At 38.7% G+C, this 62,109-nt stretch overlaps 3 protein-coding genes and 1 non-coding gene across 5 annotated transcripts; 1 reads left to right on the forward strand and 3 right to left on the reverse strand.

The window, feature by feature from the left end:
- Positions 1 to 1,573: 1,573 nt before the first annotated feature.
- Positions 1,574 to 12,723, reverse strand: PARP2 (poly(ADP-ribose) polymerase). Of its 2 annotated transcripts, XM_078589210.1 has the most exons (18): positions 11,928 to 12,478; positions 11,597 to 11,846; positions 11,408 to 11,520; positions 10,447 to 10,528; positions 9,451 to 9,683; positions 9,239 to 9,368; positions 9,042 to 9,097; positions 8,187 to 8,260; positions 7,335 to 7,381; positions 7,199 to 7,248; positions 4,323 to 4,385; positions 3,955 to 4,035; positions 3,538 to 3,648; positions 3,370 to 3,445; positions 3,094 to 3,236; positions 2,954 to 3,027; positions 1,872 to 1,977; positions 1,574 to 1,774 (listed from the first exon to the last, which is right to left on the reverse strand). In XM_078589210.1, the coding sequence occupies exons 1-18, from the start codon at positions 12,009 to 12,011 to the stop codon at positions 1,682 to 1,684; spliced, it is 1,866 nt and encodes a 621-aa protein (XP_078445336.1). In that variant the 5' UTR covers positions 12,012 to 12,478; the 3' UTR covers positions 1,574 to 1,681. The 2 variants fall into 2 exon arrangements, 1 of the variants encoding a protein (XP_078445336.1); XR_013584360.1 differs by lacking the exon at positions 1,574 to 1,774 and having other exon boundaries at positions 1,903 to 1,977; positions 3,538 to 3,605; positions 11,928 to 12,723.
- LOC144714689 (U2 spliceosomal RNA) lies at positions 12,253 to 12,448 on the reverse strand. The gene has a single exon (XR_013584430.1). It is a non-coding gene; the product is annotated as a U2 spliceosomal RNA (small nuclear RNA).
- A 3,366-nt stretch (positions 12,724 to 16,089) lies between the features above and the next one.
- On the forward strand, positions 16,090 to 20,153 carry LOC144714599 (pectinesterase-like). Its single transcript, XM_078589370.1, has 2 exons — positions 16,090 to 17,102; positions 19,180 to 20,153. The coding sequence occupies exons 1-2, from the start codon at positions 16,133 to 16,135 to the stop codon at positions 19,869 to 19,871; spliced, it is 1,662 nt and encodes a 553-aa protein (XP_078445496.1). The 5' UTR covers positions 16,090 to 16,132; the 3' UTR covers positions 19,872 to 20,153.
- An 11,973-nt stretch (positions 20,154 to 32,126) lies between these two features.
- LOC144714270 (pectinesterase-like) lies at positions 32,127 to 34,119 on the reverse strand. The gene is made up of 2 exons (XM_078588987.1): positions 33,044 to 34,119; positions 32,127 to 32,965 (listed from the first exon to the last, which is right to left on the reverse strand). The coding sequence occupies exons 1-2, from the start codon at positions 34,014 to 34,016 to the stop codon at positions 32,268 to 32,270; spliced, it is 1,671 nt and encodes a 556-aa protein (XP_078445113.1). The 5' UTR covers positions 34,017 to 34,119; the 3' UTR covers positions 32,127 to 32,267.
- Positions 34,120 to 62,109: the final 27,990 nt, after the last annotated feature.

Below are 62,109 nucleotides of genomic sequence, written 5' to 3' on the forward strand. Positions count from 1 at the left end.
TTGCCTTAAAAAGGTCTTTTTGTGCGACCGATTCAATTTTGGTGCGATGTGCGGCGAGGTTCGAAAATTTGAACTGCACATCTTACACGTGCAACAATAATCGCACCGGACATCACACAAAGGCCTGAGCAGTGTGAATGTGCGGTTGTGTGAGAAATTTTTTTAAAAAATGTTTTTTAAAAGAGAAGAATCTTCTCGCGCCACTCTCTTTGTACTCTGTAGAGTATAGAACTTCTCTCTCTCTCTCTCCCTCTCACTCTATTGCTATTCTCTGTCCCTCATTCTCTCTCTATCTCTTCTCCCTCCCACTCACTTCTATCCTTCTTCTCTTTCTCTCTCTTTATCATTCTTATCTCTCTCCCTCTCCTCTCTCTTTCTCTCTCTATCTCTTCTCCCTCCCACTCACTTCTATCCTTCTTCTCTTTCTCTCTCTTTATCATTCTTATCTCTCTCCCTCTCCTCTCTCTTTCTCTCTCTATCTCTTCTCCCTCCCACTCACTTCTATCCTTCTTCTCTTTCTCTCTCTTTATCATTCTTATCTCTCTCCCTCTCCTCTCTCTTTCTCTCTCTATCGCTCTTCTCTCTGCTTCGCGCACTCTTCCATCACTCTCATTCCCTCATTTCTCTTCTTTCTCTCTCCATCGCTCTTCTCTCTGCTTATCCCACTCTTGCATCATTCTCATTCATTCATTTCTCTGCTTCTTTCTCTCTCTATCGCTCTTTGCTTTCTCTCTCTCTCCTCTCTCTCTCTCTCTGTCTCTCTTTCTATCACTCCTCTCGGCTGCAATTCAATAATTGCTGCAATAGGCTGGACTTCAAGGTGTCATATTACATTGTCTCATCCCTCCACCTGACATACTGGTCATCCTCCGGTATCTCCATGTTTAACAGTCATTTGCAAGCTTTATTAGTTCTGAAATTTGGAAAAATATCATTTTTCCAAATTGGTTCCAGTATTCAGTGCCATAAAAATGACACAGATTCAATATTGGTGCCTAGATATAACATATTGAAATGAAATATAATTTATGGAAGGGGAAGTTCCCCTTGTCAACAAAGTAGAAAATAGCCCAGACATCTTCCTTCTCATTCTATTTTCACTGCTTCATACGACAATCAGTGCTTACTACATATGAAAAGTGAAAGGTTGTCAATATATAAAGTGTGAATCATGGAGGAAGATGTATTTCAATCTCAAGCCTTAATCAAATCAGAATTTGAACCTAATAAGAATTGTCAAAGATATGGGCTATGTTGAAGACATGGACTAAAGAATACAGGCAAATCGGGCTCATCCTTAAACCATTATTGGGCCCTATCAGATCCTCTATCGGGCTCTATCGGGCCCACTAACGACAGCTAACGGCTAGTTAAACTAGCCATTAGACGGCTACTATAAATTCAGAGTGTACGAATGAAATGTTTAGTTCTTTTGTGCAAGTGTGAACTTTTTCTCTAGTTTCTTTTCTCTTCTACCTCTGTCATCATCTCTTATTGGATCACCAGAAGTTCTCAAGAATCAAATTCAAGATCATAGGCTTGATTTTTATGACAGTCAACGAAACAAGAGACGAGCTGTAACGATTATTTATCCCCAAAAATGATCGGAAAATAAAAAATTTTAAACATCTGAAGTATTTACCCTAGAGGAAACTTTGGCAAATCCCAAGTTTTAATAAAGTTATGATATGAACCTGAAGCTCACGAGGACCAAGTACCTCATTAGGATCTGGTCGACGTCATACACAACATATTCATTGTATAGTAAATCACCCTGCCACAAAAAAGAATAATCTTTCAGAAAAAAAAAATTCCATAAAACTAAACCCTTTTAATTTTTCAGCGAGCTGGAGGCCAAGAAATATAAAAACCTTTCGATCTGGATGCTCCTTTGGCGTGCCGAGTGGGACTAACACGCCGTCCTCAAGAGCATCAAACTCAGATGAATCAGGCTCTGTGGCTCCAACTCCCTTCACGCTGCCAAGAAAAAGTCAAACCCAATAAAACTGGTCAATGTTTTATATTACTCAGCTTGTAATATTGAGATGATACCATGAGAGCGCGAGATGATATGACCAGAGAACTGACTAATTATCTTCATGCAATTGAATGTGTTAACATATTTTGTGACACAGATGATATGAACAGAAGATGCATGTTCATGCTCTTTAAAATGATACGACACTGACATGACCTCATGACATATTTTACAACTCCAAGTTGCATTGTCTATAATAACTTAATTTTTTGACACGTACACAATATGAACAGAAAATATGTTAATATTCTTTGAGATGATATAAAAATGACATGATGGCATATTTTATCATGGCAATGAGACGGTATCACATGAACGAACTGATGAACGTAGTACACATATGTCATGGCGTAGTTTGTAAGACCAGTGACTATGCGACCAGATGGAACATAGTTGAAGTTCATAGGGTGTTGGGCAATTGATGAAGAAAATTAAATAATACCCCTACTTTTAACATACATGCTCATACGTTTTCCTTGACCTCCTCGTAAAACATGTAGTGATACAAAAATCATTGCATTTAGGATCATTTGATATTTTCCTTTAAACAGCCAAGTCAGCTCTGTCAGCATTTAAATAGGATCCTAAACAGGATCACATTATACTGAGTAGAAACAGTATGGCGGTATATCTTTTCTTTTTTGAAAGAGTATGGTGGTATATCTTATCCTATCAGTTTGTGAGAGAGGCGATATCACATAAGACTACTGATCAATCTTCTTCATCCTATGGTACCAAAGAAACATGTTAATACTCTTCATGAGATTCATGAAACATGTTGGTTAAGACATAATATCTTGAATTTTGTTGACAGTATCATGAGAGAGCTATGGCAAGAGAATGCGGGGGATCAATGTTATTCATGAGTTATTCTTGAAAAATAAATATCAATCACTGGAGTATGCAAAATGAAACCTGTTTTTGCCTTCTCTCAGTTGTCCAGCATTGTAATCGGCAGTAAGCTTCTCCTCCATGTTACCTAAAGCAACCTAAACAGAGAAACTATTGTATAAATCCTGGTTTGGACTATTGCATAAACTCCAGTGACAAACTACCTCGCAAAGGAGCAGCACACCGTCTGAAAATGTTTTTGTTGCATAGCAATAATTTGCACTCTTTGAGAACATATCAGCAAAGTAAACACCCTTTCCAAACATGTATCCAGTGGCAGGCGCTTCTGGTGGAGCGATTCGCAAACCTGATAAGGAAAGCCAATAAATATTAAAGAGGAATAGTAAAGTTTAATCCTGGAAAATTTAAAAAGGCAAAAAGGTCCGTATAAGGGAGAAAAAATCATAATTTGGAAAGTACTCTTGGTTTTTCGTAATCACCTTGAGAGAGGATGCCAATCCAATTAGTGAATCGAGAGCCATGCCAAAGAAGCATCCTGTTCTTTGTCTTTGAAAACTACAAATAGAAAACAATGAACAGAGGACATCCAAAAACTCCTTGATATGCCTGAAAAGTGGTAGAAATTCTGAGACCTTGATATTTATTACCTTTCTAAAACGCTCCATCTCGCCTGGTCTTGAAACCTTGAACACATGTATGATGTCAACCGTGTAGTCTGTATGAGTTTTGGCATGGGTGTTCAGTGCATACTTTTTTATCTGTCAATAGAATTAATTAATGGGGTTTTTTATTTGTTTAAATAATAGTAAAATACTGAGAGAAAAGCTATTGTTTCCTTATTAAGGAAGACAATCATCATTATCTCTTTAAAAAAAGAAATGCCGCTCAAAAGACAAGAAATTTCTCCACCCCCCCGGACTTCAAAGACAAGGAGTGGGAAAATATTTACCGGTTATTGTTGAATTCATTGATCTTATAATCATTCTCTAAAGGCATTTTAAGGCATTGAGGATCCTATTTTATTTGTCAGATTTTTTCCACACAAAATATATGAAAGGAAATACCGCTAAATACTCTGACGACTCAGCATCAACAGGTGTCATTTCGCAGTTGAGCTGCTGATAATGCCAAAGCAAAGGATCATCCTGAACGGGAAAAAATGTATCAGTGTCTTCACTGGGATAAATTCAAGAGCTTTGGACGGGAACCTATCAATATGTAAGCTGTCTTGAGAACACAAATTCAAATAAACATCTATATTCAGTTAGATTGAAATATTGAATAACATATGAGATATCCAGGTAGTATCTCATCGAATACAAAATTTTGAGCTATCAAAATTCTAAGCGGAGAAGCTGCAGTTGGTCCAGTAATCTAACAAATCTGAAAATAAAAATCCTCCTGAAGGAAATAGGGGAGTAAGAGCAAGTACCAGGTGGTTCAGATCATCCTTCAAAACCCTTGAAGCGATCTCAATTTCGCCAAGTGCTTCTACCTTCAACAAGAGAAGAGATGAGATTGATCTCGTTAAGAACGTAAGTCCGAAAAAAATAAATGTTGTACGATAAATCAATTAATATTCAGTATCCATTTAATTCATAAATGCAATTTCACGGTGTAGATTCACTGGAATTAAATAGGCTGCCATGTAGGGTGCTAGACATATCGTCCATTCACTTTCATTTCTGGAAGATATGATTTTGAGTTTCTAAGATGAGTGAAAATCAAGCAATTACGTTTCTGATACAGAAAAAAACAAGGTCACGGAGTAGAATAATGACAAAATAAAAGAAAAAACAAAATGCACTGGCGGGATGGATGTCGCCAAGGAGACAGTGTGAATAGCAGAGTGGATATCGCCTAAGGAGGTGCAACCCAACAAGGTGGACATCATCGGTGGTCTGCTACAAGATGGAGTTTGGCATGGAAAGCATCCTTTTCTGAATTGATTCTTTCAGTGCCCTCTGACATGAAGCGCAACATCCTTTAAAGAGAAATATGGGAAAGGGACAAAAAGAGGAAAATGAACTTAATGGGCAGAAGAGATGATGGAGATCCTATGGGTGTATCTGAGGTCATAGTCACTGAGAGAGTTTTCTCCACAAAGTAAATGATTTTTTAATCACCACACCAACGTTCGGTTGACAATATCCGAATTGATAAATTTTGATGTAATTTTTATACAAGAACAACAAGCCAAGGCTCAAGGGAGCCTGTTTTAATACTACTTAGCAATACATTGCACTAAAAAAAATGAAGAAAACGGAACCATAATTTAATATAGCATCAAATAAAATTCAAAGATAACTTCAAATTCCTTTTACAGAATTCATATCTCCCAAATCTTCAATTCTGGGAAGATGCAACTCGAAATTGAAGCCATTGAGTTTATGGCACATTATTGGTACAAAACATTCCAATGGAAAACACAAATCATATAGCGCCAACAGCATAAAGGCAGTGACGCCAAATTAGACATAAATGTGTAAGAAGACTGATAAGTTCTACTCCCGGAAATACCAAAGGAGGAAGCAGAGATCCGGTCAACGGGCCATTGACCGAGACCAGTAAAACAAGGAGAGGGAGGGATCCCTCTGTTCTATAAATAAAAACCCGCACCGGTGGGGTCAGGTATGTTCTTCGATTCTTGAAAGAAGTACCCGATTTGTCCAAATCGGGAAGGCCAGGAGGAGGGCGGGACCTCGCCCGACCAACTGGAGGGAGGAGCTCGCCGCAGCAGGAGGAGCCGCCTGAAGGAGGAGATCTCACGGAGGTTCAGGAACCACCTTACCTGAGGAGAAGGAACTACACGCAGTGTGGGAGTCGTCTCGTCGGAGAAGGGGGAGCGCCACCGACGGAGGGAAATCGTCGTATTGATTTCATTGTTACCTACTACAGCATAATCTGGCCGATTATTGATTTTCTTGACATTCATATACGTGCAACCTATCAATCTTGGCATTCATATACGAGCAACCTATCAAAGACATGCATCAGAAGAAATAAAACGGGGTGTAGATCAATAAATGACAGGAATTGCCTCTAGAAGAGAGATACGTGGAAATCTCATTTAAATGATATCGTTTTGTTGTATATGGAGACTGATTCAAAGCATCCCAAGAGGCCCATCGTGGATCCATCTTTTGAATCATATTGAAAGAGCATGCTACTTCTACTCTTTCTTGTCCACTCTCTACATTTTATGGTCACTTGCGTAAGCTAAGAACTGCATCCCTCTATGGAATTCTACTAAAGCACCACAAGAATGTAGTAGTACAGTCTTGAGTGAGTTATCAAAATCAGTAACAGCTGTAAGAATCAGCACCATAGAATATGACATCAAAATGACCGGCTGATATCAATTTCAGACGAAAGATATGATGAAAGATATTTTAAGAGGGCGACATGAACTATGTACTACTCCAGAGCCACCATTAAAATTACAGATACTTTTTAATTCTCTTTTAAGGTTTCTTTTGTGTAAGTTGAGTTTGATATTGTCACAATCTTTCAGACTTCCACAGTGGCAGGGCTCCTCCCACGGCCCTACTCTATCATCTTCTCTTTCTCTCATACATCCATTTTTTATGCTTCTGCAATCTATTTTCTCCCCAATGGAATTCAATGCCATCACATCTGAGTCTGGCCCCAATGCAATAACAGGATCTGCCCCATAAACAAAGAGCGTGTCCAAAGCCCATTGGCAAGTTCACAAAAGATTCAGCGACGGGCGCTGTAATCAGAAATATTTATTAAATATAAACAATAATTCATAAGATAGAGTTTGTAGATAAAGGAGACGAGATAAAAGGTGGGTAAGTAGACCTATGGTCATGTATTTCATGAGCTTAGGTTTACACATGATTCTCCACAAGGCCTAGTTCAGTTGGCCGGAGAATGCTTCATCACAGTCGCGTGACCCATTAATGAGTACATGATATGAAGAGGCCTCCGTTCCATCTTCTCTCCATTCTTCATCTCTACACATGATTCTCCACCTGTTCCTCTTCCTTCCCCGTAATTCTTGTTGGTTGACCCTATGAGTGACATTTACTCAAATCAAGTGGGGATCCTTGTCAGAGTTTCTAATTTAACAAAAGACCAATACACTCCATGAGGTAATTGAAAATCTCCAAATGGACTACATTCATTCATATTGTTGATATGGACGTTACAAACTCCGGTAGATGATTATAAAATTTAAAATGCAGAAACAATTCCTGAAAAGGGTAAAAAGCGTCACCCACAAACAAAATAATTACAGATGCACTTCAATAGAGGAAAGTATCTGAAAAAAGAAGAAATTACCATTTCTAGCTTTGACTTCAATTTGTATGGGGTGTCAATGATGAATTGGGCTGAAATCAATGATTCATGCATTAAGTGAAAAAGTGTGAGGGCAGTCTGAAGAGGTCAAATCTGATTCGATTCATCTTCACATTACACATTTTCTTGAAGCCAAAATTGTGAGGGATCACGCTGTAAAATTCTCTGCACATGAAAAAAATAAGAAGCAAAACAGCCATTATCTTGATTGTCTTCATTATGCCAGGAACACGACATGAAATCAGTAGATTCTACTCAGCATGACCAGGTTAAAACGCATCCAATGACACGGAAATTATAAAACACATAATTTACTGTTGAAAATGGAGAGGAGGTAGTAGGTAGGGTGATGGGAGGAGAGCGTCAACCTAGGAATTCGGAGTAAAGTCTAAAATGGATCACATTTTACTCCATTCTATATGCCATATTTAGACAAATAGAATGATACGACTTTTCATAAGAGACCCTACTCAAGTATGGAATATGATACGATCCCTACAAGAGTATACAAGAGGTGGAAGCGTCAAGGAGAAAAAGGGAGGTTCAAAGTACTGGAAAGGGTCAATGGTCCAGTTGGTGCTGACCTGGCAGGATAACTACCTGTTCATGACCGGTAGTTTAGAGAGGGAATAAAGAAGACTATAAATAAAGTAGAAGGGCTGCACAGGGGGGATCTTAGGGATCAGACTTTCTTGGAGTACAAGAGTGCTTGGAGGGCAAAGCTGCATTCTGCCTTGGCGTCTGACGAGGTTCTTGGCTGCCTCAAAGGTTGGAGACAAAGATGAAGGGGCATTCAGCTTGAAAGACTGAGTGGAGGGAATCCCATAATGTAAGTGACATATTTCAATTCTTGAATTTATTCCAATAAAAAATACAAGAACATATCAGAGTAACAATTCTACACTTCCATCTAACATTCACGATTTGCAGACGCTAAAGGATTCTGCATAAAGCAAGATGAACTCCTCACCCACTAAGCCGTTCAAGTTCTTTTCGATCAACATGGCCAATGGCATCAGCAATCTGCTTCAGAATATTGTAACCCTGATGAAATGATAAGATTGTGAGAAAAGATAAATGAACAATATTTTAAGGCTGTTAACAGCTATTGCATGAAGTGACTATTTAGCCACTGCATGCAAAAATAAAATTGAAATAGTGAACAACAGAAATCTCTGCTATGGACCCATCGGTCAACAAAACATCAAGCCATAATATGAATATGATCACAATTCATTCTAATTCTTAAAAGGTCAGAAAAGCGCCAGTGACCAAAGCGCTTGCATGGCCTGACCTTGATGGACTGATCATTTGAGGATGGGCCAATTGAAAGGGTTGTGTGACTGGGTGATTCAGAAAAACATTTAAGAATTTGCGTTCCAATGTTTTTCATGGTTTTTGCATGAGCATAAGAGCTCTTTTCTTTAAAATATAGGATTTTAACATCTATCTTCCCATTCTGCCTTTTGGTAGACTCAGTTGGGTCATTCCAATTAGTTTCATCGATTGGCAAGCTCAGTAACTAAATATCAACAACCGGTGTAGCTTAGCTCTTCTGTTTTGAGTTTTTCCTTGGCTTCAGTAGTTCTGGATGCTTGCCCAAAATTTTCAAAAATAAAACTCTACGAAAAAGTTCATCCTTTCCCTCAAAGAGACATAGTTTTAGAAGTCCATGGGAAATGATAAGAATAGACAGCACATTTAAGAACAACCTGCTAACCAAACTTCTTTCTTCGTATTACCCACATGGATGGTGAATTCTTACGATGTACATGAGTACACAAATATGACAACCTAACAACATGAGCTCTAGAAAATTCTATACCTTCACAATAGTTGATTTGCTGATTTTACCGAGAGGAAGCTTTTGAGCATTGTAACCTGAAATAAATTAAACATACTCATCAGATGCAACCGACTTGTTAAAGTAAAAGGCAACTTTCACAGCCAGTCTATTTCGTCAACTCATTAGGTTAAAATAAGAAATCTCCCTGTACCCATAAAGATGAGAAAATCACTGACCAATTTCTACCATCTGTTGCTTCATCATGCTGATATTGCATAAGAACGATATAAACTTTGCAGTTCGTGGATCAAGTTTTGTCTTCCTCAGTTGGGCACTCATTATGACATTATTTTTCTCACTTTTTTCCTGAAATGGAAAAAACTTGCCATTAACGGGAAATTCCTTCTGTAACGTTTAAATATAAGGAGAGCGCAGAGGAAGTCATAACTGTGTGTGCATCAGCCTGGTCATAGTCCATTTCCAACCAAACATATTTCTTCAGGTGGCAGACAAAACCTTTACGGTCAGACCATTCGTTGTTTGTTTTTGCAAAGAATTTTGCTTCAAATTCATTTGTTGCTTTTTCAAGTCTAGTGAAAGGACCAAACAACTTGTCTTGTCCTCTCACTCCAACTCTACCCCACCTTGTATAAAACATATACTTCCCTCCATCATCCGACTCTACACAACAGAAGGAAATAAACAGAGTGAAGGCAATTAAAAGTAAATAAATCAGGAAATTCTAATCATCAAGTTGTAAAGTTGTAAAGATGAGCTACAGAAAAAAAAAAATTTGAAATTTTGAACTGTCATCACATGCCCATGCTGTGGTCACCAAAAAACCCCAACGGTTCACAACAGTTGTAAAGATGAGCTACAGTAAATGAACCTTTCGGATGAGACAAAAAACCCCAACGGTTCACAACAAATACACGAGGAACTTTGATTGCTATTATTTGAAACAAGAACTTTTCTATGATTTGTCTTTGGGTTTCCTATTCGTATATAAGGATAGGAAACCCCAAAATGAGTTTGGCTAATGTCATCAGCTTGATCTATCATCTCCCTACCATACTTTCAATTTTGCACACTATTTGTGTCTCTATCTCATCCCCTTGGACTTTCTCACTGTCTTGATCCTCTCCAACGATCTTCCATTGAGGTTCTTCAAACGGCTGGATTTATACATACATACGTGAATGTTTATTCGTAATTATTTCCACACAGATGAATGCATAATAGAGGGCGTTAGGTGAGAGATTGAAAAGAAAGAAGAAAAAGAATATGCACAAATTTAATTTGTTAAAGCCTTCCCAAAGAATGGTCCCCAATAAAATGCTCATAACATGTAGGACTGTCACAAATACAACAAGATGTTTAATCTAAAAAATATGGCAATAGAGAAAAAGAAAAAGCCAACAGGCAGGTTCAAGAAGGTACAGACCAAGAACTTGGATCACGTAGAACTTATTGTTGTTGTCTCTAACGTTCGTCTGATTCAAAATTGCATCATAGATATCGTTTCCCTGCAATTTAAGAGTTTGAGAGGCACGTAAAAAACACATCATAAGATGAAAGAGTGTTTATCACCAAACAGAATACACCATGAGAACATGAATATATCATCATTGGGGAAAATGTGGGAAGTCATACCATCATGAACAAAGATCAAGAAGATTTTCTCATGTCATAGTTTTTTTTTGCATGTGCCACATTAAGATTATTACACATAATACCAAATTATTAACAAATTCATACTACAGAATTATAAATTTCATGAGCGATGATACTGTTCAGAACTTGGATGAGTTCTTGGCCACTTAAGTACAAGCTGAAACGCAAAACGTGAGTTCTTTGCCACTTAAGTAAGAGCTGAAATGTGAGAGGTGAGTTCTTTCTCACTTCAGTAAAAGCAGAAACGTGAGAGGTGAGCTCTTTGGCATTGAATTATTATTTGTTTGTACGTGCTGCATTTTGCTTCTTACCCACAACATCGAAGTATTAACAAAGAAACACTAACAGAATTATAAGTTTCATTAGAGGCCAGACTATTCGGACCTAAGATGAGTTTTTTCTCACTTATGTATGAGCTGAAAAGCGTAAAGTTGCCAGTTATGGGGAGTGGATCCCAGATTTTGAACCATTAAAAAAAATTGTAAACAATTGATTTTTAAAAAAGGAATGAATATCAATTTACTGTCGAAATACGACAAAACCAGAAATACGACTCAATTCTCAAAAAAAGATACCTACTGTAGGATCAAGACAAAAGACATCAATCGGGCTGGAAGAATGGAACAAACAATTTTCCCGACCACAAACGCCAAAGTTCACATTCGTCAAGATAATAGTTAAATATTAGTCACGGTTCAAGCGAAATGAGATGGGGAGGGATGACAGCATACCCGTTGGAAAACATGGTAGCTCGCTTTAACGTTCTCGGGAAGGTAGGGATCGAGAACAGCACCCCCCTTCTTCGTCGCCGTCACCAATTTCTCTTCTGTCCCCGTCGAAGTATCTTCCCAACCAAGAAAACTTTGAAGTCAGAACAGAAAAATCCATAGAAAAATGCCACGGAAAAAGGAAATCCTTACCTGCGTTCTCCAAATCTCTTCGATCGTTCTCCAACTGCGCGGAAATTCTTTCAAACAATCGTACTTTCGCGCCGGCAGTCGATAAACCGCGAAGCGCCGCCTGCTCTCGCAATTCGCGAATCCCCATTTTCCGAATCGCATCCGCATCATCAACCCTCGCCGCCGGGAAATCTTCTTCGGAGGACCTCTCCCTCTTTCCCATCACAGACTCCACTCCTTCCTTGCGCAGTGCCTCGTCCAGTCTTCTCTCCTGCAATCCCAATCCATCATTTATCCACCAAATATCAACAACACGTAAGAAGATCATGAGCCAAAAAGAGAGAAATCCGACGAGAATACGCTTGGTGCCCGAAGAATCGAGACCCCGGAGATGCAGCCGCGCTCGCAATTCCTCCACTCCGATCTTCGCCGCCATCTCTCTCCCCGCTCTACTCTCCCCACACAGAGAGACAGAAATGGCGGGAAACGAGATAGAAGAAGCCTAATTCAAATCCATCATTATATAAACTCCCGACCGATACAAATAACTTGGAATCTCTTCCACTGAATAATAATTATTATATGTACAACAAATAATTGCTAAATAACCCGCTTTTTCTATTACGATTTAGTCATCAATATTTCACATGAAAGAGGTGAACTTTAGTTGGAATTGGTAGGGGTGCGCCGGGCCCGTGCAGTAGTGCAACGCAAGGGCGACGCGCGAGGGCCCCAGTGGCAAGCCACTGTGGTGAGCCCTCCCCCAAAAGAAATTAATTTAATATCATGTGGGCCGATGGCCCACGTATCAGATATTAAACTGATAAGAACAGATACTACACTTGATCTTAGCCAAAAGGCCGAGAAAGGTATGCTTAACATAGTGGAAGGGCCCGGTTTTTCTACCCCTGTGGCCGACAGAGTTTAGCAACATTCGATGTGGGACTATCCATTCGCCATCCATCCGACCTGGGATTCTTGTTTGACAGGTTTGGCTTCGCCGTGCATTTCGTTTGTCGGAGGGACCATACAATATAATTATTACTACTATTTGAGAAAATATAATTCCAAAGTTAGTCGGTTAGAGGTGAGGGAGTACTTTCTTCTTTCTTTAATCGGTTCCGACTGGCTCGTTCTCCCATTCTCCTAATTTATGAACTAATTTTCTTTTCTAATTAATTTTCCTTGCAACTTTCTTTCTTATCGTAGCTTGCTCGTGATTAATTATTTGCTATTTTTCTCTTTCAATATCTGCGTTATTTGGTCGGTTGTTGCGACTAGCTCGTTATAAATAACTTGTCGCAATTCTTCACTATTTTCTTCTTTCAAGATTAGCTTTCTTCCATCGCTTGCAACTGGTTCATTATAACTTGTTCTTCCTTCTTCTTTTTAATATCTTTTCCTTTTAGATTAACTCTCTTTCATTGGCAATGATGAAATGTTATTAGTCGTACAGACTCATGGTTTGCGGAAATAACATTTCAAGGAAGCTGAGAGCAAGCTATACACACTCACGTTCTGCGTTTTTGAACTGAAGAATTAATAAAGGCATTAACTCAATCGGTAATAGAATAATGCAGAGCTTTCAACATTATCTTTGTTCAAATAAAACTTTCTGTGAAATTTCTAAGTCGAATTTAATTATTTTGCAATCTTCTAAACTTGTATCTTCTTCATAAATCCCAGGGCATGCATGATAATGCGTCAGGAAATATGACTAATACCTCTTTTTTCCATGCACAATCAAAATCTCGAAAGCAAGTTGTTTCTCACTCGATCAATAACCATATGGCTTTTAATTTAATAACCAAAAAACTTGTAATTACCTTACCCAATAGGTATTCTATATCTCCATGTTATCTTTAATATTTATCTGGAAAAATCAAGCCAGAAACCTTCCTCAAAAGCAAAATAATACGTCATATAAAAATACTCAAAATAATGCATAAAATCAACCAAATAATTTCATAAAAATATGCAATACAATTCTTAAGAAAGTTTTTGAGCCTTAAATGCCTCTGCCTCAACTTAGATCCTTATACTTTATCAAGGCTCAGAAATTTTTCCATTATAGGAAGAGGAAGAACAATCAATGAACACTTTAAAATGCTTACATCAACCATGCTGAAAAATTCAGACCCAGGATAGGCTTACCCTACTAGTTATCTATTACTAGAGCATGTCTAGAATGAGGCAACGAGAGAGAGGAATTTATTATTATACATAGACATGATTACTGAAATGCCCTTCCCTAATTTCCTGATGTCTTTCCATACCATTTATTCCTATTTTCTCATTGAGTATGGGCTCCATGACTTTAATATGTGATCCTCTTGAGGATGGAAGCTACAGTGGTTACTGGATGGAGCCATGACATGGCTCACATTCCGGCAACTGATCCCTTGAAGCCAAACCAAAAAATTCTCCTTTTTAGCCCACAAGCCTAGAGGTTTGACTCCAAGCTCCATAAAGTGGCCCAGCCTATTATTATTAATTTGATTTAATTTCTAGGAAATCACTAAAAACATGGAACTTTGAAACATTTATTAGTTAAACTTCTTGACTTCATAGAAATCAAGTTCGGTGAGTAAAAAATGTCTATAATATGCAAAAGTGATAGTCATATAAAAGTTTACAAAGTTTTAAAAAATAACATGATAGATTCATGATTTAGATGTCTAAAATTATATTAAATGCAAGGAACTAAAAGCACAATTACCATGTTATCAAAGTCACTAAAAGGGCATCGAGGATCAGTTCAAGTCGGAGAACCACTTTTTAAGTTATATAGTAGACTTTAGAGTTGAGTAAAGCTGTCATGAACCAAGTGGATACCTTGGAAAAACACTTTGCAATTGATGCCATAGTTCATAATAATAGTCCATAAATTTTATGAAATTAGTAGTAAAAAATTTCCCACAATCGTAAGTCCAACACAATTTTTTTAAATACACTACTTGAATTTTTCGAGAAGTGGAGTTTAAAAATCATACACTAACAATATCATGTTGCTGTTTCCAAAGATAAAAGAGACATGCATATATGTACTCAATGCCAAAGCATGTTCTTGTGCCCGGTGGAAAGCTGAGATCCACAAATCTAGTGAAAGCTAGAGCGTGTGAACTGATTGAGAAGTCAGAGCCTGTATCAAGGGCTTTTCCGCAGAGAGGAATAAGTGAAAAACCAATATCTGATGATCCATCAGTTTTTCAGGGGCAACCATGATGTTTTTTGTTTCTATCATGTTGAAATTGAATTAAAACTAAAACTTGGATAAAAAGCTAATAACATAGTAGACTGTTCTCCAAACATCTTGTGTTCTGTTCTGACATTTTAGGCTTTCTGGCAATTAAATAACATCAATTGCTTAACTCCAATGTAACATTAATCAAACCACCATTTTCCAGCTATGATACATTTCATCTCTCAAGATTAGAAACCTGGAAAAGTCTAGGACGGAAGCTGTAATCTTGAGATAAATTCGTCGACTTAAATATCATACATTATTTAGAACTTCTCTCGACGACTTGAACCGAATGCTTAATTTAGTCAATGGAGGACCATTGAAGTTCACAAAACCTAGCCTTCGAATTCAATAGTATTTAAGCATTACCCCTATAATGGATCAAGAAATATTCATCGGCAAATCTATGGTGAAATTACTCCTTTGTTTAGCTTGAAATCGGTTTGTTCAACGTTTTTACACTCCCATTAAAAATTAGTTTGTGTGTTTCTTGTGAAGAAACTATAAAAATACAAAAAGAGACGTAAGCGAATCATAACGGCCGTGAGCATCATAATGATAGCATGGCAACCATCACAACACATGAAAGAAAATAAATAATAATGAGAGGGGGATGGCATTAAATGTACAAAAAATAAAACACTAAAGCTCTTAGATAGCATCACAAAAGATCTCATGCTCGTTCATTCATCTCCACTTCCAACTGTAGCAAACTAATAACTTCATCCTACATGATCCATCTAACCTGCTATAATAACGTTGAGAAATCATCACAGATGCCACTCTCTCTTCACTTTTTTCAGGACTTGTGGTGGCAATAGAAGCTGTTGTAGGATTGAATTTGAGTAGTCAACTTGCAAAAGAAATTCAATTAACGACTTAAAGGCTGCGGTCCTGCAAAGCTTTGTATCCTTAATTTAACTTATCCAGGCTTTGATCTTGTAATGGGTTAGAAAGAACTTACATCTCTGAAGCCTCCACTAAACTTAACTGGGTCCCATCTCTTCCAGGAGCTAGACTGTGGTGGGCAATAAGGATTTCTGGTAGTGCGTGTACACCATAGTGGCCGTCAAAAAATTTAAAAAAATTAAAAGAAAAACTAGAAAAGGGTTGTGGCAGGTGAGAGAGATTTGAAAGTGGGGGTGCGCCATAGAGCTGTAAAGTGGCTTCCTCAATGGAACAGACGATGGCGGGTTGGAAAAAAGAGAAAGATTGTGACAGGTTTTAAAAAAAAAAAATTTTGATTGTGGCGGTTAAGAAAGAAATTGAACTCTGCGTGTGCTCCACATATAGCTGCAGGAGTTGCTTTCTCAATGAACAAAGCTATTCTACCTCTTCCAATGATTCCCACGCTCTTCTTCCTCTTCTTTCTGCTGCAACAAGCTCAAGCGGAAGCCTACCATGGGATCTGCGACTCCACTCCACACCCAAATCTCTGCAAATCGACTCTCCCCAGCAGCCACACAGACGATTTGCACTACTACGGCCGCTTCTCCATAGCTCGCTCGCTCACCCAAGCGAGAAAATTCTCTAAAATGGTGAAGAAGAAGCTGGCCAAGAGCTCCTCCTCCCTCTCCACGCTGTCCGTGAGAGCTCTCCAAGACTGCGATCTCCTCTCCGACCTCAACGTCGATTTTCTTCAAAGCACGGGGAGAACGCTCAACTCCAGCGATACCCTCCTCGACCCGCAAGCGGAGGAGGCGCAGACCCTTCTCAGCGCGCTTCTCACCAACCAGCAGACCTGCCTCGAAGGCCTCCAGCTGGCGTCCTCCGATTGGTCCCTCAGAGCCGAGCTCGCCTCCCCCATCGCCAACGACACCAAGCTCTTCAGCCTCTCTCTCGCCCTCTTCTCCCACGCCTGGAAGAAGAAGAAGAAGAAGAAGAGAGAGAAGAAGAACAAGACATCTCTCGGCGATATCTTCTTCCCTCTCGCTGGTTCTCGCCGCCATGCAAAGAGATTTCCGTCATCGGGGGGGAACAGGCTTCGAAAGATTACGTCCCGTCTTCCGATTATCGTCCGGAGCGCGGTCGTTGTGGGGAAGAAGAGGAGGTTTAACAACTTCACGTCGATTAAGGAGGCTGTGATGGCGGGGCCGGATGACGCCGACGGACGGAACGGGTACCATGTTATCTACGTGACCGCTGGCGTGTACGATGAGTGCGTGGAAGTGCCGGCGAATAAGCAGTATATCATGATGATCGGCGACGGGATTAATCGGACGGTCGTCACCGGCAATCGCAGCGTCGTGGACGGCTGGACGACCTTCAATTCCGCCACTTTCGGTGCGTTTCTTTGAGAAAATTTGAATTTTATCGTTGGTTTTTTTTTTTTTTTGGAGGGTAGTGTTTGTTGTCACCGATAACGAGATAATATCGTCGTTACCTCTAGTTTATCTCGTTTAGATGTGAGTGGGGTTTGACGGTCCTCGTCCATTCCTAGTTTTGAGCAAAGACCTAAACCTCATTTGAATCTCGGTCTCAGTCTGGTCAAGTTGATTAGTAAATGTCAAAATCAAAGTATAAAATTTATGTTGATGGTTATGTTAACTATCAACATGACCGTCTTTAGAACTGCTGGTAACGAAGGCCCCTTCGCCTCCCTTCCCTTTCCCTCTCTCCCTCTATCTCTATCTCTGGGTCTTTGTTCCTCCACATCTCTTTCTTCATGGGGAACTCCGATGGTGAATAGAGAAGGAAGAAACATCCGATAGAAGAAGAGGTCTTGATGGGTTCTTGCAGCCTCTCTTCGAAGAACTCCTCTTCATCAATTGGGTGCCCCCAGACGGTCAAATATGTTGCGGCTATGTTGAACTTAATAGAGACCTCTACAGCAAATTTGATTTAATTATTTTTAGAATTTTACAAAAAAATTAAATCAATATTGAATAATTTACTTGCGGTTCCGGTCCTATTTGACCCTTGACCTTAACCTGTCGGACTAACTGGTCCGCCCTTAAATAAACCGGTTCTGTCTGAAAGGTCCTCGATCCCGAATGTCCAATCCTATTTGTGAGGGGAGAAGAAGAAATTATCATCTGTCTGAGAGAGGATGATGACTATCGTGATGAGTGATTGACATCTAATCAATGATCCTCTTTGTCGTCTTTACAAACATGGCTTTTTGAATTTTCTCCCATTGTCTTTGTTATTTCTTCCATGACCTTGACCTAGTTGACATTTTTAATGAAAATTTTAGCGGAGGGCTGATGCCGTCAATGTCAATTATTTATCATCCCAATTTTGTCAACCACCCTCAAGATGATCTTCACACATCCAGCCATTTAAAACTTTTGACATCATTGCCGTGATCGTCAACCGGGGTCGATGATGTTGTCTCAATTGCCATTTTCTAAAAAAAGTTAGCTTATGATGGTCTACTGTGGTGGACTCCATCAATGTCAACAGTTCAACATCCAAATTGTTATGATTTGGGTGCCCACCCATTGTGCTAAAAGCTATAGCTGATGGACAATGTGCGATTCAACAGTTCCCTTCAACACTTGAGGCTGGCATGTTTTTGGGCGCCGTGTTAAGATTGAAGTACCCCCCCCCCACTGTACTAAAAGCTATAACTTACAGCAATGACACTACTTTTCCTCTTAAGCAGGAATATATCGTTACCAGAAGCAACAATGACAATTCTTTTCCTCTTAAGCAGGATGATAGCAATGTTGCTACTTTTCCCTTAAATCCCGTCTGTCAGCGAACAATCACATCAATAACGGCACTATTTTAGTTTATACTATCGCATCATCAGCATATGGGTGATATAGTCCATACACCAACCTCATCAACTGTCACATCAACTACAAATTGGGTTTCACATTTTGGACAGGAGACCAACCAAATTGGACAGAACTAGGACTGTCAGCCCGAGGGTCAAACTGGACCAGGACCGGATATTGGCAAAAACCCGGAACAGAACCGTCAAACCCTAACATTTGACGAGTTTCCATTTGACGAGATGGTTGATGATGATTCTCATCATGGTCCGCAGTGATGATTCAAAAACAATATTTTAGAGAAATTAGGGTTTTTACCTTAAACCCATGTTGCAGCAGTGCTGGGGCGTGGCAATGAACCTCGTCAACTGTCACATCAACTACAAATTGGGCTTCACATTTTGGACAGGGGACCCGCCAAATCGGACAACACTAGGTTGAGGGTAAAACTGGACCAGGACCGGATATTGGCGAAAATCAGGATCAGGACCGTCAAACCCTAACATTTGACAAAAGATGTCATTAGACGAGATGGTTGATGAGATGGTTGATGATGATTCTCATCATGGTCCGCAATGATGATTCAAAAAATAATACTTTAGAGAAATTAGGGTTTTTACGTTTGACCCATGTTGCAGCGGTGCTGGGGCGGGGGTTCGTGGCCATGAACATGACCTTCAGGAACACGGCCGGGCCGGAGAAGCTGCAGGCGGTGGCGCTGCGCAACGGCGCGGACCAGTCTACGTTCTACCGCTGCAGCTTCGAAGGGTACCAAGACACGCTCTACACCCACTCTCTTCGCCAGTTCTACCGCCAGTGCGACGTCTACGGCACCGTCGACTTCATCTTCGGCAACGCCGCGGTCGTCTTCCAGAACTGTAACTTATTCGCGAGACTGCCCATCAGCTACCAGAAGAACATCGTCACGGCCCAAGGAAGAACCGACCCGAATCAGAACACGGGGACTATAATTCACCGTTGTAAGATAATCCCCGCGCCGGACTTGCTTAAAAACGGAGCGAGAATCAAGACTTATCTCGGCCGTCCGTGGGAGCTCTTCTCAAGAACGGTGGTGATGGAGTCTTACTTGGGCTCGCTGATTGACCCGGCTGGCTGGTTTCCATGGAACGAGAGCTTTGCGTTGAGCTCGCTGTTCTACGGGGAGTATGATAATTCTGGGCCAGGGGCTAACACGTTAGCGAGGGTTTCTTGGCCGGGTTTTCAGGTTATGAATGTTGCGGGAGCCGCTAACTTCACCGTCTCTAGCTTCATCGCTGGTGACACTTGGCTACCGGAAACGGGCACGCCTTTCTTGGGAGGATTGAGCTGATGGGATTCTTGAGGAGATTATTTGTATCCCGTTTTGTTTTTTTTTTTGTATTGCTTTGAATAATATTTTAGGCACTCATTCACTGCGAGGTACAACTCTTAAACGGATATAATTTATTGTTAACTAAGCTGTTTTTTTGTCCGAAGAAACTCAGCCGCCCAAAGTAGAAACATGATCTCTCACTTGCTCTCTCATTCTCTCTGTATTTCATTTTCCTTAAGTTAATCATGTACGCTTTGTTTTTTGTATTGCTTTGAATAATATTTAGGCACTAATTCAGTGTGGGTTACAACTCTGCAACAGTATTGCAAAGCTTCTTAAAATGATATGATTCGCCGTTCATTAAGTTTTGTTTTGATGGAAGAAACTCAGCCTCCCAATCTAGAACCATAATCTCTCCCTTCATCTCTACATTTCATCCCCTCAAGTGAATGATATATGCTTTCTTTTTTGTATTGCTTTGAATAATGCCTTATGCACTAATTCTCTGTGGGCTGCAACTCTGCAGCACTGTCGCAAAGCTTCTTAAAATGATATAATATGCAGTTAACTAAGTTTTATTTTTCTTCAAGAAACTCAGCCGCCCCAACTAGAAACATAATCTTTCGCTTTCTCTTCCCATCTCTCTATATTGCTTCCCCTTTAAGTGAATGATGTACCCTTGCGCTGAACTAACTGACAAGGGCTGTATTTTAGTAAGGTTTCGATAGCCTGATACACGACGCGGATGAATATCTGTATTCTAATTGGGGGCATGCCCACTCGATTGACTTTGATAAATGAAGGATATTATTTAGTGGATAGGGACCTGATATAAGTTTCTAGGCCCGAGATCTTGCACTTGAAAATGATGGGGAACACTCCGTAATGAAACTCAAGAAGAGAGAAAAGGTGCCCATCCTTTTGATATTTTTCTTCATACTTCGTCCTTCTGACGAGTTTGGATAATTTATGCCAATGGGTTGAATAATCTAATGGGTTCTAATTTAATAAAGTTCTGAGCATTTCAAGTCATCAGTTTTAAATCTATTATCATTACAACTAATAAAAAACGATAAGATCCCCTACTCGATGCACGAAAAGTCCATATCTCACCTTCTACAACTTCTTAACCGACAACAGATCAATCTATGCATTGATAGATTGATCTGTCATCTTTCCTTTACACCACCTTTCCTTTTCTCTAACAGCTTTATCCATGAGTTTATATTCTTGCCTTTACATATTATACTCGCATGTTTTTTTGGGCATTGATCATATATCCTCAAGAGCCTAGTGTTCTTATTCCACATTGGTTTTGCACGTATCTGATGAATGGAAATTCATTTCCCTTGCGTGCATGAATCATTTGGTTTCTATATTAGCTCATGGAGTATTGGCCACAACTGACTTGTACTGCACCTATTTATCAGTAGTGTGGAGAATGATTTCCCATTCAACACAGATGGTCAAAGTACGCAATATTTCCAAATGCATTAAGCATTCTTGTCATGGGAATGATGCGTCTTTTCCATCATTTGGTGTCAATAATGTCTTTACAAATTAATATCTGAAAAAAGGATATATCTGGATACAACTTAAAGGGATCAGTTTATCTTCCGAGCTTTTTCAAGTGTGGTATCTTACAGCGATTTGGACATAGTCGAAATGGGGACATAGTTATTACAGAATGTAACAAAAAAAATTGTTGGGAAACAGGATAAAACTAGTTCTGGCTGCATTGTAGATTCAAAATGTCACGATTGAAAGCTTCATGAAGCTACTGACCTGTGGTCTTTGTCAAAACACTTTATTGTGCGTTCTTCTTTGCTATCCTCCCCTCCCCTCTTTCCCAACATTTCCTACTCAGCTCTCTAATGTGTGAGTATTTGCATCTCAGTCAAGAATATGCAATACTCTCAATTTCAAAAAATCAAAAAATGTCCAATATGTCCCCTACAATATCAATGCATCTACGATTATGCATCCTCTGTTCGAGTATTCACCAACTGGCATATGCTGAATGCAGTGCATGATTTATTTCTCCTTCAAGAATTTGCTATCATCGTGTCATACTTTGGCTTTAGGGTCATTGCCTACATTAAATGTACAAATACTATTTAATATCTGGAATAATTAATCATGTCCTTCATAAATTAAATAATCCTGTTATAATATGAATAAATCTTGATGCAAATATAGTTTGTGAGGTATTAAAGTCCTCTATATCATATTTAAAAGACATTAATAACTTAGAAAATGTATTCAAAATATCCCACTCTTCATATGTAATCATAACACATCACTTTGGCTTGTTCAAGACCTCTTCAGCCATTTTCAACAACACCAGACTCTCTGAGATTACTGCAATTACCCTTTTAAAACCTGATTTCAGTTTCATGTGACAATATTCTGGAGTTATATGGCCTAAAAGGTTACTGTGCATTCCACATATAGTTCAAATTCACTAATATAAATCATAATTCATTATTATCCATATGGAATGTTTATAATCAAGCCAAAAATCTGCTAGGATGACTGAACTATGATGCAATTAGGCTATGATGATTACTTATCTTAAAACATCTTATCGAAAGATTCATGAAGGACATCAAAATATCAAAATAGAATATATGTATATGATTTTAATCATATGATGCTGGGGAATGATTTCATAACCGTTTTGTGGATACAATAAGGAAAGATAGTGGATGTTCTTTAGGCCAAGAGGCCATTCAATTTTACAAATCCATAGATATTTTTATGCTACCTATCAACCAGGTTGATTCAAGTCACAATTGTGCATGTCGTCCTTATACATGAGACACATAGGACATGTTGTGGATGGCTTTAATTATGAATATATTTTCACAAATATGACCATATAGAGGCTCTTAGTAAAATTCTGCTAGGTCATTAGAAGAAATAAAAAAGTAGACCAGATATGGTGCCTTGTCACATCGTCTCATAAAAATAATGATGATAAAATCTCGATGTGTTTCATGAGCTGGTGAAAGGCAAGGTTGATAAAAATTAAGATAGCCACTTGGTTGTGATAGGGCATATGAGTAGATACTGGATATACAAATCCCAATGTCCCTAACATCAAAGATAACCAAACCATCTCTCATGTAGTCTGAGCTACCACTTTGTATTGGGCTTCAAATTTGAATGACAACCACCTTTCACTTTTGGAGTACCATTTTACCAGATTCTCACCAACATAAGTGGAGTCTCTAGTGGTTGACTTCTGACCTCATTTTTTCCTAACATACAAAGAATCAAAAAATTCTTTTAGATGAAGATGACCATGATGCTTGTTGAAGATTCCCTTTCCAAAAGCCCATTTGATTGATACAAGTACTCATAGGCCCCCTTCCTTATAGACCTAAGAATGTTACTACATAATTTGATTGAGAGCTATAAATACATAAATAATGTATGGCAGAGTGAGTGTCAACTAGATCAGTTTTTCCAACAATATTGGCATCTGCTATCATCCTTCAGTACTGGTGAGGTGTCATCCAAAAAGTTGGGTCCAGCCTCATTTTGTGAAGATTCTTGCTCACACCCAATAATCCCTGTCTCTTCTAGTAGATTGAAAGTAGACTTACATTTAGATATAGCTAGCTTTCCTTTCTGATAGTAACATATTCCCGAGAAAGAACAAAGTTTGCCCCTCTTATCAAGAAGTTTCGATGGACATACTCCATGAAAGAAATACCTGCAACACCATTGCTTGTCATAAGAATGTCATAAGTATATAATACTAATACGACATTACCAGACAATTTCTCTTTCACATCTAAGTCAAGATAGTTGTGTATGGAGCAAGGCAGTAATAAGTGATAAGATAACTGAACTTTACTAACCAGCCATGCAGACTCGACTTGAGTCCATAAAATGATTGACAAAGAAAACCTACCTAAGATGAATCCCCTTCAGAAATGTGGCCATGAGGTTATTCCATAAACATGTTTTTGGTGAGATCCCTATGGGGGAATGCATTACATATGTCAATTTAATGGAGAGAAATATCGTGGTTGAAAAATAATTGGAGAGAAGGTCTATGTGTAATCAATGCCATAAGCCTAACTGAAGTCTACGAGAATTAAGTGGGTTACCAGATTGGTGATGGAGCCATCAGGGATGTACCTAAGCATAAAATTCTACTTTTATATCATAATGTTGACATCTAATGGATGACCTAAAAGCTCTTAGGTACCATGATCCAATAAACTCTGGTACTTCATGTTCATTAGAGCCTTACACTTTGGTATTTATAATGCTTCAAGATACATCTAGGAAAATGTCTCAATGGGCACAAAATGTGATATGTGCATAAATGGTAGGGTGGAGGCACAAAGGAGATGATAATATGAGACTGAGTTAGAGGTAGGATAAAGAGTAAAAGATCGTTTGCCCTTCCATAAGGCAAGATGAAGGTTGGAATCAGTGATGGTGGTGATGATGATGGATTTGTCAATGATGAGGAGTTGTTTGGGCACATGTTGTACAATGATGTCATTATTGATGATAATGGGAGTGGTAAAATGCAAAGCTCTTCAGGGATTATAATTAGGGATGATGATGGAGAAAACGATACTTATGGAAAGCCAAGGCTCAGAGAGGTAGACATAATAAATGGTGCAGATGTGGTGCTTGGAAGTATGGACTGTTTTCAAGGCATGCTACGCTGGAAAAAACTGATGTAATGGCAAACGTTGGATTGTAGATGTGACATCCCATTGAGGATAGCTTAGAAAACATCTCTTTCAAAGTATGGGGTAAAATTTAAAATAGAGCTGGGCCTCTTCTTAAAGAGGTCTGAACGGCATTCTTATGTATTGGGGAGCTTGTTTATATATAGAAGATGGCTTGGGTTTATCCTTTTCTTTCATTTGTATCCCAAATTCACTAGTTTATTTACCTATGTCATGTATTTCATATAAAACTCCAATAAGATTTGAGAAACCCACTTGACCCTAAGGCATCCACTTGAATCAATAAAATACATGAAAATAGAGCTTAGGAAAACAAATCATAAATTTCTCGTTTTATCCATAAATGGTGAATAATGCAAGTGAAATTCCAAAAATAGTTGGTACAAAATAGTTATTAAATCATATTTCAATGAATCTAATTTGATGTTATCAATGATCCTAAATCTATTATCCTGTATTCCACTCCTGATCACATATCCTGACAACCACTCCTACACGAATGGAGATCAAGGATGTGGTATTCTCACTTACTAGGAACAAGGCTCCATATCATGATGGTTTCTCAGGAAATTATTTGTAGCATGTTGGGATTTCATCGACAATGACTAAATACTATCTATCAGGGTATTTACATAAAGTCTTTCAAAGAAGCTCAAAATCCTCCTTCCATGCACTTATCCCAAAAGTGGGTAACCCATTTTTCTGAAACAAATGGAAAAATTATGAAAAATTCAGTTTCATCAATATGATAATGATCATAGTATATAAATAGATATTATGTTTACTTATGTCTCCCTATGTCATGACATTCTATTTAGGATTAGTAATGAGTGCAATCTGACCTGGTTTTGACAAATCTATCATTATTTGGTATCATATTAACTTCGTTTGGCTTCTATGGAATCAAGAATAAGTTTGATTGTACTTGCTTTCTATTCCCTATGGGCACATCTTTCTTATATGTCACATCTTTGTGACCATCCTACTACATACTCTAGTGGTCTGCCTTGTATCTCTCACAGTTCTTCGACCTGTGGAGCATCTATATGCACACCTCATGTGGTTGTGTCAACTCGAGAATGCACATCATCACCACTAGGCTTCACAGTTGAAACCATATCGTTTGACGCATGAGGGGGGTGTCAAATGGTCAGGCCTCCCCACCACATCGAGGACATAATTTAGAAGAAGCTAGTGTAGCATATGCACTCCACAGACTCCCTGTTTGGACTCTTTATTCGGCCAATAATGACAAGTGTGACTGCTGTGAAGTCGACATCAAAGGCCCAGATAGTGGCGTACTTGGAAATACCACTAGCTAGAGATGTCCATGTTGATCTCCGTGGCAACACCACGGCATGATTAATGCTAAGTATGATTCTTGGTTCCTGACTACCCCCATAGCTAGCTACCCTAGCTTTCTTCATCTTCACCCCAAGTTGGTAGTGGCTTAGTTACTAATCAGGAATATGAGGCTCATATGGGACTAGCATTGAGTCACATTAGACTCCTTACATGAATCTATAAATGGACTATTAAAGAAAAAATATGATATACATTTATGCATATAAAATCATGAAATGAATAAAAATAGTCATTTTAAATATATATATATATATATATATATATATATATATATATATATATATATATAAATACATATACTCCAGGTTAATGAGTCATTTGTTTATGTAATATTTTTATAAATTCTACAAATCCTTCAAAATGTATATATACATCATTATGGTTTAGATGAATTTTTAGAGTAGTTTTAGGGTTTATATCATTTATAATATTTTCCGCATTACTTACTAGAAAAGCAAGGAACACTATGTTTATGCATGACTCATAGGTATAAAATGATGATGAAAATCATAAAAATGCATGATATGTATGCATGTTAAAAAGACACCTGGATTTTATTGCCAAAGATCTGAAAATGAGGTAGCACAGATGCAGAACTGGGTCCCTTTCTTGTAATACTTGGAAAATAATCCTTGATGTCGGACGTCATCTAGGGCGTCGTCCGGTAAACACCGAATATGATGGTTCAGTGCCGATAAAGGATGATGGTATCGAACGTCGACAGCATTATCGTCCAACGGATGCAACCCTAGCGGGTTATGTAACTACGACGTGATGAATAGGTGCCCTACATGTCGCACATGTAGGCTCTGACTCGAGGGAGGCGCCGAGCTCCAAGCAAGGACAGGGTTGCCGGGTGACAGCAACGATGGCCTCTCGAACCTCGTTAGAGCCACAAAGGCGTCTACGGCCAAACGGATTCTATCCGTAGGGCTCGCACGTAACAGGCCTACGTGTCTATACCGGTAAGACACTCACAAAATTGTAGTTTTCTCTCAATCTGTCTCTCTCACCTACCTAGCCCGAGCGCGGTGGAGTCGAGACAAAAGAATACTACAAAAGGTAAATAAATGAGCGTCGGGAGAGGCTGGCGTACCTCGTCGGCGTGGCTCACGGTGCAGAATTTTGTCAACGTCGGTGACGATTCGGAGCCGGTGGAGCCGAGAGATGCCAAAGAGCAAACAGCGGCCCAACGAGCAAGATGATGTTGGAGCTACTGATAAAGGGCGGAGGAGAAAAGACGGTGGAGCATCCACGGAGGTGATGCGACTCAAGAAATCCAGCAGGACCCGTCGGAGCTAACGGATGCTAGTCAGCTCCGACAGATCAAGTAGCAGGTGCGAGCGGCAAGGACCCCTTCACAACGCAGGGCAGAGACCCGGCAGTGTTCGGTAGCTAAATGCGGCCCAAGCAGACACGAACCGGCAGTTGGCGGGAGCAGGAGTGTTGCCTCGGCAGTGAGGCATGGTCAGATGGGAAGCCCTCAGTCAGGATGTTCCCATCCTAGTTCAATCTGATCAAGTGGAGCCTAGACCAAGGATTACCCGGTCAAGAGAGCTACATAATCAATGGACCAGCCAACGAAGTTCTCGATCAAAGCAAATTCTTGCTCACTGATAAGCTCAAAAAATGTGTGTTTATATGTCGTTATTTAGGGATTTTTTCGAGCTTAATCACTAAAATTTTTATATCCCTTAATACTTGAGTAAGGGGTCGATCCTAGGGAGGCGACGGTGAATTCAATTGTCCTCAAATCAGGGAGTAGCACTAAAGTTTTAATATCCAAGCTCCATTTACTTTTGACAGATTTAATGATCAGTTAACATATCTTGGCAAGATTTACTACTCATCCACTGCAAAGTGGCTTAAGTAGAATTGTTTTTAGAATATTTTCTCTTTAGTCAATTAGAAACGATTAAGAAAAGGAAATTGATCCCAATAGTTTTTACTAAATGTTTTTGCTAATGATTAATTCAAACTTATCCTGGACTAGGATGCCTAAGATAGTATTTCTCACGAAATATATATATATATATATATATATATATATATATATATTGATCAATTTCGCACGGATTTAGGAAGTTTAAGCAGAGTTTTATTATTTTTTTTTCATTTTATACCGATTAATTTCAAATTTTCAGTTTATTTATTTTTTTGGATTTCTATATATATTTTAAGAGTTAAATATAATTTAATGCAAGAAACTTAGAGGTAAGAACATTTGAAAGATGCATGTATAGTCAATATTTTTTTATGTATCATTTGGACTTGCATTCTTGAAAAATACTAATATCACATGCTTAAGAAACATTTGTGCCATCAGGTTTCTTAAATCACTCACATTGAAAGCTTTCTTTCTATTCTGAATAATGTCAAATTCTGAGTTAATACCTGGGATTGTATTGATCAATAATATTGAATTTTTTATGGAACATTGAAGAAACTTCTGTAAACTAAGCGAGATAGAACTAGGTCCTCAACTATACATGACATTTCAGTCATTAAATAATTCATTTTAGTATTGGAATAAAGAGCTTCATACATAGTGTTATAAAAAATCCATTCAGAACCCATAAAGCAAACTATCTCTTTAGATTGTGAAATATGGAATAGTATACGGTAGACTAAACCCAACAGTGTAGGGTAGGGTGTCCTTGAGTAAACACCACAAGATATATTTGTTAAGACGAAGAGGAATTTATGTTGGTGCATTTTTTATAGATTATCTGTCCATGATTCAGGCTTCAAGGGAAACAAGGCATGCTCTAAATAGAGGTGGGATTAAATAGCATACATCATGACTTTTCACAGACTAAACTTTATCTTTTTATCTATAAGTTCAGTTTATAACTAATAAGATACCATATTCTCTGATACAACTTTTTAAACCTGCAAGATACATGGACATTCTCATGTAAAAGATAAAAGAGCCTTTATGTTAAAAGTAATAGGTAACTACTAGAGAGCACTAAATGTAAAAAAAACTAAATGAAGAATCAATAATGAACAGGTTAGAGCCAAACTTATGATGTGATGTGATGAAATAAGTGTAGAACACTCAAAATTGCTGTGGGACGAGAGACACAAATCCTTAAAGAGAGAGAATGAGAATGGGGGAGAGGGAGAGAGAGAGAGAGAGAGAGAGAGATCCTTTCAAAAAATAGAACAAGGGTCAATAATAGGACGAAAAAGGGGTCTGTCCCATATTATAGGAAGGAGATGAGTAACTAAAGGAGTCTTACTCACGGCCCAGGAGTCATCAGCATCGATCAGTGGGATCTCAGATAATAATAGATTAATAATATATGAACATGTACCATACACAATTTATGAGACTTGGTGATAGGTTTAAATCTAAATTAGGATCAAATATAGATAGGATGAGATCTAGCGGCGATGATTCGATCTAAGATGAAATTAAATCTAGAATTAATCATAGCTGCAGTTTCATTATGAGTATAAGGCTATGTGTTCCTTTCTTATTTGTCTATTAGTATTTAATGTCATATTGGTAGATGATGATGTCAAGGATGCCTGAACCACTAGTAATACTATTTTATAGTAACCATTAGAAAGGAATCATTGCAGCTATCCGCTGGGGCAACTTCCTACAGAATGAGAGGGGGAAGTTAGTCACCAACCCGCTGAAAGGATCAAGTATTTGACTGCATGCATCGGCTTACCACAACTTTATATAATTGTAAGTTGAAACCCGTTAAGAGCAAGCTGGATGTCACTGAAATGCTATTGAAGAACAGCTGGAGTCCTTATTTCCGAGCTGTGGGCCATCTAATTTTTTGCATTGAAAATACTGAGGCAGGGCCACAGTGGGATGCTGTAGAGCACCATAACCTCATACTCTTCTGGTCAACAAAATTGAGTTTATGAATGAATCCAGGAAAGACAGAAAGACAAGTATTTAGGTCAACCTACCCCTTGAAGGGTCACTATCAATTGTGGGCAGACGTGTGTTCCCTAAGTCGAGGTTTCATCCCCTTTTAACATAAATACCACAATTAGAAAATTATAGTAGCCTTCTTTTAATGATACTATTTCATCAAAAAGTTAGTTTCATCTTCACGAAGAATTGTTGTATCTGTGCAGTATGATCGTTACGATATTCTCATGAAATGCCCAGAGTCGGTTTAATGAAAAATGTTGCTTCATTCTCTACGAAGGGGATGAAGAGTAGAGAGAAGTGATCAAGGAAAGAAGAAGAAAATCATAGGAGTTTCTCTTTCTGGTGACTCCCAGCAAGCCACGCGCATGAAAACGCGTCAACAAACATAAAAAACAAGAGCTCTAAACCCTAAGAGAAGATGAACTGGGCCCTGACAGGAGGCTATTCCACTAAGGGACTAACTGGTCAGTCCGGGGGGACCCTCCCACCACACGGTTAGTGGCATTTAGCCACCAACTTCTCTTCTGTCTCTATCCAAGTCCCTCTCCATCTCACCTTTTTTCTCTTGGTTCTTCTCCAATCCCCTCTTTTCACGCTATCTCTTAATTTTGTTTCGTCCTCTCTCTCTCTCTCTCTCTCTCTCTCTCTCTCTCTCTCTCTCTCTCTCTCTCTCTCTCTCTCTCTCTCTCTCTCTCTCTCTCTCTCTCTCTCTCTCTCTCTCTCTCTCTCTCTCTCTCTCTCTCTCTCTCTCTCTCTCTCTCTCTCTCTCTCTCTGCGCTCTCTCTCTCTCTCTCTCTCTCTCTCTCTCTCTCTCTCTCTCTCTCTCTCTCTCTCTCTCTCTCTCTAAGTCTCTCTCTCTCTCTAAGTCTCTCTCTCTATCTATCTATCTATCACTCTCTCTCCCCTCTCTCACGATGTGTCTCTCTCTCTCCCTCTCTTTCCCCTCTCTCTCTATGTCTCTCTCTCTCTTTCTCTCTCTCACTCTCTCTCCCCTCTCTCACGATGTGTCTCTCTCTCTCCCTCTCTTTCCCCTCTCTCTCTATGTCTCTCTCTCTATCTATCTATCACTCTCTCTCCCCTCTCTCACGATGTGTCTCTCTCTCTCCCTCTCTCTCTGTCTGTCTCTCTCTCTCTATATCTATCTATCTGTCTGTCTCCCCTCTCTATCTGTCTATCGATCTATCTCTCTCCTCTCTCTCTGTGTCTCTCTCTATCTATCACTCTCTCTCCCCTCTCTCACTATGTGTCTCTCTCTCCCTCTCTCTCTGTCTGTCTCTTTCTCTTTATATATCTATCTATCTATCTCTCACCCCTCTCTATCTGTCTATCTATCTATCTATCTATCTCCTCTCTCTCTGTCTCTCTCTATCTATCACTCTCTCTCCCCTCTCTCACTATGTGTCTCTCTCTCTCCCTATCTCTCTGTCTGTTTCTCTCTCTCTCTCTATATCTATCTATCTATCTCTCTCCCCTCTCTATCTGTCTATCTATCTATCTCTCTCCTCTCTCTGTGTCTCTCTCTACCTATCACTCTCTCTCCCCCCTCTCTCTCCCCTCTCTCTCTGTCTTTCTATCTATCTATCTATCTATCTATCTCCTCTCTCTGTGTGTGTCTCTCTATCTATCTATCTATCTATCTCTATCTTTCACTCTCTCTCCCCTCTCTCTCTATGTGTCTCTCTCTCTCCTCTCTCTCTCTCTCTGTCTCTCGCTCTATCTATCACTCTCTCCCCTCTCTTTCTATGTGTCTCTCTCTCTCCCTTCTCTCTCTCTCTGTCTCTCGCTCTATTTATCACTCTCTCCCCTCTCTCCCTCTCTGTGTCTCTCTCCCTCCTCGCTCTATCTCTCTCTCTCCCCGTTCTCCCTCTCCCCTCTCTCTCTCTCCCTCCCCTATCTCTCTCTCCGCCCCCTCTCTCTCCCTCCTCTCTCTCCCCCCCCCCTCTCTCTCTCTCCGCCCCCTCTCTCTCCCCCCTCTATCTCTCCCCATCCCTCTCCGTCCACACTTGCATTGGAATACCTTTTGTTTTGGCCCTGTCATTGACCATCATTTGTATTGGTTAAAATTATTCACCGTCCGATGACCATTGATTCAGTATACATAAAAAAAAATAATTAGAATGGGTATCAGGGACAAGGGAATCTCAGCCCAAGTCGCTCATCAGAACTTGTGGCCCCAATCAAAACCCAGAAGATATCAATCTTTCAACTGAAGGGCCACAAGACGAATATGCAGGTAGCAGCCAAGTCGTCATCTCACCAAATCTTATCCAACAGCAGCTCACAGTACCTCAAGAACAAACTCAACTTGAGCGCAACGATTCGAAGCTACATTCAGCTGCGGACCCTTATTCCGGATCCCTCGGCCTTCTTTTATTCTCTGCAATGTAAAATTATTCGTAGCGAAAGCGAACTGGTATTAAATAGTTAGGTCAGACCGCCCAAGAAAGGCACTCCAGTGGCAGGCAGCCAAGTATCGCCGGAGAGGAAGCTAGAGACAGTGAAGTTAACAGCGTCTTGCGCTGTCATAACGCGGTAACCCGGCCAATTAACCCTGGCAGCGGTGCCTGCCCCTTGCCCGGTATTCTTATACTCGCCGTAGAAGAGCGTTCCCAACGCGAAGCTTCCGTTCCAGGGCGCCCACCCCGCCGGATCAATCACCCTGTCCAAGAAAGACTGCATCACCACCGTCCGAGAATAGAGCTGCCACGGACGGCCGAGATACGTCCTCGTCCCCATCGCCGTTCCGTTCGCCGCCAGCTCCGCCGTTCCCAGTATTCTACAGCCCTGTAAAGACGTCCCCGTGTTCTGGTTCGGGTCCGTTCTCCCCTGGGCTGTTACCATGTTGTTCTGGTTCTTCAAGGGCAGTCTCGCGAATAAGTTACAGTTCTGGAAGACGACCGCGGCGTTGCCGAAGATGAAGTCGACGGTGCCGTAGACGTCGCACTGGCGGTAGAACTGGCGAAGAGAGTGGGTGTAGAGCGTGTCTTGGTACCCTTCGAAGCTGCAGCGGTAGAACGTAGACTGGTCCGCGCCGTTGCGCAGCGCCACCGCCTGCAGCTTCTCCGGCCCGGCCGTGTTCCTGAAGGTCATGTTCACGGCCACGAACCCCTGCCCGACCACCGCTGCGAGACGGGTCCGACGTCAAAAACCCGAATTTCCTCTCAAAACTACGTCAAAAAAAAATTTTCCGCCGTGCTCACCGAAAGTCGCGGAATTGAAGGTCGTCCAGCCGTCTACGACGCTGCGATTGCCGGTGATGACCGTCCGATTGATCCCGTCGCCGACCATCATGATGTACTGCTTGTAGGAGGGCACATCGACGTACTCGTTGTACACGCCGGCCGTCACGTAGATGAGATAGTACCCGTTCTGGGCGATAGTGTTGTTGGGCGCCGAGTTAATAGCCTCGTTAACGGAGGTAAAGTTGCGGTTTTTGCCTCTACCCACGACCACAACTTCACGAACGAATATCTGGTTAGAGGAAGGGAGAGTCAGCGAGAGCCGTCGCCGCGCCGCGCTCTCGAAGATCTCTCTCTGACGGCGCTTCATCGCAAGAGGAAGACTCCCGTCGTCGCCCGCGCGGAACAGTTGCCTCTTCGCGAGAGTTCCTCTCTTCTTTCCGTGTAACCAGGCGTGGGAGAAGAGGGCGAGAGAGAGGCTGAAGAGCTTGGTGTCGTTGGCGATGGGGGCGCCGAGCTCGGCTCTGAGGGACCAATCGGAGGACGCCAACTGGAGGCCTTCGTGGCAGGTCTGCTGGTTGGTGAGGAGCGCGCTGAGAAGGGTCTGCGCCTCCTCCGCTTGCGGGTCGAGGAGGGCGTCGCTGGAGTTGAGCGTTCTCCCCGTGCTTTGAAGAAAATCGATGTTGAGGTCGGAGAGGAGATCGCAGTCTTGGAGAGCTCTCACCGACAGCGTGGAGAGGAAAGAGGAGCTCTTGGCCAGCTTGTTCTTCACCATTCGAGAGAATTTTCTCGCTTGAGTGAGCGACCGGGCTATGGAGAAGCGGCCGTAGTTGTAGAGATTGTTGTTTCCCGGTGGCAACACTGTTCTACAGAATTGTGGGTCTTGGGTTGAGTTGCAGACGATGGGGGGTGCTTCGGCGGTTGATCTCGGGACTTGGAGGAATGAAACGATGGATAGAAGAAAGAACAAGGGGGCGAGCTCGATTGAACCCATCACGGGGAGAAGGAAAGGATGGGAGGAATATTGCTAGTCCTGTGGAATTGTTTGATTTTATTGGGGATTTTCTATGAGTTCTCACTTGCGAAGTTTTTTAACTGTTTGAGAAGCTGATGGGTCAACCCGTTTCTCTGTCACATGGGTGGGTTCTTTAGCGACTAAGGATTGTCTGGAATTTGTTTGATTTTCAAAGGGGAGTTTGTCTGATTTGGCATGTGTGGGTTTTTTTTGGGGTTGAGATACTGATGGGTCAACGCGTTTCTTAATCACATGGGTGGGCCTCGTATGCGACTAAGGGGAGTGTCTCAACGGCGCTAGAGACAGAGGCGATGCCTGTTTCGTTGACGCAAACAGCTCAACCAGAGTCTTAGTCACGGGGTGGGAGTTCACTGCATTAAAGACGTTTTACACAGAACGTTTTCAACCCCACGTTTCTTGTTGATGTTCACCGTGTGCCTGCTCTTTATCTTGGTTCTTTGGTCAAGATATCCTGCAGTAGATCAGGTGGAAGAAGAGGAGAACAACAGATTTTGATGTACCAGTGGGAACACGCTGAGAAGAATCACTCTAGCTTAAGAACAAGAAGAGGTGATTGGAGAAGGAAGAAGAGGGAGGAGAGAGAGCGACACCATAATCAGTTGAAAGATCTTATTATTCTACAAATTAATTAACACAAGATTGGTTTGAAATTATACTAATATATAGTAGCCGTTATAGTAATAAGCTTTTATAATTTAATCGTAGCCATAAAACTAAATATGATGGCTAGATTAAGAATTAATCCTAGCAGTCGAAAGCGCTTCATATCTAGATTTCATCCTCGTGATCTATCTTTGATCATATCTGTCTTTAAATTTATATTGAATCCTAGTGGCTAATTCCGAATAAAAGTATAAGGGTACTAAGGGTGCATGCTCAATTATTACTAGCTAGTCTTCATTAAAAGCCCTACTTGTCCATATGGTGCTAATTTGGCAGCTGACTAAACACTGAGTTGCTGACTCACTTAACACATACGTCTCAAGAATAGTGCAGGCATAGATAGCTATACAATGTGATGAACTCAGAAAAAGGGACTCAGACTGAATAACACCCAGGAGATTCAGATAAGGAATAGGATTCAAACAGCAGTTGAATGATCAATTAAGCTCGCGAGCTAATGAAAAATGAGTAGAAGACTAAATGGGCAGAGGATAGAGCTTTGAACTGAGCATACATGCTATAATAGCCAGCAGCCATACTATTTTTGCATTAATCCCATGGATTTTACATGTTTACTTTCATCAGGAGAATCATATAATTTTGTTATGAAGGTTAAATGATTTATTCTTGTTTTAGAATGGTATTCTGATTTTTCTGGATTATTTTGTATTTTTTTTGGAATTCCATGAAACTTTATTAGTAAAGAATTAAATTTTATCAGAGAATAAATCATTGTATTTCTATGTAAAGGTTTTATGGATTTTAAAGCTGCTTTTCTGTGTTTAAGGGCCTTGCGCCGAATGTCGCAATCCAATTTATTTGAACTACGGCTACTCTCTGGCTGCACCAGATAATAGAAAAGTGATATCATTTGGCATCACGATTCACAATGCCCAAATGTGTGCATCATAGATCTGATCACGTAAATTTAAGTGTGCAAGGACACATTCATGTGGTGCTGACAAAAGTTGATGCATCATTGCATGACCATTGATAGGAAAATACTTTGGAGAAAATGAGGTGTGGAACCATATGGTTTTTTTGTATTATTTTAGTGAGTAAAGGTTGAAGTAAAATGAGAAGGGGAGAGGTTCATCTTGAAGCATAAAAATACCTAATCTTGGTGTCAGATAAGGATACTAGATGTGTTTTCTCGCAGTTACACTGTTACTATCTTGTCAACAGAACTTTGATTCATATCCTCCTATTTCATCCATCTAAATATTGTTTGATCACATCGTACATACATTCTAATTTTCCTAATCCACCCAATCATATATATACACATATATATATACATATATTGTCACCTTAGGAGTTCCTTCACGTTAACATTTTTTGGCTCATATACACCGTATATGTGGCTAATTGTGTATTGTCCTTTTGAGTCTCATGTGAAAGGGCCTCCTGTAAAAATTCAATTAAGGAACACTCAAGACGAGTGGCCATATTGTAACCCTACATTATCGTGTAGGTAAATCCTTGCAGAATAATTGAATTGTGTTAGGCTTCTTCCATGTGAGTTAGGGCTTCTATACATGGAGCTAAAGTAGCCATTGACAGAGAAGCTGATAGGTGACATAAATATAAGTATCTACGTCAACACCTTCTCCTTGCATCATTCCTACACCCTATCCTTCGTCTCTCTTACCACATCTCGGTATACCCCCAGTCCATTCTACCATGTCTACAAGAGTAATCATAGTTTCTATAAATAAATTATTACATCACTTCGCCTAGTTACTAGTTAGAAAGATTTGAACTCGTAATCTATGTTCCATGTGGAGATGATCCATGCTCATCCTATCTACCAAAATTTTATAGAGTCAATGTCAGACTTAAATATTATTGATTAAAATGAATTATTATTATCACTGAAAAACACCCTCTAAATTAATTTCATCAGGCCACATTTGATAAATTCCAGTCTACCTCTTCAAGGAATATGGTAAGATACTTAAAAGGGTTGAGAAGGGGACTAGTGCACCAAAAGTCGCATATCATAAATTTTGTTAGTGACAACAGTGAGGATGGACACTTTCTAGGGGATAAAAGGGTTTAAGCTACTGTCACATGCTACAATGTCAACAGTGTTGTAGCTGTCATTGTTTGTGTCGTCATCATCAGAATCAAAGTTGAAGCCAACTATGATTTTTTCCTAAGGTTGTGGCAAAAACTGTAGAAGCAAAAGCCATGTCCTTTTTCTGGGTATGAGGGTATTATGGTGCAATAAATTATCTCCCTTATAATGTCGCTACATGATAAATTGGGGTGGAGCTTGTTGGTTTTAGTGATTTGATTGAATGCTCAAAAACAGTTTTCAACACAACGAAAGCTATGATCAATTCCAAATTCATCTTTAAAACACACTAGATGATGTGTAACTTGTGGCGAACTTGTTCTACCCTTGACTTGATCATGTGGAGATTATTCTTAAGTCATTCATGTGTCCAACCTCTAGAAGTCTTCATGAGATCAAGGAGCTCTTGGATATCCTCTTCCTCTTCTCTAAGTCATCTTGAAGCTATTGTAGATCTTCTCACCATCAAGACACTCTTCTGGTTAATGGAGAATATAAGAAGGAAGAAGGGGGGGGCACCCAACTCATGCTGGCATGTGTGCCTTATATCGGTGGCCCTTCCCTATTTATACTTCACATAATATTTTTCATAAAAATCTATTAAGTAGAAGTATATCCACCAATGTCCTTATAATTGTATGCATGTGACCCCCTCGTCCCATGTATGTTCAAATTTTTTTTTGGCCCAATAAAAATTATAAGCCAACCTTATTCGTTAATTATATCACATATAGATTATTTAATTACAGATCAATTAGTGTTGAAGTGCCATTTGACTTAGGGTTTGGTTACTCGTCGAATCCTAATCCATCATTCAATAAATATTTATGTGTAATGGGGGATCCTATCTTGACCACTTAATCATCTATGTGTGCATCTTACTAAATGTGAGCTAAGACTTGTTTGAGTCCCATGCTTAGAGACTCCTAAGCCCTAGTTAAAGCATCGTCGTCCATCCACAAGATGTCCTTCGTGTCTCAGGCCAACAAATCACTAATACAATTGTGACATGAATTAATCTGATTAATGTTTAGTATAATACCATTCAGGGGTTCGTACGAAGAAAGTCAGCGAACTATTTCTCCAAACAGAACCTTCCTTCCATTCTTAGTGTCTATACACTAACATCCACTTGACCAGCCATACTTAGCATATAAGTAGGATTAGATTGTACTATTCGATCCAGATAATTTAATTTTAATCTCAATTATCCATTGAATAGAAATATTTAGAATACATGTTTAAAGACTAGTGATCATTTTATTATGATCTCAACTATCCATTGATCGTCCATACATAGCATATAAGTAGGATTTTATTGTATTATTCTATGCAGATGATTTGATTTTCCTCTCAATGATAACATGCATGTTTAGAGCCTTAATATGATCATATTTACATGTATATTTGCATTAAATCACTCATATTTGCATGTTATTGAGCTTAAAGTGATTAAATCTATTTTTAGAATGATTTTATGAATTTTGTACATTTTTTGGATAATGTTTAGTATTATTCCATTCAAGGGTTCATACGAAGAAAGTTAGCGAATATATATTTATAAGTATTTTTTGGATTTTATATTATTTAATATGAATTTTTAAAGTATTTTGGCTTTTTTGGCATTGGGTGACGTGGCATACTCACGTCCACTCATTTAAAACAAAAAAAGAAGAAATAAAAAGAGGGTGATGTGGCGTGCTAATGCGCCGCCACGTCATCCTCGAGAAAGGTATTTTAAAATCATTTTCCTTTGTTTTTATTTATCCTTTTCCAGGTACACGTGGCACGGAATACGAAGGGCACCCTCACATAATATGAGAAGCATGGAATATCAAGCACTTTGACTTCCCAACGGGCACCGAAAATGATGATGAGGAGAGAGAAAATTTCAAGGGATAGGATTTCTTCAACTTCAAACGGCCATAACTTTTGATTTACAACTCCGATTGAGCTTAAATTTTCAGCAATGCTCTGTCTTCCCCTCCTCTTTCCATCCATGCCCTCTGATCTATAAATGGAGGCCTGGATCATTGTGAAATCCATCTTGAACTTGCTTCCTAGTTGTGTGGGCTGATTGAAAGATATGAGTTTTGAGATCCATTAATTGTGTTCTTGGTGTCTTGGGTGTGTGGGAAGAAGCATAAGAGAAGAGGGGGAGCTTACCGTCACTCGCAAATCACCACGACCTGGGCGGAATGTAAGGATCTAAGGTAAGTGTCTTCGCCTTACGTTGTTTCTCTCCCGACATCATCGTTATCATAATTATAGTTTTTTTATCAAATTTTCATTTATCATTTCACTTACTTACGTTCCAATTATTCATCTCTATCTTTACCATCATACCATTCACGCATTCGATCACTATCGTATCCGTCGCATCCTCTACCTTATTCCCGTAATACTTCGCGTAATTCTACTTATATCTTCTCGATACCATTACATTGTGCATCGTATTCACCATCTAACACGTCATCGTTACAACCCCATCTCGTTTCTCCATTATCATCCATCTTAAATCCTAATTAGTAGAATCCTAATTAACCATCTCTCATTCACTCTCGTCACACATTCACTACCGTATACGTAACTCTTCTCATCTTCGTGGTTCACCCAATTGAGATCGTATTTTCCCTAACATCCGTTTCCTATGGAGACGACCCATACTCATCACTAACTAAGTATTCTAAAGTACAGTTAAATATATTTTTGTTTGATAAAAATATATTTATTGAATAATCTCAATTACCAATGACGAATTAAAACCCCTAAAATTGAGATTATCACTCAATTATCCATTGAATAGAAATATTTTGAATACATGTTTAAAGACTAGTGATCATTTTATTATGATCTCATCACAATTTACTAGGTCATCGCATGTATTCATGGACGTCATTATAAACATCACACTAGAATGATAATGAATAAATGCTTTTCCATGAACTTAAAAAAAAATATGGTGGTGTGATTGGGTTGACATCCACATAATATATCCATAGGAGGGGGCATGGCAATTGGATTCTCATAATTATATGAAATCCCAACAAAATACTCATCCCAAAGATGAGGGAAAAGGGGAAAATTATGTCATTGGAATCCATGTGGCATTCAAGACATGATAGTTGGCCCATTTAACAAAGACATGCACAGAGGATGATTTGGTGAGGGAGGGATGGTCATCAAGAATCTTGTTAATGACATACGGATATGGGAACCTGGTTGTAGGGATCAGGGATCAGGGAGCATATTGAATTGGATCGATAAAAAGTAGATTTAATGATTCAATTAAATAAGAGGGAAGTTGATCAGAACAGATTGAATCTTTTGATTGAAAAAAGACGTTTTTCGAGTTTGATCTAAAAATTCTTCCCGTTCATGTTTAGTAATTGAAATTGATTGAAAATTGATTCTAACTATTCAAACAAAATTGAGCAGTTCAGACAAAAAGAAAAATGTGAGAAGGGGAAACATATTTTAAAAGCACCAAGGTATTAGTATGGGAAATAGAATTATAAATCACCTATTATTAAGATAATTTTATATACTTATAGAGATGATAATATATTTAAATATATATTTTTTAATGGACACATTAAAATGGAGTCTGAATGCACCAACTCATATCATGGGTTCGACCAAGACGTCACTATCAATGTCATCAGACTGTGTGATGCGACCAATCAAGATGGCATCACCGATGTGGCAAACCCAATGGACATCACCAATATGAAAGACTAAAGATTTATATGACTTGACTGACATTGCCATCCCATGTGATAGGTCACCTAGAATCAACTTGGGCAATGTCAACAACTGGACAAACCAAACCAATAAATGTCATTTAGGTCACTATGATAGACTGTCACCCACATCACCGATCGACGACTACCAAAGTCACCAACCGATAAGCAACATGACTGGTTCAAACATTGTTACTGACCAACAATGTGACCAATTGAGATGATGTGACAAACTGAGACGACATGACCAGCATCATTGACTAGATATATGACCAGCTTAGAAGACATCGCCCCATGTCACAGACTATCCATTCGATATGATGTCATTGATCAACAGAACATGACCAACATTAAAAATGGACGATATGATCAAGCGAGATGACATTTCCAACATCACCCATTGATGATGTCACCAACAGCAACATTAATGACGAATGATGTGACCATCTGATAAAACTTCACCGATATTACCAACCGACAATGTGACCAACCAAGATGAGGCCACCAATCAAGTTGACATGGCCAACACATAACGTGGCTGACAAAGATGATGTCCTCAATATCACAAACCAATGTCAACACAGATCTCAATGGTCAACAACATGATCATTTGAGGCAACATCATCAACGAACCAAGTGACCAACCAAGATGACACCACTAACTAAGTAGACAATGTGATCAACATTATTGACCAACCACATGATCAAGTGTAATGATGTACCTGACATCACCAACCAAGGACATGACAAATGTCATGTAGCGACCGATGACATGGTAGACTATGTGATTTCACAAACCGGCGATGTGACCAACCAAGAAATTATACTAACAAAGACTAAAGTGGACAAACAAGCATTTCAATGAATCATCCAATTAATCAATTCACTATCAAATTAGTGCTTCCATCTTCAAATCTGAAAGTAAACGTTGTCCTCTCACTTATTAAGCCCTGTTCTCCCCCAATTTTATTACAAAAGTTAGTACACAACAATCATTTTGCATTTCAACATATGATTTAGAGGAAAAAATACAAAACTTACTCTTCAAATTTTCAATGTCATTGGTCCCACCTCCTCTACCGCTCAAATCAGGTTCTGCAAATCTGCAAAACAAAGTTTAATCAACAATGTGAAAATATGATGTTATAAGTGATCCTGAAAACTGTTAGAGGGTCTTTATCCTGATAATGATAGCTGATCATCCCAAGTATCATTTTCAGAAGTAATGTTTTGTGTATGTTGTTTTTTCTGTATGTCCACAACCAGTACTTCATCGTTGTCAATAGCGTGATGCTTTCTACATTCATATTGTCTGTTGTATGCGATGACTACCACAGTGGTTGGCCAAATGAATAAAAACTCTTTCATTATCTTCTCCTGTCAAGGATATTGGCATTCCTCAGTATCCTTCCACCATGACAATACATCAGTTGTAGGATAGAATGAATCAGTTATGAATTCATCAAATTCATCCATAGAGACTTTTGACCCATGATCTAAATCATGTATATGTAGAGCTTCAAACCTTGGTAAAAATTATCAAGACTGATCCTCAGTTTTGGTAATGAGTTTGTTCTATCAATTTGTCACAAGTGTCATCATCTCTATCTGCCATCTTTTGAAGAAGATAGCAGACATAACTCTAGACAATAGTGTCGTAACAGAGCTGTAAAAGCTTGTTTCACTAAAAGGAGGCATCATAGTTATGATGTTCATGATGTCATTCCATTTCACAAAAAATTATACTTGGACAATTTTATCACCTTTATGTTGATAGTGGCTAAGATAAAAACATGTAACTCTTCTGCAAAGTTCCCATTGTAGTCTCAGAATAAAAAATTAATATCTCTAAGTGGATTTCAACAACATCACGCATCAAAAACCAAAGTATTATCAACATCTTTTCTTGGTGGAGGAATCAATGACATCTTTGACACGTGGCACGGCCTTCCTTAGATAAAAAGACAAGCTTTTGACCAACTCAATTCCTCGTTAATTGACTCTTTTGTGTCATCTCAATATCATCATCCTCTAGCATCATATGTTCCCAAATGCAAGTTTTGAAAGCCCAACTTGGACTGCTAGGTGTGAAAAATGGGTTCAGATCCATGAGTTTGTTTGGAAATATTTTATCATTTTTTCCATTCCATGAAGCATCATCAGTTGTAACTGAAGTGAGAAATAATACAAAAAGGTAAATCATGTGACCTATGAAATCATATGATCTAAGATATATCTTTGTTGATAGCTTCCATTATTCGAGAACTGACATGAAAACCTCATTACTTTACTCCCTTGAATGTCCTGTGGCAAGTTTATCAACAGAAAACATCCCATTCTACAACATCCATTCTGCTTCAATCTAATGTGTAATGAGGCCTAGCCATTTGATATCATTCTCTAGTGTCCACCCATTAATTGAGTTCCTATGCAAATTGTATTTTCATTCCACCATATGTTGCACCAAATTCCTCATTCATCACTCTAGATCTCGGAATATGCATGTCAAATCGTGCGTAAAACTAAAACTGCCAACAAAACCATCAATAGGCATTATACTCCATGAGAACTCCTTAATGCATATGACCCACCTGATCTCTATTTGGAAATCCCAATCCATTGAGGGTTCTCCCTGGGGTGTGGACCAGCTCGTAGTAGGTCACACACTGATTTATTTTTTATTGATAATCCCTTCAATTTATCATGTATAACATGATGAAAAATTTTGAGATGTCTCCTGAAGAAAGTTGTGCTGCTCTGCTTGTTCCTATTGATGATGGCCTTGCTCTAAGGGTAACCTTGGTACATACGTTGCATCCATACTAGTGAGGTCCAGTCTTCCTCAAATATTAGAATACCTTAGACCTTTGTGCATAATTTTTGCTTACCCATATTACTAGATCTATCTACTTGCATGGGATACCACCAGCTGGTGATTCACCAATTGTTCAATCACCCATATGTTCACCATCATGATGCAAACCAGTAGGAATGAGTTTTCAAATGTCTCATTATCAAAATAATTTGGATAACCAAGACATGAGCCTACATGTCTATCGAAGGGTGTATCAATGGATTCCATCATGTCTACTTACCACAAAAGAACATTCTATACAAGTTCACAGTGTAAAAAATGATGAAACAAAATTATTTGCCATCAATGTGATTAACACATTGATGCCAGCCTCCTGAGTCTAAATTTTCCAACTTAAATGAGCACATCAAGGTTATCATCGACGCAATCACAATCTATCAAAAAAAATAACAATTAAAATAGAATAAAAACATGAGCATAAAATATAAATATCATAATACAACATGACATTCCTAAATAACTAGGATCAATCTCATAATGTATATCCACAATCATGTGTTTAGAATACAATGCAATGAACACAATGAAATGAATCGATTCACAGATCTAGGCAAAGTTATGTTGGATCTGAATTGCAAACCATGGACTCAGATACTAGAATAAGGAGTGGTAAACACCATAGAAAATGAGATTTAGGATTCAATAAAATGAACCATCACAATGAAAAGAAACATATGATGCTGATTTTCCATACATACAGAATCATTCATTTATGGAGAGAAGGTGAGAAAAGCGAAAGGACAAGAGAAAGATGGAGATCGGGAGAGGGGGCATAGTAAGTTGTAGAGAAAAAAATCTGGAGAGGGACAATATAAGGGAAATGAACTTTAAAAATTGGAGTGAGAGAGATAGAGAGAAAGACTGAGAGAGGGGGGAGAAAAGAAGGAGAAGATAGAAGAGGGGGTCCGAAGAGAGTGAGAGGAACAACACTTTTTGTTAAATACCCAATTATATCTTATCCAATTTCTTATTGCTTACTGATCCCATAGAGGAGTATTTTTTTTTGATCTGGCCGTATTTGGTGAAGATCCAAAAACCTTTCAAGAGAAGAATGAATTGATCCTTAGTGGGGGTGATCTGGAGTACGACTTTGTCACTGATGAAGAATCATTCACCAGGAAGAAACCAAACCCTGAATCAGATACTGGTTCCCCTATATTCACTTCCAAGGACAAAGATTTCAATCTCAACAAGAAAAAAGGCACAAAAGTGATTAATTATCTTAATTAATAATATCAAAAAGAACATCAAATTTTGTTTGTTTTGCCATTTCTCTTAATATGGATATGTAGTGGGTAGGTCCGTGCATCTGATATCCCATATCAGACAAACCAATATCAGATATCCAGATAAAATCTAGATCAAAGGGTTATCAAACATCCATCTAATATTGGATATCGGGATGGATATCGTACACCTCTGGACGTGGCAGATGTCGTACCTGATATCAAATCAATTATGAGATATTGAAAACTGATATCAGAATATTGGATATCAAAATATGTACCAAAATTGGTATTCAGGTAATGGTATCCAACACCCAGATTCCAATTCAAAAACAAGCACATATTGTCCCATATGGAAAAAAAAATTTATGTTCCTAATAGTAAAAATTACATTTGGTACCTCAAATGGTAATAAAATGCCTTGTGATCTACCCATTGCACTCAGAGAGGCTAAATTTGCCCTTATTAGGTCCCCTGGTGAGAGCAGTAGGACCCATTTTGTTCTAGGCTAGACTATGTTCCAATTTATAAGTGTAAAATTAATCACAAGCCTTAAGGATATTAAAAGTCCTAAAATTAACATGATATATGGCTCCTAATAGCTTAGTTACACATCATAATATATCATTAAATAGATATATATATTCATATGTAAGATATTGAAGAAAGTGATTTCTGATGTCAATATATGATATTGTCATTCAACCTTTGAATTGAGGACGGATGTCACTTTTGGGATGGATAACAGTATCAGATATATGTACTGTAGCAACTGATATCCAATATCATCATCTGGTATCTGTATATCGGTATAGACATATCAGATAGCCCATTTTGAGAGATCCAATTCAGCATCCATCCCGATATTCTCATCCAATATCAGGCTTGGCATGGGCGAACACTAGTGGTAGATCAACTAATACTTCATTATAGCTTTTAATATTGCCAAAACAGAAACATGTTACTTAATGATGGTTGACAACATGTGTAATGTTCAAAATGCAATTCTGACGGTCATAAATAACCTTCTAAGAGAATTCAGTTACACATGTCAAAAGATCTCTAAAATCCCATAGTTTCTATCATGATATTCCAACCAAACCCAAAACTCAATACATCATTACTTCATGTGTTTATTGATCTACCAGCCGTCTATCCTCAACTCTTTTGTTCATCAATCTGCCATTCATATATCCATCCATCCAACATTTATACATGGACCAATCTAGAATCCTTACATCCATCCATCTCATATTTACCTACTGTCACAACCGTGGTTTTGATGTCTTCCGATTTTGATGAATGATAAGCAAAAAATAGGGGTGAATTTTATACAATTTTAAACACTTGTCGTTGTCAATTTCAGCTTATACAATAAAATTTATAAAAACCCTACTTAAGATGTGTAGTGATAAGTAAAGGGTATCGTCCAAGGGAAGCGAGTAAGTTAATTCAATTGATGATCTACTTGAATAATTTGACACTAATTAGAGTTAATTTTATCTTCAATGAAGATCAAATAAACCTAATTAGACAAGGAAGTTAGAAAAGGGGTTAGAAGAGATGAGAGGAATAGAAGAAATATGGGGCTCTAAATTGAATTATTTGATCCAATTGAAAGGACCAAAGAATTCAATTATAGAGATTAAGGAGAAAATTTTGATTTGTTTTGGTTGGTTCTGTAGGCTTGATAATTCAAGAATGACTACTCTATTGGATAATGAAATGCGAAATTTATTTTCCAAGAAAGTTAACCCTTTTTTATCAGTTTTTTTATAGTTTTCTTGATATGCACTTGGAATAGCTAGGTAAATCTCTCAATTTATCCTCTCAATCCTAGTCAGGGCTTGTACATGCCACTCAAGCCTAGCGATTTAGAAGTTCAGACAAAAAGCAAGATGAACGATTAAGAGATTCAACTAAAAACATCCAAAATACACCAAAAATTCAAATACAAAGAAGGAAAAAGTACCAAACAGTTTGATCCAAGTTGGAGCTCCTCTCTGTCTTGCAGCTCTAATAGAGAACCATCAAGAATGACCCCCTCCTCTCAAAATTCGGCTTTTATACTTGGGTTAGATGGTAAAATTACTATTTTACCCCTAATTAGTAATTAATTTTTATCCATTCATGTAGGCCTGATCTGAATGATCCAACATATAGATAGAAAGAGGGATCAAGATGAGCAAATCCATAAAAAAATCATCTCAATCGGAGTTCAGGATCAAAAGTTATTAATAAATGAATTTAAACCAATTTTAACCATTGGATTTAAATCCATTTATTTAAATATTTTCTTTTGAAACACGCCATGATGTGTCGTCTTCTCATTGGCCGGCGCATTTTGAATTCCTTTTTTTGGGTTTGATCTTTGAGCGCCACGTACCCCCTGGCGAAAAAGAAAAACAAAGAGGAAAAGATCATAAAATGGGGCATGGTACATTTTGCGATGCACGTAAAGTGCATTCCTATCACTGCGCAAACCAATCACAGAATTCCACATCACCGCCCGTGTGCCTGCGTTATACGTGCCACGCAGGCGGTGAACTTACCTCCCGATGGCGCCCATCATCAAGCGCCGTTGGATTCTAATCCGACGGCCGAAATGAGGCCACGTTGATAAGCCAAAAATAGGGGTAAATTTTATGCAATTTTAAACCCTTATCGTTGTCAATTTTAGCTTATACAATAAAATTTATAAAACCTCAGTTAAGATGCACAATGATGAGTAGAGGTATCGTCCAAGGGAGGCTAGTAAGGAGTTCAATTCAATGATTTTTTCTTGATAAATCAACCTTAATCAGGATCAATTTGATCTTCAATGAAGATGAAATTAACCTAATTAAATAAGGAACTTGGAGAGGGAGGTAGATGAGATGAGAAGAGTAGAAGAAGTAAGGGGGCTCTAAGTTGAATTAGTTGATCCCAATGAAAGGATCAAAGAATTCAATTAGACGAATTAAGAAGAAAAATTTTGATTGTGTTGGTTGGTTTTTGTAGGTTTGATAGTTCAGAACTAACTACACCATTTAGATAATAATGAAAGAGAAATTTTAATACCTTAGAATTTAAAGTTTTTTTTATTGTTTTCTTTTCAAATGCACTTGAATACCTAGTTAAATATCTCAAGTACTCCTCTCAATCCTAATCAGGGCTTGTACATGCCACTCAAGCCAAGCGATTTAGAGGTTCAGACAACAGTCAAGAAGAACAATCAAGAAATTTAACTAACTTTATCCAAAATGCACCAAAAATTCAAATACAATGAAGGGAAAGGTATCAAAAAGGTTTATCCAGGCTAGGGCTCCTCTCTTTCTTGCAGCTGTGATAGAGAACTATCAAGAATGACCCCCTCCTCTCGAAATTTGGTTTTTATACTCGGGTAATATGGTAAAAATTACCATTTTACCCCTAATTAGTAATTAATTTTATCTATCAATGTAGGCTAGGTCTTAATGATCCAACTGTACAGATAGAAAGAGGGGGTCAAAACGAGCAATTCCATAAAAAATCATCTCAATCGGACTTCTAGATCAAAAGTTATGAATAAATGAATTTAAACCAATATTAGCCATTGGATTTAAATCCATTTATTTTTAAATTTCTTTTTAAACTGCGCGCTGATGTGTCACCCTCCTACTGGCTGGTGACTTTTCAACTTCTCCAGGCAGGTTCCTTCTCATTGCGCCATGTACACCCCTGGCAAAAATAAAAACAGAAAAAAAATTCAAACGTCGCGAATTGCGTACGTTTTGATACGCATGTCCGTGTGCGTTTCATCTTCGCTTTAACCAATTGGAATGCGCCACCTCACCGCCCATGCATGCACGTTGTATGCGCCATGCGGGCGGTGAACTTACCTCTCGGTGGTGATCCTCATCAAGCGCCGTCGGATTCTCATCCGACGGCCACAATGAGGCCACGTCGACACCCAAAAAATGCCTCTGAACTATTCGCAGAAAAACTCTTTTTAAATGCGTAGTTACAGAAGGACGCCGCCCAAAAATATTTGTGTATATGCCCTTTGCGCCTCTCTCTCCTCTGGTTTTTTTCCTAAAACATTAAAACAAATATTAAATCATTCGCAATAAAACCCTAGAAAAATTTAAATAACATCTTTACACCTACAACCACGGCCGAGAGCTGTTTTAAGGGTATCATTGCAACAAAATTTTACAAAATGCCCTTCAAAGTTCGAAAATAATCTTAATACTCATTTTTTTCTTATTAATATATCTTTTTCTTAGAAAAAATGCATTTCTTCTTCAAATAAGTCTCAAAAAAATCTTAGAAAATCCTAAAAAATCCTAGAAAATTCACTGATTCATCCCTGTACTGATAAATCTCAAAATTAAATATTAAATTTTCCATTTTCATTCAAAAATAATTATTTCAAGCTCAAATAAATCCCTTAAAATTCATATAATTAACAGAAAATTAGGGAAAAATCAGAAATCACTTGAAAACAGTATTTTCATGTAAATAGATGATAACAACCCCATTTTAAGCTCTTTAAATGCATAAGATTGTGTTAATAACATAAAATAAAGACCGAATTTAGGGTGTTATCATATAACCCTCCCTACTTAGACATTGCTAATCCCTTAGCAACATCTAAGTACTTTGCCAAATTATCATTTTTTTCATCCTGTAGCTCAAAGAACGAGTGTTGGAAGTGTTAAGTATATCAATCACAAGCTGAGATAAAACACTAAATGACAATTTGAGCTTTGACCTTTTCAGGAATGTGGGGTTTCTTTCTCCTTGGTTTGGATACCTAAGTGGATGAAAAGGGAGTGTACTTGTTGCTAGGTATGACGCTATACTCCTAAGGTAAATTTGCTCTACTCATTTGAAGCTGGCCTCACATCTCTCGCAAGCAAGATCACTCTCTCCCAGGGTGGTGGCCACCTAGTACTTGTCTCTCCATTAGCTTTTCTCCTACCCAAGAATAGAAGAAGCCATTTCCTCCTCCTGTTGAGCACAGAATATGGAAGATAACAAGAAGAATATATGGTGGACTTGTAAAGATTGTGATAGGGAAGAATGAAACTTTATGAAGTGGTTAGGGTAAGCGTTACAATGAGATAGATTTACAGTCCAATGGGTGTGGTGCTACCTAAGATAACCTACTCCCAATATTTTCAGAAGAAATGGGGAGATAGAAAATATGGGACCAATATCATGATAAAAAGATAGAGAACAATATGACCATGAATGGAATATTAACACAAGAAATTCGCACAAGTCCAACCCCCCTTTTCTCCTCTTCTTCTTCGTCTTTATTTTGTATATTTTTGCTTTCTTCTTCTTCTTCTTATTTTTTCTTCCTCTTTTTTTTTCGAGCAGGGCATGACAAAAATTAAACACTTTCCATCATCTAAATGGTTTCCAAAACATCTTATCACAACTAGCATGAGTGTCATAACAATCACATTGGTCCAGAGAGAAGGGACAGAAGAATAAGATTTAGATAATGCAGAGTGAATCATGGATAGAAAAAGAGGCGAAGAGGTGATATCAGATTGATACCGTGGAAAGGAAGATAGAAATACTTGGGAGATAGGTATATCTTCAGTAGTGGAATCGAGGTGATGAGCGATAGAATGTGAAATATGCTGGCAAAATGAGGTGGTGGGATCAAGTTGTGATGGATAGGACGTGAAGTGTGTGGAACAATGAGGTAGGTGAAGATGTCGTCTTCTGTGCATAGGACTTGGAGAATGACTTACTCATATTATGAAATAAGAGTAAACTAGTGGTGAGACAAATACATAAGTGGGATCGGTTTCTTCGAGCTAATGGAATGGGGGATCTCAGTTCACTCATCACTCTCCTTCGAAGCATAGAGCTTCTACCCTTAGACTTTCCATCATCTAATCACCTACTAGACACCCTCCCCAATTTGAAATTGAACCCACATTGCTCAAAATCATGTGTGTTGCACCTCAACATGTTCTTGATCCGCTCTAGGAGCTAAATTTCTCTACACATGTTCCCAAACCAATGGATGAAAAATATGATTCATGTATGTGCATGTTAAATATGGTTAAAAGCAAGTTTAATTCATGTAATATTCTTTTAAAATTAAATGCATGAGTCACCGTTTGCAATATAAAATGAACTAGCCCCCCCCCCTACTAGAACATGCATGGTCCTCAATGCATAACTAAGAAAATGACCAAAAGGAAAATTGAAGTGAGAATGGCAAACAGTGAGATGGGCGACATTGTGCTCAATGAGTGAAAGATCCTGGAGACACTGCTGCTTCGTCGAACATCATAAGCTCTCAACCTGGTCAAAGGTACCATAGAAGACACAAATAAAAATAAGACACCAAAATAGTGCAAAAACAAATCCTAAGACAAATAACAAAAATAAACAGCTCAATTGAGATATCTAATCGAATGATGATGTCGCCGCTGCTAGAGAAATATCCTCGTTGGAAGGGTGAGGCTCGTGTTTGAGGAAAGGCTTCAAGCGCTGCCCGTTGACTTTGAATTCTGCCCCACATTTTGGGTCACGAATTAGGACAGACCCATTATCAAAAGGTTGGCATAGGATGTAAGGTCCATCCCATCTTGATTTAAGCTTCCCTAGAAAAAGTTTAAGTCGAGAATTATATAACCAGACTTTTTGTTCGGGGACAAAAACTTTCCTATGGATGTGTTGATCATGGAATGCCTTCATTTTTTCTTTGTAGATGCGAGAGTTCTTATGCGCTTCGTTTCGCATCTCCTCCAATTCATGTAGCTGCAATAAACGGTGTTCACCTGCATCATCTAGAGAGATATTAAGTTTTTTAATAGCCCATAAAGCTCGATGTTCGATTTCTAAGGGAAGATGACAAGCTTTTCCAAAAACTAACCTGTATGGCGACATTCCTAATGGGGTTTTATATGCAGTCCGATATGCCCATAACGCATCCGGCAACTTGCTCGACCAATCCTTCCCATTAGGGTTGATAATTTTTTTCAATATTTTTTTTAATCTCTCTGTTTGAGACTTCCACTTGGCCATTGGCTTGAGGATGGTAGGGGGTAATAAGCCGATGATGGACTCCATATCGTTTTAACAAATCTTTAAAGAATTTTTTATTGAAAGGAGTTCCACCATCACTAATAATAGCTCGTGGGCATCTAAACCGGGAAAATATATGATCTTTGACAAATTTTACAACTACTTTGTGATCATTGTTTCGCGTTGGTATGGCTTCTACCCACTTAGAGACATAATCAACACCTACCAAAATATATTCATATCCAAAAGATGGGGGAAAAGGTCCCATAAAATCAATCCCCCAAAGATCAAACAATTCAACTTCAAGAGTAGGTTCGAGAGGCATTTTATCGTTGTGACCCACATTCACTACTGCTTGGCAATGAATGCATCTCTTACAAAATTCATATGCATCCCGATGAAGATGAGGCCAATAAAAGCCACATTGTAAGACCGTATGTGCGGTGATCTTGCAGGAGTAATGTCCACCACACAAAGATGAGTGACACGACTATAAACTCTCCATTGTTCTTCTTCTGGTATACACCGTCTAAAAATTTGATCAACTCCCAATCTGAATAATTCAGGCTCATCCCAATAATAATACTTAATGTCCTTAAAAAACTTTTTCCGATCATCATAATCCCAACTATGCGGTAATTGACCAGTGACCAAGTAATTTACTATATGAGCATACCAAGGTAATTTCCTAGTAGAAATTTCTAGGATCTGCTCATCAGGAAAGGAATCTACTAAAGGAATTGGAGAGGGCATCGATAAGCAGGAGAGGTGATCGGCTGCCCCGTTGTCCACTCCCCGTCTATCTCGAATTTCAATGTCAAACTCTTGCATCAATAAAATCAATCTCATTAGTCTAGGTTTGGTTTCTTTCTTTCTTAGCAAATGTTTAAGAGCCGCATGATCCGAAAAAATTATAATCTTACTGCCTATAAGGTAGGATCCAAATTTATCTAAAGCAAAAATAATTGCAAGTAACTTCTTTTCCGTGGTAGAGTAATTTACCTGAGCGGCGTCTAGAGTCTTACTGGCGTAATGAAAGAGCCGTAGGTTTCTTGTCTTTGCGTTGTCCCAAAATTTCTCCCACTGCATAATCTAAAGCATCACAAAAAAGTTCAAAGGGAACACTCCAATTTGGAGCTTGTAAGATAAGAGCCGTCACTAATGCCTCTTGAATCAAATTAAAAGCCAACTTGCATTCGTCATTCAAAATGAGTTCTTTGTCTTTAGAAAGAAGCAAAGTTTGGGGTTAGCCACTTTGGCAAAATCTTTGATAAAATGACAATAAAATCCAGCATGACCAAAAAGCCTCTAAGCTGCTTTAGGGTCGATGGCAATGGAAGCTCCTTGATGATCTCAATCTTCACCTTGTCCACCACTAGCCCCTCCTTGCTGATATGGTGGCCTAGAACGATCCCCCTGTCCACCATAAAATGGGATTTCTCCCAACTGAGCACTAACTTGTTTTCCTCGCAAATCTGTAACACCTTATCCAAGTTAGACAAGCAACACTCAAAAGATTCGCCAAACACAGAAAAGTCATCCATGAACACCTCTAGGCATGTACCAATAAGATCAAAAAACATGGCACTCATGCACCTTTGAAAGGTTGCTGGCGCATTACAAAGTCCAAAGGGCATTCTTCTAAAAGCAAATGTTCCTAACGGACATGTGAATGTAGTCTTCTCTTGATCACTTTCCTGAATTCCAATCTGATTGTATCCTGAATAACCATCTAAGAAACAATAAAAACTTTGGCTAGCTAATTTTTCAAGGATTTCATCAATAAAGGGCAAGGGGTAGTGGTCTTTTTTGGTTGCTAAATTTAGCTTCCTATAATCTATGCACACCCTCCAACTTGAAGCTACCCTAGTTTGGATCTCTTCTCCGTCCTGGTTTTTTTGGACAGTAATTACCGTCTTTTGGGTACTACATGAATCAGACTCACCCACTTACTATCAGAAATAGGGTAAATAAACCCAGCTTTGAGCCACTTGGTAATTTCTTTGGAAACGACATCACACAAATAAGGGTTTAGGCCTCGTTGATGTTGTACCGATGGCTTTAAACCCTCTTCAATAGAAATTCTATGCTGACAGACATCAGGGCTGATTCCCTTGATGTCTTCTATGGTCCATCCAATGGAACTTTTATGTTTTAGTAATACATTTAAGAGATTAGCTTCCTGCTCCATGGTGAGTGTAGAGAATCACTAGGTACATTTTTCCTGGGCCTAGGAAAGCATATTTAAGATGAGAAGGAAGAGGTTCAACTCTAATTCATCAGTAGTCATAGATATATGATTATGCATGCTCTCGCACTTCATTTCTTTTCCGTCATCCTCCTCCCTTCATAAACACTCCCATTCACTGCCAACACATCGTATGTCATTTTCTCCATAGCATTGCATTCATCCTCTTCATCATCTAAGGAGCACCTATAAATATCTTCTTGACTACTATTGGGACATCTCATCAATTGAGAAATTGGCAATTCAATCTCCTCTTTTCCCATTCTCAATTTAATCTTCCCTTCATTCCAATCAGTGTTTACTCTTGCGGTAGCTAAAAATGGGCGTCCCAAAATAATGGGTACATGAGTAATTTTCCCTGAAATTTTCACATCCACTACTATAAAGTCCACAGGAAATGATCATTTTTCAACTTTCATAAAAAAATCCACTAGCTGACCACATGGTTTTCTAATTGATCCATCCGCTAACTACAATTCTAAATTCACTGGTTGCAATTCTCCAAATTTAAAAGTTTCAAATAAATCCTTAGGCATAATATTCATGCTTACTCCCAAATCAAGTAAGGCTTTGGTAAATATTTCACCCCTAATTTCACATTTGATTACTGGTGCTCCTCGATCTTTGCGCTTTCGAGGTAATTCCTGCCAAAAGATTGAGGTAATATTCTTTGAAAGTTGAATCCTCTTTTGCTTCCTGGGAGATGTGCAGAGGTTTTTCACAAATTTTGAGTAACCAGGGATGTATTGTATTGCATCTAAAACAGGAATTTCAACAGTGGCATCTTTTAAATACTCAAGAAGTGGGCTCTCCTTCGATTTTTCTTTCTTGGAGTGTAGAGCACTAGGGAAAGGAATAGGTGGACAATAGGCTTTGGGATCGGGTTCCTTTTCATTATTTGCATCTCGTACAATCTCCTCGTCATTTCCTTGTTCATCTAGATTTTCCTCAGCCACCATTTGTTTTTCTACAGCTGCAAATGGATTGGGTAGTTCTCTCCCACTTCAAAGTTTAGACACGGCATTCAACTCTCTTTCTTCCTTGTTCTCTAACACGGCATGCACATCATGGGTATGCTCACTAGCTATGCTACACATATTATCAACATAAAGCAAATTAATAGGATTAATGCAAGCTTGGGTAGGGATCTTACCTGGTTTTGGGCCCATCTTTGTGGAGTCTTCACAAGTACCTTGTGGTGCTCCACCGTGCATAAATTGTTGCCCAATTTAAAGTCCCACCTCCACCTTGAGCTTATCCATCTCTCGTCAATGCCTCTCCTCCATTTCTTCAACAAGCTTGAGCATTCTCTTCTTGTCCTCTTGAAGCTCTTCTATGACCTTGGTGAGAGTTGCATTAGTGGGATCTAAAAAATTCTGGTAAGGTTGATGATGTTGTTGTTGATGTGAAAAATTCCGGTAAGGTTCAATGACACTTTTTGAATTCTATATTACGACCCAAAATAATCAAATTTGGAAACTTCATGAGTGCATACATGATTTTCATATTTATAACGTATATTAAAATATCAGCTTCATCCGACATCTTAAATAAAACATAACAATGTTGTTAGATTAAGTGGCAAAGGAATAACGTAACAGGGGGGAGAATTTGGTTATCTAGATATATTATCTTTTTCTTTGTTAAGTAACCTAGGATTTTTCTAACTAAGACATGAGATAGAGGAAATGGGAGACACTGTTTTTCTTAGATAGCTTAGGCTAATCCTTAATGATGTTTAGGGGCATCCGTCCTGAGGTGATGATGTGCCCTAATCGTGTTTGTGCGAATGCCCCCCAAACAAATCAATTGGAAAGAGGGTTGAACAAGGATACCAAAAAAAGAAAAAAGTTGATGAAGCTATGCCATCCTTGACCCCCAAAGTCTTCCACAAAGCAACGGTGATTGACCTATTTCAACTTGCTCCCCAAAGCTTTAACCTGACTAACCACAAAGATGTAACAATAATAATACATTTTTGAATAGTATGTATTTGTCCTCAACAACACTTAGTATATAGTCAGTCTCCTTAATTACTTTTCAAGACAAGGCATAATTTCATGTATTTCAGCAGGAATATTTTTGGACCAGAAATCTGTTACTTCAGAGATGAAAATTTTCAAATGTGATTATGACTTCACTATAGCAATATCTCCAAATTTATAATTTCTCTTTCCTCTAGTCCTCTTCTCCACATTTCTCTGTGGATGAAATTTGTTGATTCGTATTTGACCTTTGGTACTTAACAGTAAAATATCTTCTTCATTTCTGAACCAAATTATATGATTCCAACTCTTATGGATTCTTAATACAATTATGAGAAATTCTTATATCAAATTAAATCAATATCCACAGTCCACATTCTTAGTCAAATCTCTTTAGCTTTTGGACTGCAATTTTCAGAGAGCAAAGAGAAATGAGGTTTGAAATTAGGGCTCAAAACTGTATGCATGGACTTAGAAAAATGAAAGGACATAACGGTAATTTATCAATATTCCAACAGTCATACGTATTTATTATTAGAATAAATGAAACAATAATTCTCTTGATTTCAAGTTTTTATCTTTACTATTTTGCCATAAGTTCAAAACATGTCTCAATTATTAAGAGTAAAAACTAGATGTTAAGCCAATGATTTCAGCTTTAAAATAATCTGAAATTTTCAGTTATGTTTACTACATCATTTTACTCAAGATATCACCATTGGATATTAATATATTCATGTAATTAATATTCATTAAATTATCAATAAATTCAGCCTTAAATACCATAAGGTAGTAATTAGGAATTTGATGAAATCATTAAACCAATCAAATGAGATCAAATCCATGCAAATATTTTAGCAGTGTTAGATAACATGTTTATCTTCATGTCATATAAAATTCAAGTCCTAAATCAGTGTTAAATAATATGGACACTATATGTTCAAACTAAGTAGCCTTTTAATATAACTAAGGACACTATATGGCCTTCCTTTACAATGGGTCAATTAGTTGGTTGAGGACTTATTCTCCCTGATCACAACCCCTATTAAGGCATCTATTACTTTGAACGTTCAAGAAAACACATAATAAAGCATTTTACTAAAATAACCTTAAACTTAATCTTCAAATGTGGTTAGATTACTCCAAAAAAATATTCAGCTTAATTTTCACTCAATTAGGGTGGGTTGGGGGGAGAATATTTTTTTATTGTACATGTTTAATTGGTAGCTTTATTTGAACATTTGATCTGATCATATCCAAACCAGATTTTTCAAATAAAATTTTATTATGTGAACATTGGGAAAGATTATTAATTATTATACTAACTCAATGTGTAGATCTATGCTAGATTTATATTTAACTATGGCTGATCAAATATTCGAACGATCAGATTTAATCCCTAATCCCTAGCTAGTGGAAGCATTTTCCATTGTAGATTTTTATGATTGGAGAAATGGACCTCAGGCAAGATGGCTCTAGGGAATGTCAAGTTATCCATGGTAGGTGACCAAGTAAGGGATGTTTAAAGTAGAGCTGATGCCACACTGAGCGGGAATGTCCGCATCCTAGGCATTGTGATCTCACCAAGATTCACTAAGTTATTACACAGATTCAGGAACTTCATTATAAATATCACAGAAGAATAATAATGAAGCAATGCACACACATCTATATATATTTCAACAAAATCAAACATAACATTGGCTTAAAATTCAAATAAATCACACCGTGTATTGCAAAAAGGGCCAATTGTGGTCAATTTTTGCCCACTTGGTGGAAAAAATGTCATCGCATGGTACAACTGTCTCTAGGTAACAAGATGCCCACGTTGACTAAGAACCCTTCTAAGCCTAATTTGGAGGCATCGCATGCATCTTCAAAGCCGTTGTCAAAATTTGGGAGTCAAAGGCAGCTCAAGCTTCTAGCATCCAAAAAATCCTCTTTGTGGAGGCGATTGGTGATGCGTGACATGATCCTCTTGATACTTTGATGAAATGACATTAAAAAATTGGTAGACCATGGAATTGTTATACATCAGGGATGTTGCATATGATGGGTAATTCCATGATAGCACAAACCTTCTCATCATTACTAGCAATGCCCTTAGAGAATACAATGAAGCCAAGGAACATAACTTTGCCTTGAAGGAAATCATACTTCTTAAGGTAGATGCAGAATTAATGGGCCTTATGAAGATAGCATGATACATGTACATTTAATTCTATGAAGGTCATAGGATTTTAGATCTATAACTCATGCTTTTATCATTTTATTAATTCAATTAATATTCCTGAACTTCACTTAAATTTCAGTCTTTCCATGTTATGGAAATTTTATGAAATCACGCAGTTTTACTACTAATGAATATTTTCTAGTCCTTGTATGTAGAAATTTAGATGAGTTTGACGGGATGATTATTACTGGGTTGTATTATATCATGGAGTTAATCCATTAGATGAGTCAGCTTAAATAAATCAATTTATGTTTTCAGTTTTTAAAAGATCAATTAGAGGTGTATGGGCCATGATCTGGTCCATCTATTTAACCTTCAACTGCATCCTGAATGAGGATGGTAGAAAAAATGCAGATGTCAGAGCTCTCAACAAATGAGAAAATGAAGAAAAACTGACAAACAAAGAGAAAAGAAACTCATGATTGGGTTTTTTAGTGATTGTCCCCTATGTATAAATAATCTCATTCCTTCTCTTTTTCCCTCATTATGGATGTGCTCCATCAGTGGCTGGCCAGCACGTCTAGACCTTCTAGGATCCAGGTCACTAAGTCTCTCTGATGTAAGGTGTTTTGAAGTGTTTACTCTCTGCTCATGCATTTTCTTGAAGTAAAAATGCCTGATCATGTAAAGCTTTGATCCGACTTGCTGGGGAGGTTGAGAGCTCAGATCACAAGCATCAGTACCCCAGGAAATATATCTGGTTTTTTCCCATTTGTTTGCCCCCCATTTCTATTCATATCTTAAGTTTTTTCCCTAATATTCCTTCACATTATCTCTCTATCCACCCATTACTACAACTTTATCTCTCTATCACATGCCAATTTATCTCTCTAATCAATAAATATTTCTCAATTAGTTTTCTTAAACTAAGATCTAGAAGTCGCTTATGTAAAGACTTTCAACAATATATCTGAATTAAGTATAGGAATGCTATTTATCAAACGTCTAATATAATTTTGAACTTCTAAATTTACATAAATGATATGAAATAAATATAAAATTAGCCTCCCTTAATCTATCTCTCTTTTTCCTTGTATTTCTTCCATTTGACTCTCTTCTTTGCCTCATTTTTCACTAATGGTAGATTGATAGCATCGTTAACCTTCCAGCATTTGTAGTGTGATGTATTCTCAATGGTTGCACTCAATAGTACTCTTCCAAATCCTATAGGCTCTTATGGATGTCAGAAAGAAGTTTTATAATGGAAAGATTATGAATTCTATGCATTTGAGTTTATGTTATCAGAAATTTTTTACTTTTGAGAAGGTTAAAATTGGCCTGCAGATTGTAACAAATATCAAGATATCTCAATTGGTATTAGACTGAACTTTTTCACAAAGAGAGATAAGGGTAAACCTAAACATTAGGGCTAATCACTATATATGTGCCCTTATAAAATAAAAGGGGTTAATCCACTCGACACTCTGCAATTTTCATAAATAGCAAATGGTAAAATCAATTAAATATGAGAGAAATAAATGGGGAAAATATTTTAATTTCAATCGTTGAAATTAAATTTTTTAAAATTATGAATTTTAAATTCATTTCATCTCCATAAAATCTAACCAATCAGTAAAGTTCTCCATTAATTTAACTTTTAAAAATTATTGATATTCTGGTAAAAAAACATAAATTTATTCATATATAAAAACATAAATATCAAAGTTGAGCGATAAAGTATGAAATAAGAAAATTAAATAAATTATTAAATAATGATTTCAAATTTATGGGTAGAAATAAAATATTCGAAGAGAAGGATATCCTCGAATGAAAATAATATGTAAATAATGGGAAAATTACCTGGCACATGAGAGGTCAAACATTCTTGATCCATATTTGTACGGATTCATGGAAGAATATTTGTACATATATACCTTTATTAGGGTCCAGCACAGATAATGTGATGCATAAATTATCATCTAAATAAAAGATATTGTGGTGGCGACGACATCACCGCATCGACACCGGATGAGCCACCAACGTCATCCGACACGCCGGGCATGCAAAATCGTCAACGACATCAACCAAATAACCGCCAGACTTCAAACATGCCACCACAGCCTCTCGAGACGTCCCGCATCATGACACATCGTCAACAATAGATCCAGAACTGCCCATTGACGTGACATGGTTACACGTCTCCCACGTTTTATTTTTACGTCATTTCCCATATTTTCTCTTTCCTCCAAGGCCTATATGAAGGCAAAAGCTGTAAGAAACATTTAGGCAAAGTTCATTTCAAGAATTGAGTTTTCTTCTTGGAAGGCTTGCCCTAACCTATCCTCGCCGGACCGTCATCGCCGTCGTCGCCGGTCTTCATCCCCATCTCCGTCGTTGGCACCCTCGCTCGCGCAGACGGCCTGCCAGCCACCCGCGCCAACGCTGTCCACGCAGGCCGTCAACCTGGCTGCCCCCGCAGGTGCCAACGCCACCCACGCAGGCAGCCAAGCAGGCCGCCCGCGCCAGCCACGCCCGTGCAGGCCGCCACTGGCCACTCGCGCCTAGGCCGCCCGCGCAGGCCGCCAACCCAGCCGCCCGCGCAGGTGCCAACGCCGCCCGTGCAAGCAGCCCAGCCGGCTGCCCGCGCTAGCCACGCCTGCACACGCCGCCACCGGCGGCCCGTGCAAGCGACACCACGCAGGCTGCCATGCCGACCGCCCACGCCCCGGATGCCGTCGCCACCACAGCTCGTCATGCATACTGTTTTGGTGTCGGGGCGCTGCCCCGCACCCCGCAAGGGGGCGACTCCCCCCTTGACCCCCCGCCAACTGAACGCGCAGTTGGATCCGCGACACCCTTTCGAAGCGCACGTCAATCGTCCCGCCAACAATGCCCCACGCCCAAGCACTCTGGCCACCGAGCAACCAGGCTTAGTCCGGCCGTCCCATCGCTAGGGCCGCTCAACGCCGGGATCGCCAAGCTATATCATCCAAGCGGGGCCATACAACGCCCGGATCACCGAGCCACGTTACGACCAGAATTTCCCGCAGTTTCATCACGCACTCCGGTGCCGAGGTACACCTGAACTCTTTGGTGTCGTGTGTTCTCCGTCCAGTATTCCACGAGAATTCTTCCACCGCCATCGGATTTCCTTTGAGTTTCTTTGAATTTCAACGATTAGTGGATTAGGTCTTTTTTGGATTTTCCCGCAAACGCAAAGTCGAAAGTATTGGATTTGGTGCTTTGGCATCGTCGCGGTGGTTGAAGACAGTACTCCCGCCCTCGACAAGGAAAGGGATTGCACCACCATTATTTCATCGGTTTTAAGTTTTCGAAACCGGTCGTGTGGATTTGTGGTCTGCTTTATCCCGCCTATCCTAAACCATTCCTGTGTTCCGCACCCATCGTCGTCCATCCCGTCTCCTTGGTCGCCTCCACGCGTTCCTCTAGTTGTCCTGCATCATATTGTGTCACTATCAGGTATGAATGCAACACATTACAAACATATACCAATGCAATTGAATATAAGATATGACTGAATTCAAAAAACTAAAAGCTTATGAATATAATAAAAATGTGATCCTAAAGTTGGAGGGATAGCTTCAGTGTATGTAATTTAACTCTAAAGCAGAGATGTAAATTTCTAATGTAAATGTGAAAGTAAAGTTAACAATCATGGTGTAAAATGTGAAACATCTAGCATGGGGAGGAACAAATAAATAAGGCACAATTATACAAGAAAATTAAAAATGCAGACATGGCTCTCTCTCCAGATGTGCATTAAATAATAATGTACCTCAAAAAATTCAACACCTCATATGGGCCTCTGATTCCTTGCTGTATCATCACTCAACAATTATCATTGTTAGTGTCAATGGGAATTGTCGTCCCCAAGGTTATCAGAACCATTTATCAATCAATATTTTTTATTAGGAACCAAATTAGGAAATGTCTATTCTTAACGCAATTAATTTTTCTTGTATATCATTAGGTTATCATACATATACTGGTATGCAACATCAGATTTTGTATCCTCTA

The sequence above is a fragment of the Wolffia australiana genome, chromosome 17 (genome assembly GCF_029677425.1).
Source record: "Wolffia australiana isolate 7733 chromosome 17, ASM2967742v1".
Taxonomy (NCBI): domain Eukaryota; kingdom Viridiplantae; phylum Streptophyta; class Magnoliopsida; order Alismatales; family Araceae; genus Wolffia; species Wolffia australiana.

Excerpts from the sequence above, each read along its gene's own strand:
- LOC144714599 (XM_078589370.1), top strand. The coding sequence starts at position 16,133 with ATGAACAAAGCTATTCTACCTCTTCCAATGATTCCCACGCTCTTCTTC. Across the intron at positions 17,103-19,179 it reads CTTCAATTCCGCCACTTTCG|CGGTGCTGGGGCGGGGGTTC; the intron begins GTGCGTTTCTTT and ends CCCATGTTGCAG.
- PARP2 (XM_078589210.1), bottom strand. The coding sequence starts at position 12,011 with ATGGCGGCGAAGATCGGAGTGGAGGAATTGCGAGCGCGGCTGCATCTC. Across the intron at positions 10,529-11,407 it reads GCTACCATGTTTTCCAACGG|GGAAACGATATCTATGATGC; the intron begins GTATGCTGTCAT and ends CTTAAATTGCAG. Across the intron at positions 7,382-8,186 it reads GAACTTGAACGGCTTAGTGG|AGAATTTTACAGCGTGATCC; the intron begins GTGAGGAGTTCA and ends TTTCATGTGCAG.
- LOC144714270 (XM_078588987.1), bottom strand. The coding sequence starts at position 34,016 with ATGGGTTCAATCGAGCTCGCCCCCTTGTTCTTTCTTCTATCCATCGTT. Across the intron at positions 32,966-33,043 it reads CTTCAATTCCGCGACTTTCG|CGGTGGTCGGGCAGGGGTTC; the intron begins GTGAGCACGGCG and ends CCCGTCTCGCAG.